This window comes from Amblyomma mixtum, chromosome 8, assembly GCF_055824585.1.
Source record: "Amblyomma mixtum isolate Tamu chromosome 8, ASM5582458v1, whole genome shotgun sequence".
Taxonomy (NCBI): Eukaryota; Metazoa; Arthropoda; class Arachnida; order Ixodida; family Ixodidae; genus Amblyomma; species Amblyomma mixtum.
Genome location: NC_143019.1, coordinates 112,338,442 through 112,389,993, shown reverse-complemented (window position 1 = coordinate 112,389,993; position 51,552 = coordinate 112,338,442). Strand labels below are relative to the sequence as shown.

The 51,552-nt window shown below is 49.6% G+C and overlaps 3 protein-coding genes, 1 long non-coding RNA gene, 3 other non-coding genes and 2 pseudogenes across 9 annotated transcripts; 1 reads left to right on the top strand and 8 right to left on the bottom strand.

Moving 5' to 3' along the window:
• Window positions 1–12,870: 12,870 nt before the first annotated feature.
• Window positions 12,871–15,145, bottom strand: LOC149333950 (uncharacterized; annotated as a pseudogene).
• A 3,710-nt stretch (window positions 15,146–18,855) lies between these two features.
• On the bottom strand, window positions 18,856–18,927 carry TRNAD-GUC (transfer RNA aspartic acid (anticodon GUC)). The gene has a single exon. It is a non-coding gene; the product is annotated as a tRNA-Asp (tRNA).
• Window positions 18,928–19,265: 338 nt separating this feature from the next.
• TRNAD-GUC (transfer RNA aspartic acid (anticodon GUC)) lies at window positions 19,266–19,337 on the bottom strand. Its single transcript has one exon. It is a non-coding gene; the product is annotated as a tRNA-Asp (tRNA).
• Window positions 19,338–20,450: 1,113 nt separating this feature from the next.
• Window positions 20,451–21,392, bottom strand: LOC149333947 (uncharacterized). Its single transcript, XM_089557823.1, has one exon. It carries the CDS (start codon window positions 21,390–21,392, stop codon window positions 20,451–20,453), a length of 942 nt encoding a protein of 313 aa, XP_089413949.1.
• A 2,976-nt stretch (window positions 21,393–24,368) lies between these two features.
• LOC149333946 (uncharacterized) lies at window positions 24,369–27,377 on the bottom strand (annotated as a pseudogene).
• Window positions 27,378–27,554: 177 nt separating this feature from the next.
• On the bottom strand, window positions 27,555–27,626 carry TRNAD-GUC (transfer RNA aspartic acid (anticodon GUC)). The gene has a single exon. It is a non-coding gene; the product is annotated as a tRNA-Asp (tRNA).
• A 524-nt stretch (window positions 27,627–28,150) lies between these two features.
• On the top strand, window positions 28,151–30,258 carry LOC149333944 (uncharacterized). Its single transcript, XM_089558840.1, has 3 exons — window positions 28,151–28,668; window positions 28,731–28,943; window positions 30,095–30,258. The coding sequence occupies exons 1-3, from the start codon at window positions 28,466–28,468 to the stop codon at window positions 30,249–30,251; spliced, it is 573 nt and encodes a 190-aa protein (XP_089414966.1). The 5' UTR covers window positions 28,151–28,465; the 3' UTR covers window positions 30,252–30,258.
• Window positions 30,259–36,769: 6,511 nt separating this feature from the next.
• On the bottom strand, window positions 36,770–37,497 carry LOC149333943 (uncharacterized). Of its 2 annotated transcripts, none has more exons than XR_016285343.1 (2): window positions 37,325–37,497; window positions 36,770–37,245 (listed from the first exon to the last, which is right to left on the bottom strand). It is a non-coding gene; the product is annotated as an uncharacterized LOC149333943 (long non-coding RNA). The 2 variants fall into 2 exon arrangements; XR_016285342.1 differs by having other exon boundaries at window positions 37,384–37,497.
• A 501-nt stretch (window positions 37,498–37,998) lies between these two features.
• Window positions 37,999–42,805, bottom strand: LOC149333942 (uncharacterized). 2 transcript variants are annotated; one of them, XM_089558839.1, is made up of 14 exons: window positions 41,763–42,805; window positions 41,148–41,262; window positions 40,922–41,090; window positions 40,489–40,861; window positions 40,085–40,258; window positions 39,890–39,965; window positions 39,710–39,820; window positions 39,375–39,623; window positions 39,145–39,316; window positions 38,863–39,011; window positions 38,585–38,782; window positions 38,391–38,509; window positions 38,190–38,309; window positions 38,003–38,104 (listed from the first exon to the last, which is right to left on the bottom strand). In XM_089558839.1, exons 1-11 carry the CDS (start codon window positions 42,066–42,068, stop codon window positions 38,601–38,603), a joined length of 2,076 nt encoding a protein of 691 aa, XP_089414965.1. In that variant the 5' UTR covers window positions 42,069–42,805; the 3' UTR covers window positions 38,003–38,104; window positions 38,190–38,309; window positions 38,391–38,509; window positions 38,585–38,600. The 2 variants fall into 2 exon arrangements, with proteins under 2 accessions (XP_089414964.1, XP_089414965.1); XM_089558838.1 differs by having other exon boundaries at window positions 37,999–38,104; window positions 39,710–39,965.
• Between the last annotated feature and the right edge of the window lie 8,747 nt (window positions 42,806–51,552).

Genomic DNA, 51,552 nt, shown 5'->3' with positions numbered 1-51,552 from the left:
GATACTCAACTCTAACAAATGCAAGTGCATGTCCTTTCACCGCCGTCGAAATCCTCTTGTTTTCAAATACACAGTCTGCAATTCCCCAGTTGACCTCGTCCAGTCATATAAATACTTAGGAGTCACCATTTCTAATGATTTATCTTGGCGTTTGCACGTGACTAATCTGATATCATCTGCTAATAAAACACTAGGTTTCTTAAAACGTCACCTACGGGAAGCCCCACAACACGTAAGACTACAAGCGTACATCTCATTCGTTAGAACTAAACTTGAATACGCATCACCCATCTGGAGCCTTCATCAAGAATATTTAACACACGCTATCGAAGCTGTTCAAAACAGGGCTATCAGATTCATTCACTCCTCATACTCGTACGACGTGAGCATATCATCCCTCAAATCGCAGTCAGGTCTAGTTAATCTTTCTACTCGCCGTCGCATAGCCAGTCTTGTCCTGTTTCACAAGTTATTTTATTCACCACTAAAACAAGAACCATACATTTGCGCACTTCCACAACGCAGGTCCCATCGCATCGGTCATTCTCTTCAAGTTTTGCGTCCACGTGGCTGTACCACTGTTTTTGCCAACTCATTTTTTTCTCGTGCAGCAGCTGACTGGAACGGCCTTCCCCATAATATTGCCGCCATAACATGTTCATCATCATTTTCAAGCACTGTTGATTCCAGCATTTTGTAGACCACCCCTTATGTAACACCCTGGAAAAGGGTCTTTAAGGAAAATAAAGTGATGTGATGTATATAATGGGCCTCTTCCATGGAGGAAAAAAAAACTTAGGCGGGAGCGTGACGTCACGCGACCAGCGTTCGCAAGACGAGTGTTTACGAAGCCGTTTTCTCCCTCAGTTTTTCGCTCTCCGAGTCTGTCCTTTATGTTTTGATTCTGGTATGTTTTAGTGAGCGCGTATGTGCGACCCGCGGCGCGGGCGTCTACAGCAAGGAGGTTGATCTACAGTCAGTCTGCCGCGCTAATCCGCGCATGCGCGCGCGCAGCGGGGCTAGATTTTACCGCACGCTATCACGTGGTGTGATGACGGGGGACAGTAAAGTTCACAGGTTCTTCTACTCTCCTTGCACCAGAGGTGCCCCGCCAGAGACGGTTGGTTTAACTCTCAAGACTGAAGCTTGATCTTTGCACCAGGGGTGCCCCGTCAGAGGCGGTCTCAAGATGTGTTGACACGCAGGGATAAAAAAATGGAATAACTGAAGAAGAAATATTTACAGAATATACAAGTTAGATACAACAGCAACAAGACAAACAACCAAAAGGTGGATCTGGCTAATACTAGGGGAGGCCCCTACTCGGCGTACTAATACTAGGGGAGGCCCCTACTCACCTTAGCCCAGAACCCCTGCTTCCGGCTCCGGGGCCCAGATTTAAAGCCCTAAAGGCCCGGCCCACATTCCGTAGCTTTCAATCATGTTGCGGCCTTAACATCATTGGTTCATCCAGGGCATGGCCAGCTCTCTAGCTTCCGTAAGGTAGAGCACTCTTTCCACCACAAAATAAAAACAAACACAAATAGACATTCGTGCCAGCACGTGCGCGAATCGGTACCGCGGGGCGGGGTGGACACCCGTACTTCTTGGCGCGTTCGCGAGCGGCCGCGTTCCAAATAGGAGACGCTTCGCTTTGAGCGCCCCCAGCCGCGTTCCGATGACCCCGCGTACACTACCGATCCCTTACATGCCCTTCCCAAGATTCTACAAAGGGCTCAAATGCCACTTTTAGAATTACAGCAACAAGGGATCGGTCCAACTCATGAAATCGCCGCGAGGGCGACGTACATAGAGCAGTCACATATCGTGTCATCACAAGCAAACAAAACCTGACGCAAAATGCACACGCGCACCAACAAAACAAGCAAATGCACACATTCAAGTACGCGTTTCACACAATCAAATACATACAGTGGCATGCCTGGCGTGCGCCGTAACACGGCGTCCATGTACCCAGTTCACTTGCATGCACGTCCTGCTCGCAAACGAGCACACACACACCGACACTCGCAACTGGAGCGTTCACCAACACTCGTACGATGTCCTTAAGTGGCCACGTGAGCCTCCTTAGTCGCACCGAGTGTCCCTCTGTGCGTTCGAGCCAACACGTGTCTCAAACGACACGATTAACGCCGAATGGTCGCTATGGTCGTTAGGCTGGCGCCACAGCGGGGCAAGAACTCAACAGCTAGTGCCCCCCAGGATCAAACACGTCCCGGTTCGCGATGGGTCTAAACCCCTGACCACACAACGCACCTAAGGGCACGCTCTCTCCGGCGCGCCGGTACGAACCGCGTGCTGCACAAGGAGCACAGCCCCTGGGCCGTCCAAATATACTAGTACGGTCAGTCTTGCTACATTTGATGTTGCGACCTGTAGCACGGAGCGTACTGTTACACGTACCGACTTTCAGCATGAGAGCCGCGCACCTGCCTCCTGGCACTTCGCCTCGCTTAAAGCCATTTTCCTCGTTCCTGCTCGGGCAAACACTGACGTTGCCGTTCTCTGCTTGATAGGCATTTGCCGGCTTCGTGGCATCGTCTAACTCCGAGGCTCCATGAGCTCCCTCGCAGTCACTTGACCCGAGCTTGCCTTGCGGCAAGTCGCCACTCATTTCCGGGTCCTCAAATGACCTGGCCGGACACACACCAGGTGCGTTCGACAACTGCGCGGCGCTCTGCCCGGTCGGCCCAGCGGGCCCACCTCCGCTCTCTGCCTCGGATGTAGGGCTGTTGTCACCAGGAACGCTACGGGGCACTTCATGCCCTATGGCCGACACAGTGTGTGTTTGCAGCAACGCCAGATTTTCACCAGTTACTAGCTCCGTGTCGGAGGTCACAATCTTAGTCATAGAGCCTGCAGGAATTAGATCACTCTCCTGCTTGGTTTCAGACAATTTGGTCTCGACTGGCCCTAGACCATCAGAATTGGGCTGCTCTTTTTCTTTGCTAGCCGCCCGCAGTGGCGAAGCTGTGATCCCTTCAGAAATCTCGTTTTCGCTCTCTGCGGCATTTCCCAACAAAGAGGCGTCCGCGAATATCGGCTGATTACCTACAGCGACCTGGCTGCTCTTTCCTCCACCTGTGCTTGAGCAGCATAAGTCTTTGTCTAGCAGCACAGGCGGCCTCACCTCTCGGTACTCGGAGCAGTTCTCCCTGGCTGAATCACTGGCTCTTCTGCTCTCCTTGATCTTAGAGATCTCGAGCTCTACCTGCTGGCGTCTTGCTTCTATAACCTTCAAGACATACTTTACATCCTGAGGTTCTTCCTCGCGAAGCAGCGCCTTTCCGCCATTTACTTTCGCAAGTTGAGCCTCAAGGTCCGCTAAGCGCGCCTTCGCTAACTCAACCTGGTAACTCACATCGAGTGAGGGCCGGCATGGATAACTCTCCATACCCCTCAAATGTCCTACCGGCTCGAACACATGCACAGGGACACTAACAATGCGACGAAGGAAACTCACAGTTTCGATGCGTCGATCCGCATTGCCAGCTCCTTGGCGTCGCAGTCCACCGCCACTTTCACCGGACGCTGCGATGAGCTGACGCACGCCGCTGGTCCTGTGCCCGCTGTCGTCACTTGCAGTGAACCGCCGGTGACCGTAGAGTTCTCGACGCGCTGCGTTCCTTGACCGGATGCAGTCCCGCGTCGCTGAACTACTGCCGTGGTCCTCGCGTCCTTGCCGCCGTCTCTCCGCAGGTCCTTTCTCGAACGCTGCTGTTGCCTGACCGTCGCCTTTCTCCTTGCGTTCAGTCTTCTTCCTGCGCCGTCTTCCGATGGCCGCAGGATCCTGTCGACTGCGCCAGTAAAGTTCACAGGTTCTTCTACTCTCCTTGCACCAGAGGTGCCCCGCCAGAGACGGTTGGTTTAACTCTCAAGACTGAAGCTTGATCTTTGCACCAGGGGTGCCCCGTCAGAGACGGTCTCAAGATGTGTTGACACGCAGGGATAAAAAAAAGGAATAACTGAAGATTTATATACAAATATTTACAGAATACACAAGTTAGATACAACGGCAACAAGACAAACAACCAAAAGGTGGATCTGGCTAATACTAGGGGAGGCCCCTACTCGGCGTTGCCGAAGATGCGTAGCATCTCACCTTAGCGCAGAACCCGTGCTTCCGGCTCCGGGGCCCAGTTTTAAAGCCCTAAAGACCCGGCCCACATTCCGTACCTTCCAATCATGTTGCGGCCTTAACATCATTGGTTCATCCAGGGCATGGCCAGCTCTCTAGCTTCCGTAAGGTAGAGCACTCTTTCCACCACAAAATAAAAACAAACACAAATAGACATTCGTGCCAGCACGTGCGCGAATCGGTACCGCAGGGCGGGGTGGACACCCGTACTTCTTGGCGCGTTCGCGAATGGCCGCGTTCCAAATAGGAGACGCTTCGCTTTGAGCGCCCCCAGCCGCGTTCTGATGACCCCGCGTACACTACCGATCCCTTACACGCCCTTCCCAAGATTCTACAAAGGGCTCAAATGCCACTTTTAGAATTACAGCAACAAGGGATCGGTCCAACTCATGAAATCGCCGCGAGGGCGACGTACATAGAGCAGTCACATATCGTGTCACCACAAGCAAACAAAACCTGACGCAAAATGCACACGCGCACCAACAAAACAAGCAAATGCACACATTCAAGTACGCGTTTCACACAATCAAATACATACAGTGGCATGCCTGGCGTGCGCCGTAACATGGCGTCCATGTACCCAGTTCACTTGCATGCACGTCCTGCTCGCAAACGAGCACACACACACCGACACTCGCAAATGGAGCGTTCACCAACACTCGTACGATGTCCTTAATTGGCCACGTGAGCCTCCTTAATCGCACCGAGTGTCCCTCTGTGCGTTCAAGCCAACACGTGTCTCAAAGGACATGATTAACGCCGAATGGTCGCTATGGTCGTTAGGCTGGCGCCACATCGGGGCAAGAACTCAACAGCTAGTGCCCCCCAGGATCAAACACGTCCCGGTTCTCGATGGGTCTAAACCCCTGACCACACAACGCACCTAAGGGCACGCTCTCTCCGGCGCGCCGGTACGAACCGCGTGCTGCACAAGGAGCATAGCCCCTGGGCCGTCCAAATATATCAGTACGGTCAGTCTTGCTGCATTTGATGTTGCGACCTGTAGCACGGAGCGTCGCACCTGTAGCACGGAGCGCCATTGCAAGCGACACAGTCGATATGCACCGTGGCCTAGTCAAAACAAGCGCCTGCATCGCGCAAAACATCGCATGAAGAACCGCGGTCCTTCTAGTCCTTATAAAAATGGCCGCGCGAGCTTCCCGCTACCATACACCTCTCTGTCGTCTGCTAGCTGCCCGAGCGCTGCCAGCACAAAATCGTCCCGGCGAGTCTGGCCGCCGGCTGGCAGCCCGAAACCGCCCCGCCAGAGAAAAACGAACGCGTTCTGGGCAGCCACCGGAAGTGGGCGGAGCAGCCCGAGAAAATCGAGCGCGCTCGGGCAGCCCGCAAGCAACCCGCGGGCTGCCTGAGGCGGATAATCGAAGCCCAATGACGCAACTAATCTTGGCTTGCGTCGTGCTTGCGTCGTGCTTGCTTGGCTGTCTGCTGCTCTGCGTGTGCCAGCCGGCGATACAACAAAATTTTTGCCATTCATATCGCCATTTCGCAATCATGTTGTGGCCAGAACACCGTGTTTAGTCTAGACCTGAATGGACTGAAGCTTGATGAAAAATCTTCATTTGCTGCAAACATCCGCCTGAAAATAGAACCAATATACTTACCATCAGCTCGACGTCTAAGCACTCACTGCCTTCATGCAGCTCTAAACAGAATTGCAGGGCGACGCGGTGTCCTGGCGTCAACAAAGTACGTCGCAGAGGAACGTGGTCATGCGGGTGAAACGCCTTGCATATCTGCCGAACGCACTTATTCACTGCTTTTTGCACTCTTTACGTTTTGGCAGAAACTACATGTCTGCTTTGTCGAATGTTCGCACATCGTAGAATAGCTGAATATACTCATTTTTGACGCGTATCTTCACGCTCCAAATAACTGCGATCGCATGCGCCGCGCTGAGCGATCACCGGCTTTCTGCTTCAGGAAGAGGCCGCGTGGCGCCGCCACCATCGCTGGAACGACCGAATTGGGGACGGATAACTGACGTGAAGTGAGCACGTGTTTGAAATTTTTGTCATCTTTTTGATTGCCCTAGCTGGTGTATATGTAGCTGCCTTCTTGGAAATGAAACCAGATCGAATTGGGTGTTTCTTCATTTTTGTACTGTTTTTTTTTTTAGCGCAAGTGCATATTTACCACAGTAGGTATTGACGATGGTATTTCTGACAATAAAATTGTACTTGCTGCCATTAATATTATCATGAAAATCGCCTCAAAACAGAAGACGGTGAATATATACAATTTCCTTGCAGCCGATGACACTTCAGTTGCTGACTACTTGGAATCTGCCTTTGATATGGTGCCTCAAAGTGGTAGCGTTGAAAACATGTGGCATTGCTTTATCTCAACTGTGAGGGATTGTATGAAGAGGATTGCACCGCTGAAAAAAAAGTGGTCAGGAAAACAGAATGCTTGGATTACTCGAAATACAATCCATTTAGAACGTCGCTGACAACGTGCTCGGAAAAAAAAAAACTCCTAAGCAGTGCATTGGAATTGATACTCTCCGTGCGCAGGTACGAAAAGAATTCAAGGATGCCAAAACGCATGCCCTTTCTACAAGACTGGCAGTGTATACGCACAGCGCTCCCTAAAAATTTTGAAGGTATCTTTATGGCTCCAACTCAACGATAAACGGAGTAGTGATAAATGACACTTTATGCTGCGAACCAAAATTAGTCGCTAGCTTTGAGTATTTATAACAGTTACCTACATCGCCCATTGGGCACTATCGTAGGCGGGTTAACTGCAAAGCAAAGCAAAAATGGCAAATGGCACATGACGCTGACGGGAGCCTTTCATGACCCCCGAAAAAAAGTTTTTTTGTTATTCAGGGGAGAGCGTGGGGGAGCTTAATTTTCAACTCGTGTACTGTGCGATATCAGTGCACGTTACAGAACCCCAGGTGGCCGAAATTTCCGGAGCCCTTCACTACGGCGCCCCTTATAGCCTGAGTCGCTTTGGGACGTTAAACCCCATAAACCAAACCATCTTTCCTGTTCTGCGAGCACAGTCTAGTGTCGAACATGCCAGCACCCTTCGACTTGTTTATGAAAAGCTCCTGGCCTTCCTTCCGCCTGCTGCCCTCAGTTTTCTGTTCTGTTCTGGGCACATTTTTGGCTTTGGCGTCCATCGTATGTTTTTTTTTCTTCGCTGCTATCTCGGTATTGGAAGTTCAACAGCAGCACTCGCTTGAACGATAATTTTACGCGAAATGAAAACTGTCGCCCTAGCTTGATTCTTATTAGCTTTCATTCTCTTGTGATGCTTTTCTTTTTTGTAGTTTTTTGCTCGAGCGAAAGGGTGACAATACTCATAGACATTCTATTTTATATCCCTTTCCTGAGCACATAAAAATTAAGTTCGAATTGTACGTCCAACCAATCAAAAAGGGTGCGGCCAATTTGGTTGCCACCTCATATCCACCACCAAAAATCGGCCTAACGTTTCATCACAGTTCAGTTTCCCTCTCAATATCGTGGAGGGAAATTGCGATGATGATTATTGAAGGATGCTTGACGTCTTGCACATTCGATATTGCTCAATCACGTTGCTATAGGGCACTTCTAGAGAGTTTAACTTTTTATTAACGATTAATGAAACAAAAAAAGATACAAGCAAGGAGAAAACTTATTTACATTTTACTTACTCGTAGTCTTATGTGACAAAACCAGCCCTCGGTTTCGCCGAAAGAGCTGGTTTTAAACCCTATGTCCCTGCCCTAGGAGGGGACAGTAACCCATCAGGTAACTCCAGAAACATCCACCCAATAAATCATTGGGGAAAGGAAAGCATCACCAGTCAACAATTGGGAAAGGACAACACAGCCAATCAATAATTTTGAAAAAAAGTGAACTCTTCTCGACAAACACTGTGCAAATATCTACACTTTCGACCATCAATGTTGCGGAGGATTCTCCCTTCCTCCCGCGAGCATCACGACCATTCTTCCTTTCCCACGGTTCAGGTTGTTTCAACCACTGGTAAATCCCGGTTCGAGGAAAGTCACCTCAAGGCCCATCTGTTCAGTACCTTCACTTACAAACTGTCTCCATGCCTGGAGCCAGCGTGGCAATGTCCTGTTGACCGCGCCGCAAGCTGTCAATGCGCGCCGCCTTTTGCCCGTTTCACATGATGCGATTCTTGCCACAGTGCACTGCGATTTCAGCCGCACTGCGACAGAAGGGCACGCCGCTCCCGTTGCAGAGCGGCTGCGGCAGGCTTCCAACCAGTTGGTCGCACGCCGCACAGTCGCAGCGATCGTTGCGAACGAAGCGGCCGTCAGCCAATAGAATTCAGAGGTGTGACATCACAGGAAACGACGTAGCGGAAGCCGTCGAAACTGCACCACAGGTAGTTGGAAGCGCTGCCGCGTCTGTTCATTTTCTCAGCATGTCGCGTGCATTATTTAACGAGCTGCTCATCGATGAAATCGAGAAGCGGCCGCTTCTGTGGGACGTGTCCCTGAACGATTACCGCAAGACAAACAGCAGTCAGCTGTGGCAAGATGTTCAAGCCGTCTTGATCAAGGTTGATCCATCCGGTATGTAGTAGTGTTCCGAAATGGCATTGCACGTGTAGCTTGGTAGGGTGCTGTCACATTGAAATCCACAAAGCATGCCGCAAGATTCTGTTTGTTCACGAGTTTCCGGACTTATAAACGTGAATGGTGTTATTTTTTGTAGCTCAAATACGAGCTGTGACAGCGAGGCAGCGCGCGCGCGTACGGCTCTAGTGTAACGTCGACGATAACAGCCATGCACTAGCTATTCATCGGTACTTTTTGCATATGCAGGCATAAGTAAATTCACTGATACATATCGAACTCTAACTTTATCTAGCTGCGAAGGGGCTAGAGGCACGCGGGCTGTGCGCGTGTCTAGAGCCCTTCAGCAGCCGTCAGTATAGTGGTACATCGTAGCGCTGGGCGAAACGCGCAATCCTGCCAGTGATAATGAACGAAAAATAAAATTGCGCGAAGAATACGAGACGAAGAGAAGAACACAACGGCGTAAACTTCCAACAGAATTTATTTCGTAATAGGGAAGCGCACCTGAAGTTTGCTCCCACTGCACCAGCGCCACTTCTCCCCTGCCGGTCATTTTGGCGTTCCTGTCCGGGCACGTCACGGGCGCAGCGCATTGAGCCAGCAGCCTGTCGACTGGTACGCGCGTGCTGCTCGCGCAGCTGGCACTCTCTCTTTCATGGTGAGCACGTGCCGTCCTGCTCGCGGGCGCACAAAAGTGTTGTTGCCACTCGCTGTGAATTCCGCGACGTTCTAAGAGTGGAGAAACTTGTTGTGTCTGGGGCTGTCACAATAGTTCTCTGAACATCGACGGCCAATGACTGCCCGTGGAATTCTGCAGATTTCCTGGAGATGTCCTACATTCTTGGGGGAAAAAATTTAATATTGGAAAATTGTAACGTACAGTAACGGAAATATTGAAGGTAATGGTCCACCCTTTCTATATGCAGCAAAATCTTAAATATTTTTCATCGCTCGTATCGAGCAGTTGACGATAGGAAAAACGTTAATACGAAAAAAAATGCAAGCCTATCGATGGCAGATTGCTATAGTGAAATATTCCAGTATATGAAAAAAAAATGCGTTCATACACTTTTTCGTATTAAAAAATGTTTTTGTCCGGAATTATAGGGTATGAAATGGATATGAACGAGAAATGGCAGGCCTCGATAACTGCTATGGGCAGGGTGAAGTAAGCTTTTTCCTGTTGCTAAACACGTTTGGCGTGTTGCACGCGTAATATTATTTCTGAGCAGTTTTTGCTGTAATTCACTGAGCATGCAGTGTTTAGTAAAGCTCGCGCTAACGAAACTCATTTCTTTTGCCATTTTTTATTTTGGAGACTGACAGCAGCTAGCGTCATTATGCAGACGCGTGTGAGGCAAGGTCAGTGATCGCCTCAATGTTCCGACTTGTGACGCCTGGCTCAATTTTCGAGGTTGCTTTACATGTAAAAAATTTCTAAAAACAAAAATAATCAAAATGTTTGCTTGCACATGAATGAGCGTTTGCATATGAGCGATGGCTCTGCAAATAAATTGTTTTGGGGATGCGCGTGCGCTGTAATCGGCATTAAAACAAATATACCAACCGCTTATCTCCGTTGTAGCGATTGACTAAACTAGAGCATTTTTTCTCTTTGCCGTATATAGCAAGAAGCTGGTAGGCGCATTTCGTGGGTGTTTTCGTTTTTCTCCTCAGCCTCGCGTGTCGCCTTAAGGCCACTGTATTTTAAGTTAAACTAAAAATTATTTCCATTATTATTCAGCGAAACACGTAACAAAATCCTTATTATTTGGCCAACAAACCTGCATGCACCTAACTGCTCAGCCACCCAACGAAATTAAGCATCTTGCGGAAGATGGCCGCGCCAAAAAAAAAAATGGTATTTACCTCGAATTCCACGTCTTAAATGACCTCGTCATTTACTTGCGATACACATTTTCGCCGTTACGGTACCGGCTTTTTCGTCAACAATCTGCTTCACGTAGTGGGCCTGATCCACTAGCACTTCATTTTTCAAGTTTGCGGAGCGAAAAAAAATTTCACTGTCCACTATTTCTTTTAACCTACATCTCAGAGCGTACTGCCGCGACAGAAAGAAATGCAAACAGCGCAGTGCCTAGGCACTCCTCTGTTGGAATTTCTTTTCGTCGCGCTTATACTTGGCTCGCAACACAAATACGCTAGAGACATCCGTGATACAATAATGTACCACTCTAGTGTCTTTTTGTTACTACCGAGATAAAAACGCATTGAAAATAAATTCCGACTGCGCAGCGCGTGGGCGCCGTGCTGTCCGCATTTTTTTCCAGCGCCCCCGTACATTTTGCTAATCCTCTGAAGCTCGTCGGCGTTCAAGCACGAGGGAGGAAGCTCGCGACTGCACAAATAGATTTGCAGGCCGGCCAACACGTGCAAAGTACGTGCAGAACTGGCTTTTTTTTCAGGAGAAAGCGCGCTGCTCGCGCAGCTATTCAATGGGAGGGAGACCGGTTTGCCCGGACAAAAGTGCGGAGCCGGCCGGAGAGGGCGCTTTTCAGTGGCGTCCGCAGCGCCCCCCTGCGAAGCTGCGGTCCCCTATAACGGAGGGAGGGATGACCGCCTAAAAATTTCAGTTCTTGCATTTACAGTGATAAACAGGTGAGATATACACTGTCGTCACCCCTACTGGAGATGCAATATTCTCCAATAACTTCTCTTCCAGTCTTATATGTGCATATAATAGAAAGTTACTTTAATTTAGATGTGGAAAACAGTCTTCATAGTTTTTGCAGCGAAGATGCAGATTACTGCTAGTACCGGGGCGAAGTGAACATTTGTGTAGTCTTCCTCGCGCAGTTTTGTTTTTATTTCATGAACACCACGAGCCGTAAGTAACCGCAAGAACGCCAGAATATCATGCCAGTGTACATGTCATCACAGGAGGAAGCTGTGTGCACCATTAAGTAAAGATTTCATGTCTGAGTTATATAATTGGATGCTTGTGACTTTGTTTTTGCAATAACTGTTTTATTTTGGCTCTTTTAATTGAGAATCTGCGGGGGCTCTAAACATACTTCTCAGCAAACTTTTGTGTCATGTTCTGTTTTCTTCCAGTTACAGTGGATGAACTCCAGTCAAGGCGGCGAAACCTCAAAGATACCTTTCGCCTAAAGCTCAGAACTAAAAAATTGCACACGAAGTGGCTCCAGCGGGACCACAAGAGCAGGATGGCCCTACATGGAGCACATGCAGTTTATGCGAGACATCTTGAAACCACGTCAGTAAGTATTCTTAAAAATGGTCCAATAGTCTGGCGGATAGGAAAAAATGCAAGGCAGTACCTAAACACAGGTCGGTGAACTTGAGCCCAGTTTCACCTCGAATCACATGCTCAGCTAGTGTGCTAAATTTACTTACTGTATCTTTGTTAACAAGACTATCATGTGCAAGCTGAGGCATTGCTTTCCAGTTTCCCAGAACTAAGATAATGCACACAACTGTGACAGTTTACATGAAAATCTGATTTCCTTGCAGGAGCCATTGCAACATAGAAGCTGGGCACCAGAATATTTCTGAGGATGTGCAGGCACCATGAGAGAACTCGCAGCTTTCCCTATCACCACAAGACAATGTGTTGCCTTTTAACGCAGTATTTAGTGTTCCCGGTGAGCCATCAGTGCAGGCAAGCACTTCAGAGCGTCCACGGGCTGCTCCAAGAAAAAGAAAGCGCGCCTCTGAAATAGGTGCGCTCGACGAACAGATTGCATCGATCAGAAGTGCTATTGCGGCTGAGCAGCCCACGGACGATGTAAAGCACTTCCTACTCTCCTTACATGGGACAATGTCGGAAGTACCGAAGCAATGAACCATCTAAAAATAGAGCTCATCAATATTGTCTCGAGCTATGCTCAAGGCACATACCCAAATAACTTGTTATTTACAAGCACACAAGTCACAGACAACACAACAAATGAATGAAGTTTTGTCATTGATTGTTTTATTGTATTGCGAGAAGAAATTAAATAAGTTGCCATACTCAACTCCTGTATTTATTTATTACCTATTGCTAGCCTCACTGCAAAGGCTGCTGCAATATTGCAATATAAAATACAAAAAATTGTTTGGAAAGAAAAAAACATGATTTAGAGCATGAAATTATATTGGGCCTAGGAGACTGCAAACATTATGGCCGCAGACCTGCAGAAGCTCGCTGCCATAGTACTGAACCTGGAACACTTGAAAAGTATTCAGAGAACAGGTCCCTAGTTTCAGCTGCTGATCGGCTATAGTTGTGTCCAACTGGTGGCTGCAGGTGCATCATGCCTTGTCCATTACTTGCACTGCTTAGTTCATCGTCGCAGGTGGATGACATGTATATGACATCGTTCCGCAGAAAGTTGTGCAGCACACAGCAAGCCATGACAACATAGTCTGCGTTGTGCGGCAGCAGGTTTATGGTTCTGTGGAAAATTCGGAACCTGGACACCGGAATTCCAAAAGTATTTTCCACACACCTCCTGAAAAGTAGTTGCAAACGAATTAGATTTACAGGATAACAATAAAATTCTTCAACTTAAAGGTGCTGACCATGCTTTTTACCTTGCTCTGCTTAGCCTGTAATTGAAAATCCTTTTTTCATCACTCTGGCCTTTGCCAGAATAAGGGCGGAGGAAATCTTGCCGAAGCTGGAAGGCCTCGTCTCCCACAAATACGTCTGGTGCCGGGATATATCGGTGCCTGGCAGGTATGCAGGGTTAGGGAGCACAAGGAGGCCTTTATCCAAGCACTGGCCAAATCGTGATGCACCATCAGTGAGTGCCACCATCACTCTGTCGGCCGTATGCGCCGACAATCAATTACAACAAAATTCAAGTTGCTGTCAGCCACAGCCATCAAAACAATGGAGTATGTGCCCTGTAACGAGAATGTAACGACACATTAAAATCACCATTTACTGCAGTGAAATAGAGAACTACTTATCTTGTAATTGTAGTAGAGGCTGCCAGAGTGCGGTGGAGCCTGAATTTTCACATGTTTACCATCCACTGCACCAACGCAGTTTGAAAAGTTCCACCTTTCCTCAAATCCTTGGGCCACTTCTTTTCATTTTTCTGTTGTTGCAACCTATACACATAGAGTGGAAATTTTCCAGTTTACTACACATTTATATGGCAATAAAAATGTATGTTTCCATGTAAGCTACAAAGGTACTGTTGGACATCCCAAAGCAACTCAAGCTATGAGAGACGCCGTAATCGAGGACTCTGGAAATTCCGACCACCTGATAGCCTAGTGTCCTCGTGCGTTGGCTAGGGAAACATATAACATACTTGTCCGGCCGGTTACGCCATCCCCATTCCCACCTCAAGCATCACCCATTTGTCTCTTAACACTTGTGGTCTGGTGAAACATTTCGTTCAGCACTCTATCGAGCAATATGTACTTTGTTTGTTCCGGTGAAGTTCATTTGTTGATAGAACATTTCACACAAAGAAAACAAAAAAAAAGATAGCTTATTACTACATAAACAAATGGGTGCAAATAATTTAAGAATGCATACCTTGAGGTACAGAGGCTGCAAAGTGCTCCAGATCAGTCTGCATGCTACGTGCACTATGTTGGCCACAGTTGAAATGCCCACTCGAAAATCAATGGCAACATCTTGCATGAACATGCCAGATGCCAAATACCTATAAAAATTATTTGACATTTTGATATTTCCTCTGCACTTTACCACTATAGTGCGTCCATTGCATTTGATTTGCTGAGTAAAATGAAAGATCGAGGCTAGAACAAAACCGAAAGGCATGCTTCTGGTACTCGTATAAGAGACCTAAACGGTTAATTTGATCAAAAACAGCGTAAAAGAAAATAAATCATGACATGGAGCAAGCATTTCGTTATATGCCCGCAAGTTTAACGATACCTGAGCGTGATTGCAAGCCTTGCTCGAGAAGGGATTGGCTCTCGTACGACGTACAGTTTCGTCAGAGGCTCTTCGAGAAGCGAGTGAAGTTCCTCGAACTTTTCAGGGGACATCCTGTAGTACTTCTTGAAGTATGCTGGGTCCCCTGACATAAGCAACGGCATCCGCACACAGCAAATTAACTGCAGTATGAGAACACAAACAGACGACGAACACCTGAAAAATGATTTTTACGGCATGAACTCATCACCGTGTAAAACTCCGACTCCTGTTTTCGGTTGAGCCAAACCGGCCTCGTCCATCACTGCCTCGGAGTGGGCGCATTCATTACGGCTTTTCACTTTAGGGGGAGGTAACAGTGCTCCAATACCAGAAGGCGTCGCCGATTACAACCAACCGCCGTTTGAAGCCAAGCGTCCGCTTGGCCGCTCTCCTCATCGGATCCGCGAGTTCTTCCTTCTAGCAACAGCTTCTTTTTTTCTAGAAGACAGAAAAGCTCGAGGAGCAAGCGTGTATTGCGCGTATACTCCATTGCAGGCGAGCAAAAGCAATACGGGAAAAGCGCGCCAAACAGACGCTAAGGCCGAAACAACCGTTGTACGTAGTTGCGTACAAAAGCAAAAACTTGAGAATACGTTCTTTGCATAAAGTATTTTATATTTTAATAAAAATACAATAATTCAATAAAAAATTAAACTTAAGCGTGTTCTACGTTTATTATTGATAAATTATGCCGGTGCCGCTCGTGCCGCACCAACAGAAATCGCAGGCGCCGCAAGCATGTGAAAGGGCTATCGCGACTGGCGCCGCTGCGACACTGCGACTGGACCGGTTTTTCGTGCGCGTCGCATCATGTGAAACGGCCAATAGACATGGGGCAAAAGCCACGCGGCGTGGATCCGCCTTGTCGCAAGAATGGGGACAATGGGATGCGACCTGTCGTATACGTTCCCGGGGGGAGTTTGACCTTTCCCGTATTCTCGGAATCATCCGCTATCCGGCTCCCCTTATCACGCGGGGTAGAGTGTGTGACTCACCCCCCCCTTTCTCTGCAGAGGGCAGAAGAAAAAAAGCTCAATAGACATTCTTTTATCACTAACCCGGACGCGGCAAACAATGCACAGCACTGTGAGCTTCACTATCATCATCGACAGGAAACAATCATTTCCGGCGCAAATTAAAACCTAAAATATTACAACTTTGGATATCTCTTTTTGAGCTGTAGAAGAAATGCGCTGAGTATAAAAAGAACAACACGAGACAAAACTGGACGATGCGCTTCCTCCAGTCTTGTCTCTTGTTGTTATTTTTATACTCGGCGCATTTCTATTGAGCTCAAAAAATGAAATACCAACTAACCCCAGTCGCACTGTTAGCTTGGATATCCCCTTGGGCGTTAAAGGCATCACCATGGCTGATGCTGTACATACAAAAAATAAGAACCGCATGCTTGATTTGCGACGCTGGGTTCCTTCAAGTACATGATGGAAACAAAAGTCCTCTGGCGTCAACGAAAAGCGCTTTTTTTCACGTCGTTTCTGGGCTTGAGTCGGGCTTCTGCAGTTCAGGGGCTGGGACAAGTAGGTCAGATTTTCGCATGGGTCCGACCCAATCAACAAATTACGGCCAGAGCAGAGCTCAGAGACGCGCACACCTGGGCACAGAAAAAACCAGCACTCGAGATCCCATCTTACGGCAGTTATTGCCGAGAAGCGGACGGTCATTCTTTCAGCAGTAGGCATTGTAACTCTTGTGTATATGAGATCGAGCCGCGCGGGTAGTGTGGCAAGATACATCTATCTATATTGTAGCGAAAGCTACACTACCCACAGTCTCGCCATTTCGCCGTGCGTCTGGAAGGCCAGTTGTGCGCATGCGCGAGGAGCCGAGTGACTTCAGCGCAAGCAGCCGGTGTGCCGCGCCTCGCAGCTGCGTGAAATCGAAGCAGACGCCGCTCGCCTCGGCATTTGTGCACATGTGCGAGCAGCCGAGTGACGTCAGAGGTGGTGCGCCTTATTGCGCATCCGCAAGGGGCGGGGACGCGCTGCGGTGTGAGTATAGGACGGGTGTGATGCCGTAGCGAAGAGTCATTGCCATGGAGAAGGCAGCGGTTGAGCGGCTTCGAAAACATGATAGGCTCAGCTGGTCCGGCCGTGAGGTTGTAGCCTGGGAGCTGGCTGTCGGGAAAAGGAAGAACGATCGGGGCAAGGCCAAGAGAGCAGCAGAAACGCCTGAGGAGCGAGAAGAGCGCCTAGCCAAGAGGCGACGTCAGGACGCGGAGCGTTTGTAGCGTCGCGCTTTGGCCCAACTGGGTGAGCCGTCTTCCGAGGTCGTGAAGGCTCGCCGCATGACTGACCACGTGATCAGACTGACTGAATGTTCCAGTGCGAAGCGCGTATCAGCGGAATTTACAGTCGCTTTACGGATCACCAGGCCGCCTTTCTAGCAGTCAATCAAGTTGAACGAAACGTACCGCCTTCGTCACAAGTCTCGTCTTTAATGTCTGACACGTAACCATAACGATAAGCAAACCAGAGAACACCGTACCTCTCGCTACGTATATCATGGCATATATAGCTGAGCTAAGCCAGTGACATTTTTTTTCAGGACTCGCATTGCGAAATTCGATAAACGATCTAATAAAACTCGTAGCGGCTAATTGCATCCGCGAGGGGCCTGTTCCCGTTTCAGCGGTGAACTACAAAAACAGCATAAAACTGCCATTCATGTGCCAGCGGAATCCTCTGCTTCAGTTGTCGAAAGACACCGGCATGATACCTTATGAGGCTTTAAGCACCTTGTGGGGTTACTGTAACGGTTCGGACCCTGAACTCAGGGCCAACGCCACTCCGCTAACTCGACCACACCTGTGGCCGCGAAGAACACACTCCGAGGAATAAGCCCGTAGGCAAAACCTTTAATTGGGATCTCCCAACGTCTTTCCTCGGTCGCGCGCAGGCAGCAGGCAACAGGCACAGGTCACAGGCACGGGATACAGGCACATAACAGTTCGGGTCACATGGGCCGCCGCTGATGTCGCGTCCGCTCTCTCTCACGGCTCGCTGTCAACTTTCCATCAGACTGGGCCCGTGCGCGCGGCCCGTGCGTCCGCCGAAACCGAGAGGGGCGGGAAAGGAGGGCTGCCCACGTGACGACGAGTAGTCGCGGGCGCCTCCCCTCCGTTCCCTCCGCTGCTACGCCTAGTGGGGGCCGCCGGAGGAAGAGCCGCGGTAGGCCACGAGAGAGAGAAGGGTGCATCGGGCGGGCGAGGGGCACCATGGTACCCCACAACCTTCAGTAGTGAATATTGCCTCAGCTGTCAACATGAAAACAGATGAGCGGGTATCGTCTTCGTAAAACATAAGCGACCGACTTCGCTGTCGCGTCCACCCACTACTCAAATCCACTCATTGCCACTCAAGTCCCCTCAAATCCACTGATAAATAATGTCCACTCACCACTCACCTCTACTCACGCTCACATCCACTCACTCGCTTTCACACTCATCTCCACTTACACTCACATCCACTCACACTCATGGCCACTCAAGCTGACATCCACTGACTCGAACTCACATCACACTCACACTTGCAACCACTCATTCACACTCATGACCACTCGCTACCACAACCACTCACTCGAGCTCACACACACGTCCGCTCACACTCAAAACCACTCACTCCCACTCGTACTCATGACCACCCTTACTCGCATCCACTCAATCGCACTCACACTCACGACCACTCACTCACATTCCAACACACAGACGTGAGCGTGAGTGAGGCGATATGAGTGCCCTCATGAGTGAGTGTGCCGACCTATGGGCGACTACCTCGGACAGCAGCGATAAGCCAGCCACGCATCTCGGAAGTGTTCCACACGATATGGTCGATGCCGCACATCTGCATGCAAAAAAAAAACGGTACTTAAAGCAACAAGACTTATGGGCAGCTGAGGAAGAAGCACTTGATATTCCTGACCATCGTTTGCAACACCCCTAGTACAGCGGCCCGGCTGGGCCGCTGAAACCGCTCCTGAGGAGCCTGACATTCCGTGACCGTCCTGCTCGAAAGCAGGAAGTGGTATGATGACCTCTATACTGAAGAGGAGGGCTGAGGATGTGGCCTCACAGGGCTCCCTTATCACAGAGAAACACGCTGTGCAAATGCCGTCAATGGGCGTGCAGTGTGCACAGCGTACAAGGGAGAGGGAGGCGGAGAAAGAAGGAAAAAACAAAATAAGCTCCCCGTCGGGGAATCGAACCCCGGTCTCCCGCGTGACAGGCGGGGATACTGGCCACTATACTAACGAGGAGGACTGAGGAGGTGGCTTCACAGGGCTTCCTTATCACAGAGAAACACGCTGTGCAAAATGCCGTCAATGGGCGTGCAGTGTGCACAGAGTACAAGGGAGAGGAAGGCGGAGAAAGAAGGAAAAAGAAAATAAGCTCCCCGTCCGAGAATCGAACCCCGGTCTCCCGCGTGACAGGCGGGGATACTGGCCACTATACTAACGAGGAGGACTGAGGAGGTGGCTTCACAGGGCTTCCTTATCACAGAGAAACACGCTGTGCAAAATGCCGTCAATGGGCGTGCAGTGTGCACAGAGTACAAGGGAGAGGAAGGCGGAGAAAGAAGGAAAAAGAAAATAAGCTCCCCGTCGGGGAATCGAACCCCGGTCTCCCGCGTGACAGGCGGGGATACTAGCCACTATACTAACGGGGAGGACTGAGGAGGTGGCTTCACAGGGCTTCCTTATCACAGAGAAACACGCTGTGCAAAATGCCGTCAATGGGCGTGCAGTGTGCACAGAGTACAAGAGAGAGGGAGGCGGAGAAAGAAGAAAAAATGGCTGAGGCTTAACTTGGTTAACCCTGGTCACATGCGAAGCATATTGATGGCTAGGCTTGGTAATACATGGCTTTCCTTGGTTGCATACTTGGTCATTTTAATACAACCACTAGAAGCCTTCGTCGTGGGGGAAGACAACGGCATGGCTACAGCGGAACGCCGACTAACCCCGAGACGCGCGTTTGGTGGGCGCCTGGATTGCCACGGAAGCCGCGTCCGCCTGCCCGATGGAGCGAGCGTTTCACCTACACCGAGTGTGAACGCGCGTTCGAAATGCGCGGGAATGCCGCTCGAGGACATTCCGGTGTCTGTGCGATGGCATCGTTCTCCCTCTCCCAGCGCGTGACGGCGATCTGTCGTGACGTCATGTGTCACGTGGTATGTCACGTGGTGTGACGTCACTGTACCACGGGGTATGCACGGCGTGCAACCACAGCGACGGCGCGAGGTGGACCCCCATCTTCCTCTGTCGTGACGTCATGTGTCCCGTGGTGTGACGTCACTGCACCACGTGGTGTGCACGGCGTGTAACCACGGCGAAGGGCTGTAGTGTACCTCCGTCTTCCTCTGTCGTGACGTCATGTGTCACGTGGTATGTCACGTGGTGTGACGTCACAGTACCACGTGGTGTGCACGGCGTGTAACCACGGCGAAGGGCTGTAGTGTACCTCCGTCTTCCTCTGTCGCGACGTCATGTGTCACATGGTATGTCACGTGGTGTGACGTCACTGTACCACGTGGTGTGAACGGCGCGTAACCACGGCGAAGGGCTGTAGTGTACCTCTAGTAATATGCTTCGCATAAAAAGAAAATAAGCTCCCCGTCGGAGAATCGAACCCCGGTCTCCCGCGTGACAGGCGGGGATACTGGCCACTATACTAACGAGGATTTTTTTGTTCTTTATTGCCTGTTCTGCGGCCAGCAACAATACATACACAAATGGAACAATTTAAAAGGCGCTTGCCGTTCTTTGGCATGCGCCGGTGGTTAACAGCGCTTCAAATTGACAAGAGCGTCGAAAAGCGGCAGCCAGTCTGGATGGTCACTGCCTGCTTTACACACTTCACGTATGAAAGCAACACTTTCAATAAAGTACTCTCTGGCGGGTCTTGGGTTCAGATCGGCATGATGCACAGCCATCCTAGTGCGCCATATGCTATGGAGGCACACGGTCATAATCATGTCATAGGGCACCCCTCCTTCATTAGCGGTAGGGAGAAAGCGGATGCCGTACGGCGTGACTGGCAAGTCCTTTTTTATGGTGCGTTGCAGAATATCCCATAGAAAAACCGCGTCCGAACACTCAAGAAAAATGTGGTCGATGGTCTCCGGTCTTCTACAGTGCAAACAGTTTACAGTCCACGGGACGAAGATGCCTTTTTGCTCGAGCCACGGCTTAACCGGGAGCGTCGCAGTGTGTATTTGAAAAAAGAAGCTTTTTACAGATGGCCTAACCGCCATCCGCTTTACCCTCTTCAAGACATCTTTACCCCCTCCATGTGGATATACTGAACGATACAATGGCACTGGCATACACACATCAACCATATCTCTGTACAGTTTCTTCCGGGTGACGTTGCTCAGGTACTCTACTGAAAAACGTGCCTGAAGAAAGCGGAAAGACAAAACAACCTCCCGTAAAAAACCGCGCACACTTGGCCCGTTGGCCAGAGGAGATGACACAACAAAAACAGGCAAATGATCACGCAGTCTCGTTTGAATGACTGTCCGCAGAAATCCATCGCTTTGGTCTCGCACAAACAGAAACCTGGAAACGACTTGCTTCAAAAACAGGTGGGCTAAACCCAGCCCTCCATTCTTCACTGCGCGAAACAGATTGGTGCGACTCGTGCGCTCCCATGTTGAACGCCATATGTACACAGCAAGCACTCTGTGCAGTTTTTGTATGCTCGCTCTTGACGCACACATGACCTGCAGAACATACCAAATCTTTGCTACAAGAAACATTGCACACGGTTGACCTCGCAAATATAGAGAGGTCACGCCCTCCGAACTTTGTTGTTTTTTCCTTAATGCGTTCCGCTTCGTGCTTCCAGTATTCCTCGGTGTCTTTATAGTGCTGCATAGGCACTCCGAGATACTTTGTTGGTGAGTGCGCCCATTGCATATTTTCAAACACAGCCGGCGTGACGCCCCATTCACCGTGCCAAATACCAACTGATTTGCTCCAGTTGACACTGCTTCCCGTCATCCTGCAGAACTTGGTTGTCATTCTTACTGCGTTGCTGACACTGGGTTTGTCGGCGCAGAAATCCAAAATGTCGTCCGCGTATGACAAAAGCTTAACTTCGCTTGAACAAAAACTATAACCGGTGACATCCTTGTTCATTATAATGCTTAAACAAAAGGGCTCAAGAAACAACGAAAATAATAGAGGTGACAAGGGGCACCCTTGCCTAACAGAAGATTTCACTTGGATTGGAGTGGTTAATGTCTTATTTATTATAACTCTGGTAAAATTATTTGCGCAACATAGCTCTATCCCCTCTAGAAGTATCTTGCCGACGTTCACGTGTTTCAAGACACTGAAAAGGATTTTGTGGGCGACTTTATCGAAAGCTTTTTCTAAATCCAACTGAACCATTGCCACCTTCCCGAAATGCGCATCACAGCACTCTAGAACAGTTCTGGTCACGTGTATATTTGTTTGGATAGAACGCCCTCTAATGCCGCATGTTTGGTGTGGTCCCACTAGCTGTTGTATTACCCGTTGAAGTCTTTTACCTAATACTTTCGCGAAAATCTTATAATCTGTGTTGGCCAGCATTATCGATCGGTACGCGCGCACAGACAACAGCGCAGTAGGGTCATCAGATTTGGGAATCAGTACCTCGTGGCTATGTCTAAACGACGGGGGCAATTCTTTTCTGTTGTATGCTTCTTCTATCACACAGTGTAGTGCCATTGCAACCTTGTCTTTAAAAGCTTTATAAAATTCCGAACCGAACCCGTCCGGCCCTGGTGCTTTTCCAGTGCTTAATTCATCAATAGCATTTTCTATTTCTGTAATGGTAATTGGTGCCTCTAAGCTTTCTTTCACTTCTTCTCCTAGCTTTGGCATGAGCTTTAAGAATTCTGTTTCAAATCCTTCTACGAGTTCTGGTTCCTTGCGAATCAGTTCACAGTAATAATCTACGAAAGCGCACTTTATCGATTCACTGTCTCGCACAACTGTGTCTCTGAACGTTATCGCTCTTATTTCGTTGCGTGCAGCGGAGCTCCTTTCGTCTGACATGGACCGTCGAGTCGGGGCTTCCCCCAAGTACAATCTTTCAGAACGCGCACGTATTACCGCTCCTCGGTATCTGTATACGTCGATTATCTCAAGTTCGCTCTTCACTTCTTTTATTTCTTTAACAAACCGACCCGGCGACGAAGCTTCTTCGCTCAGATAGCAGTCCAACTTTTTTTTCAGTTCATTTTCTTTTTTACTCTTATTCTTGCGCAGTACGCTGGCTCTTTCAATGGCAGTTATTTTCGCTTCTTGTTTGAATAGTTCCCACGCCTCAGTGCAGCTTTGCGTCCTGCATGCAAGCACGTCGGTCATTTTTTCTTGCATTTTCTGTACAAAATAATCATCATCAAGAATCTGTATATTGAACTTCCACAGATCCCAGTTGAATTTCGGTGGCTTTTTCGGACCCAACGTCACAGTGACCAGACTGTGATCACTAAAAGAAACGTTTTTGACATCATAATTGGTACACACAGGCACCAGTGTTGCGGAAACATAAATTCGGTCTAATCTGGCAAGGCTGCCTCGTTGCTGATGGGTAAAGTACTGTAACGTAGGATTCGACATAAAGTAACCAACATCTGCCATTGCTCGGTCATCTACACACTCGCTCAGAAACACTGAACTCGCATCTCGAACGGGTGCCTGTCTCGCTCGATCTTCTGAACTGCACACACAGTTAAAATCTCCCAACATGACAATGATCCTTTCATCACTGTTTAGGTGCCGATCAACACTTTCAAAAAACATTTTCCGTTCACTTGCACTATTTGGAGCATATAAACATATAACTCGGAACTTATTGGCATGCAGAATAAAGTCACACACAATGAGGCGGCCACTGTCACAAGCATAAACACTTTCTATAATCGCTTCAATGGAATTTTTAACAAATAACGCACACCCACCCGCTGTGCCAATAGCGTGAGAAATGCATACATTATATCTCGCTCTGAAAGGTTCCACCATGCGGTTCGTTGCCTCTTCGCTTTCAACTTTCGTCTCTTGAACAGCAATAATGTCTAAGTCGCACTCCATAAAAAGTCGGCTAAGTTGGTACTGTTTCCTACGATTAGACAAGCCGCGCACGTTGAGCGTGCCGACGTGTAAACTTGTTTCTAGGTTGACTGCCATCTTTATTTAAAGAAGCATTCGAACCACACAGTATCCCCTTCACTATCGGCACTATTCGCATTTCCAACAACTTGCACAGTCGCTTGCGCCCTTCGGCTCATTGAGGCGTCGCTTATAAAGTCGCCGCAAGAAAGCGTCCCTACACTAGCCATTGTCGCTCGCCAGCAGGCCCGACAGACTCACTTGGCCGCGGGTCACGTCGGCGGCAGCGCCGACGGCATCCGCTCGGGCCGAGGCTCGGGCGGAATTTTGGGTGCCGGTTTCAATGTTGATCTTCGGGTGGGCGTCGTTTTCACAGGCGGCTCCCCGCCGACTTCTTTGCTGGTATCGTGCGCCTCGTTGTCGCTGTCGTCGTGAAGTCGCTTCGCTGCCGTGGCACCGACGCTCGACATCACAACGTCTTCAGTCCCCTGTTGCGTGACGGTTGCAGTAGGCGAGGCGCTAGTCATCTTTTCGGGGCAGTCGTTGGTGGACGTTGCAGCGCTCCCCGGCTTAGCCTCCTTTGCTGGTGCACTCTACCTCTGTGCCACTTCTTTCGCTGGAGGAAGCGGTCTAGTGGCGTCTTGAGCAGGCGGTACAGTCAGGCCACCAGCCGCCTCTTCTGCGTCGGCCTAGTCCATGAGATGCTCAGCTTGGACTTCGTTGCTTGAGCCCAGTCCTGTTACGTTGGCGTACGTTCGAGCACACGTGCTCTCATCATGGCCGTAGCGCTTGCACAAGGTGCAGCGCGGCACTCGGCACTCTCGCCTGATGTGGCCTCGACTGTTACACCTTAGGCATAACGGTGGCCTACCAGGTACAATCGCCCAATTTTTTAACCTGAACGCGCGAGCGTCGACCGGCCAGTCGATAAGCGCCGTACAACGGAGCATAGCGGCGAAGTGTGCGAGAATACGCGCGTGCGCACAATGCCCAGTCCAGTGCAGCTGCCCTCTGCCAGGCTGTTCCGGGAACCGGACCCCACCCCCTTTCGAGCACCGTTATCGTCTTCGTCTTTTCTTCTCTGAACGCTGCCATCACGCTATAAATAAAGGGTCAAGTGGCACCGCTTGGGCTCGATGGAATGCGACATACACCGGCTGAATCAGCACTTTTTTTTATTTTTATTTTCCCTACGGCTCACGCGGCAATTTCCTGCGGCAAAAAGATATCTGCCGCTGGAAGTCCTGCTGATTAGAAACTTCGATGTTGCAAAGAATAGCGTGCCTTGCCTATGTCTGACCAGAAATAAATTTATTGCTTTTCTCGAGAGCAAAACCAGAAGAAAAACAACGCCTCAATAAGGATACCTTTGCTCGCACTGGTTACCAAGGGGTATTAGAGATTTTGGTAATTCCAGCTGCTTGAGAAATTGTGGGGTCCCGGTTGTCGCAACTCGCTTGTTGCCCTTCAGTATTTGCAGAAGGCTCCACCAGACTGAACAACCGTTGCGATGCGTCGCGGAAGAGAGTCGTACAGCGCTGGTACGAGGTTGTGGTCGATTTTCAACAGCTCCCATTCGGCTTCAACTTTGCGCCATAGTTCATCGCAGCTCACGTTGTGAAGCCCCATTTTTGATAAGTTCTTTTTCATTAGGCCCCACACGTTTTCAATTACATTCATGTCCGTTCCTTGTGGCGGCCAGTCAATGGTCATGATTCCGAGTTCTTCCAGGCGGCCTTTGGCAGCGCGAGACGTGTGCACGGGGGACAAGTCCTGCTGTAGGATGAAGCAGCCGTCATTGAAAGGACCGTCGAGCACATGAGGCAGGAGCACCTGTTCGACGATATTAATGTAGGAGGCGGTACAAAATCGGCCCTGTATTCTGTGTAGTGGTCCAAGGCCCTCTTTGGTTACAATCCCCCAAACGTTGATGCTTTTGCGTCCACTGGCTCTTACTTGGTGGACGTATCGGGGGTCATACCTACAAGAGAGGAGAACAATAAGTCAATTTAAAATTGCGGCAATTTACACCACAAACGTATCTTAAATTAACAATAACAAGAAAAGGCTCACAGGAATAAATTTGTGAAAATAGAAACAGGCACAAACTAACTAAATATTCATAATAGGAAGAAACGAACCTCGTTAGGTCTGGTCTGTATACTTTGCGTTTTTGGTCCCACTGCGTGCAGAATGTGGACTCGTCGGTAAAGACGACATTGTGCCAGTCATCTGCTGTCCAGTGCAGATGGGCCTGTGCAAAATCCAGTCTTTTTGTTTTCGCTGTGTCGGAAAGAAGCGGCTTTTGGGCAGCACTTCGATTCTTCAGGCCTTCTTCCAAAAGCCGTTTTCCCACCAATTCTTCGCTGACATCGAGGCCAACCGCATGTCTAACCTGGCCAGCCGTCATGAAGGGATTAGTCTCGGCGACGAGAACCAAGGCGGCATCCTCTTCTGCTGTCGCCTTCCGAACGCAGTTCCTTGCTGCATCACCTATGTGCCCTTCGTCTCTAAACGCGCAAATTATCCTGTTCACTGTCGCTACATGTAAATCCAAAGCCATCGCGATCTGTCTTTGGGACTCAAAGACATGCGTACTGCAGCTACTCTCCTTTCCTCTGGCACCCGAGGAGGCATTGTTGATGCTGCGTGAAGCAAACACTCCAGAAAGCGGATGCAAGGCCTTATATACTGTGAAGCGCGATAGCAATGACATCTGATCGGATTATTTCACTTATCAATTCACACTTCCCTCTCCTACAGAAAAGAAGGCGGTACCACGTTGCCTTTTCTAATCCTTTGTCAGTGGCGTGGAGAAAACAGAAGGAAAGGCGATAACGGACAAAAAAGCAGGTGGGGTGGGGTCCGGTTGCCGGAACAGCCTGGCAGAGGGCAGCTGCACTGGACTGGGCATTGTGCGCACGCGCTTATTCTCGCACACTTCGCCGCTATGCTCCGTTGTACGGCGCTTATCGACTGGCCGGTCGACGCTCGCGCGTTCAGGTTAAAAAATTGGGCGATTGTACAACTAGTAGTGCATTGCTTCCAGCAATACGTACTTGATGAGGCAAGTCCTCGAGAGTCAGTCCGTACTTCAGTTTAAGGCCGACTGTGCGGGCAGAAGAGCCCTTGTCAGCAATGCCCTCAAGGCGCCAGCACTCCCGAGACAGGTCGGTTACTTTCCCGTATGGGGCCAGCGCTTCGTCCGGGGCGTTATGCAGCACCCAATGCAGCTTCAGCCGCACATCCTGGTTGGCCGGGTCAATGACAAGGCATCGTTTTTCCTTCACTTTCACTTCGCCAGCTTCCAGAATTTTCTTCGTCGCTTCTTGGCTACTGAAGGTGACCGCCCACACGTGGTTCATCTGAAACGCCCCCAGAGCTAGCACTTTGGGGAGCATTCCGAGGCGAACCAACGTGTCGCGAAAGTCTTCAACACGAAAAGGCCTGGCCTTCAAATCACCGTGAAGAAAGACGGTATTCAAAACGGACGCACCTGTTGGCAATTGCGGCAGTACAACTTGATAATCCTGGGAATCTTGGGCAAGAAACCTGTTTAAGCGGCCCTGCTGGGCCGCTGACACCGCTCCAACGGAGCTCATGATAGCACGTCCGTCACGCTCGGTGGCCGGAAATGGAATCATACTAACGAGGAGGGTTGAGGAGGTGGCTTCACAGGGCTTCCTTATCACGCTGTGCAAAATGCCGTCAATGGGCGTGCAGTGTGCACAGAGTACAAGGGAGAGGGAGGCGGAGAAAGAAGGAAAAAAGAAAATAAGCTCCCCGTCGGGGAATCGAACCCCGGTCTCCCGCGTGACAGGCGGGGATACTGGCCACTATACTAACGAGGATTTTTTTTTCTTTATTGCCGATTTTGACGTACAAATCAAGAGGTTACAAGAAATAAAACATGGCGGCCACACTTTGGCCGACACGACTTTAAAATTTTTTGAGCGACATTAATCCATCTAGTACAGTTATCCATTGCGGTGGATCAGGCAGTGCGTTGTACACATTTCTTAAGCGCACAACGCTCTCAATGAAATGTTCGGGAACCGGGCGAACAACCAAGTCCGCGTGTTCGAACTGCATTCGTGTTTTCCACACCGCGTGGAGGCCCAGGACCATAATGAGGTCATAAGGTATTTCTTCTGAGGTATTCACAGGCAAGAAACATATGCCGTACTGATCCAGGGGTAACTGTTTTTTTAAAGTTCTTTGGAGTACATCCCAATGAAAGATCGGGTCCCAGCAGTCTAGAAATACATGCTCTATTGTTTCGGGTTTCTTGCATAAAAAGCAGTCAGAGTTCCAGATAATGAAGAGTCCTTTATCCTGAAGCCAGGTCTTAAAGGTGCACTGAAGAGGATTCTGAACATGTCTTTTTGCCGCGGGAACTTGATGTACACGTTCCCAGCATTCTTAGGAGCTGCGACTTATTGCCCTGTGTGGCCGATTTCCTCAATTAAATCTAATTAACGTCCGGCTCCCGCCTTTTTTTTTTGAATTCGGCCTCATACGATGGGCGGAGTCTACCAACGCGTCGAGTGCCTTTCAGCCAGTTCCTTGGAGGCTTGCCGCTCCGTCATCGGCGGAGTAATACGTAGTAATACGCGGAGTGACTTTTTGAAAATGCGCACGTTGTTGGCCGAACTACGTTCAGCCATTTGTGTTTTTGTAAGCCGATGAGATGGACATCGACGATCTCACAGAGCTTGAAAGAGAGATTCTTCGGCGGACGGCAGATTTAGGCGCCATCTCTTACGATAGTACGCCTTTGCGCGATACGGCCGAAGATAGCAGCAGTGGCCATCCGTCCGGCCGTACCACGGACGAAGACTCGGACGCCGATGGCTCCGAGGACGGCTGGCAACGAGTGGGAAACGTGGACTGGTGAGTGATATGAACTCTATTATGCTCGTGGCACGCATCGCTGACATCCGTTTTCTGCGAAGGTGCCAGTGCGACGGCTGCGCTGCCATGCCGACAGCCATCGAGAACGTCTGCTGCCGGGAATGCCCGGCCGCCGTTAAAAAGCAGCCGGGACACAACTGCATCACAGCGCACCCCGAGTTCGGGTATCTTTGCCTGGACGAGGGTGTGCTGCAGCTTGCATATTTAAACATGCGGCATTACCGGCAGCCAGGCATGGGCGACACCGCGAACGAGTAAGTACAACTGCAAGCTTCACGGATTGCGTAATAACGCTACCGGTGCTAGCTCTTGCAACTACGTTTATTGACCACAGTGCGATCTAAAGCGCATACGCATGCGGTGCTGTTCTATTTAAAAAAAAAGACAGAGAATGCCTAAAACTTCGTATACAGTGCGGAATCACGGTGTGCTATGGCCATAACCACTGCAAAAGACTGCAGCTGTCCACTGCGCAAACAAATGGGATCAGGATAGTTTGCACTGACAAAGCCCATTACTGTGCAGGAGACAGACTCATTCTCCTTTCAGGAATTAGATTACGAGCTATATAGCATAAGAAGCATGGAACCTTTTTTTACCTTACATGCTGTCATTTTCAGAAAAAGGAACCTTATTTACAGTTTCAGGAACGGCTGAAAATAAGGCAGACCTTATTGACTGCTAGTCTAATACATGTCCGGGTTCAGGTACGTCGGGATTTTGGCTGGTTTAAATTTATCTTTATTGCAGTTGGCAGCAACTGCTGAGCCAATTCGAAATTTCAAAGGAGATTGTCCTATCAGAAGTGGGCTTCTGGCACCTATATATATAAATTTCCTTAGTTGCAGTGATAACATAAATACTAGTAAGTGTGATGAAAAGTGTGCTTTTGGAGCATTTAGCAGAGTTGTAGAACTTGGTTGCCATATATGGAATTGTACATAGTGTATATTGCCGCCCAACACCTATCCTTTCTTACTATCGCTCCCCCCTTTCTTTCCCTCTCCCTGTCCTTTTATTCTCGCTAGCCGCAGCTCAGGTTTGGATGGCAGATGCCGCGGCTAGCAACATCGTTAGCTTCCATTGTTATTTTTTTTATTATCAATAAAGAGCCACTAGCAACAACAAGGGAGGTCAGCTTGAGACATCTAGAAAAGAGTGAACATTGGGCCTCAACCTTGGTGTGCATGCTTACTCAAGTCACCATTGTTTAGTGTAGTTACAGGAATGATTGTTTTTGGTTCAAATGAGTAAATATGCAGAACAGGCACTCTTCTGGCTGAATTAAAAAAATTAGGAGGCGGCTAGGGGTCAGAACATTCTGTCCCCTCCCGACTTGGATGCGCATCTGATCAACTTCATCCTGTGTACTGCTTGCTACATCTAATCATTGGCATTGTTTCAGGCACTACCGGTTTGCTGCCTACAGGCAGTGTGTGCTCTGGCTGTGGGGGCGGCTTGGGCGCCACAACAGAAGGCCCCTGCCCGCCTGCATGGTGAAGGCAATAAGGGCAAAATATCCTGGTGAAAACCATGTAGGTTTTCAGCTTGCAACTCCTTAAAGCGGGTAGACGACGACGACCAAGAGCGTGGGAAGAGTAGAAGACGACAACGAAGTTCGGACTGTGTTCTCGGTGCCGCTAGCAGCTGTTCTTTCCTATTTGTAAATATATTCTTTCCCGCAACATATTTGGTGGAGGTGCAGCTTTCCCCTACGTCTACCAACGACGGAGCTCCGCAGCGGCCGCCAGTTGCCTTCCCTCATCATGACCCAAGACGCCTCCCAGCAAACCTCAGCCCCGGCCATGACATCACTCGTTCTTTCTCCCCCTTGTGACCCTGGGACATTTTCTGGTACCGACAACACTGACGTCGACGACTGGATCAACATGTACGAGCGAGTGAGTACCTACAACCGCTGGGATCCGACCCTTATGCTCGCAAATGTAATATTCTACCTAAAAGACACTGCCCGGGTCTGGTATGAGACCCACGAAGACCATCTAACCAGCTGGGACGTGTGCAAAGAGAAACTCCGCGAATTGTTTGGACCGCCCCTCGGCCGAACACTTGCTGCTAAGAAGGACCTCGCCTCCCGAGCTCAAACATCTACAGAGTCCTATGTGTCGTACATTCAAGATGTGCTGGCCCTCTGTCACAAAGTTGACGCCAACATGCCCGAGTCTGACAAAGTCGGCCACGTGTTGAAGGGAATCGCCGACGATGCCTTCAACTTGCTCGTATACAAGAACTGCACTACAGTCGACGGAATTATTAAGGAATGTCGACGCTTCGAGGAAGCCAAAAGCAGGCGTATTAGCCAGCCGTACACACGCCTCCCCAACACGGCTGCGACTTCTTCATGTGAAGACCTGCGACACAGGGAAACTTCAGCGCCCCCAGAAAATGTGACCCGCATCATCCGACGCGAGCTCGAAGCTATGTCCCCTGCCCCCCTGCATCTACATGATGGCGACAACCGCTTGCCTACCATCTCTCTGGTACAAGCTGTCGTCCGCCAAGAGTTTGCAAACCTTGGTTTCCAGCCCGTCAGCCCTGTACGGTCTTCACCACCACCCGAAATCACTGCGATTGCTCCTGGACGACCTTCGTACTTCACTCCACGTCGCCGAAACCCTAACGACTGGCGGACAACCGACGACAGGCCCATTTGTTTCCATTGCCACCGCATTGGCCACATCTCCCGCCACTGTCGAAATTATTGGTCCCGTCGCAGCACATACCGTCCTCTCAGCTCCCATCGCGACGACGAACAGCCCAGCCACTACACGCCCCCTCAAGCCCAGCACGGTGCTACAGTCGACGGCCAGATTCCCCGCTCCAGCCGCTCCCCGTCCCCCCTGCGTCGACAGTCTCATTCGCCCCAATGCCGTCGCTCCTCTCCTGGCCCCTACAGACGCTCGCAAGCGGAAAACTAGACGCTGCAGTGTCTGGAGGTTATGCTGCAGTACAGCCCCAGTCCCAAAATCCTCGATTAGCCCTTCGTGCACACCATAATTTGCTCGCCATTCATGTCGATGGAGTGCCTGTGAGAGCCCTGATCGATACAGGCGCGCACGTATCCGTCATGAGTTCAGCCCTACGACGCCGCCTCCGAAAAGTACTGACCCCTGCACCCAAAGCCGTTCTCCGCGTTGCCGACGGCGGAACGCCTCATGTTGTTGGACTATGCACAGCCCGTGTGACCATATCCGGCCGCCATACATCCATTCTGTTCTCTGTTCTAGACCAGTGCCCTCATGAAGTCATTCTTGGCCTCGACTTCCTGTCTGAGCATTCAGCCCTCATTGACTGCGCCACTAATGTTGTTCAGCTTGACCTTCCTCTTTCTGCTGAGTCGCCGTCCCCAGTTATACAGTCTTTGTGCTGTCGACTTTGTTCGTCTACCGCCTCAAGCCGCAACTTACATTTCTTTCTCATCTGTTCCCCTGTACCTGATGGTCACTACGTAGTCACTGCGGAACTTGACGTCGCCCTGACGCGCAGCATTGCGCTTCCACACATTGTATTTACATTGTCGGCCAACCGCGCGTACCTTCCTGTCCTGAACTTTGGTTCATCCATCCAACCGCTCCCGCAAGGCATCTCACTCGCCACGCTGTGCCCTGCTGCCGAATGTGTGATATCAGTGGTGGACAGCTGCTTACCTTCCACTCAGCAATGCCGGTTGCCTGCGGCCCCATCAACAGTGAACCCAACGGACGACTACCCTGACATGATCGCTTCTGACCTACCGCCGATGCAAGCTCGCGATATTAGGTGCCTCTTATCATCTTTCCGCGACATCTTCGACTTTGATAGCTGTGTTTTGGCTCGGACCTCTGTGGTGACGCATCACATAAACACCGGTGATTCCGCTCCTCTCCGCAGACGTACGTACCGAGTGTCCAGCGCCGAACGCACCGTCATAAATCAAGAGGTGGACAAGATGCTCGCAAAAGACGTCATCGAGCCCTCGTCAAGTCCTTGGGCTTCACCAGTCGTCCTGGTGAAAAAGGACGGCAGCTGGCGCTTCTGCGTTGATTATCGGCACCTCAACCGCATCACAAAAAAAGACGTATATCCACTCCCAAGGATCGATGATGCCTTGGATTGCCTCCACGGCGCCAAATATTTCTCTTCAATTGATCTTCGATCGGGGTACTGGCAAATTGCCGTTGATGAAAAGGACCGCGAGAAGACCGCCTTCGTGATGTGATGGCTTATACCAGTTTAAAGTCATGCCGCTCGGCCTCTGTAACGCCCCGGCTACCTTCGAACGAATGATGGACTCCCTTCTTCATGGCTTTAAATGGTCCACCTGCCTCTGTTACCTAGACGATGTTGTGGTTTTCTCGCCTACTTTTTCCACGCACCTCGAGCGCCTCTCCAATATTCTGACAGTGTTTCGTAACGCCAGACTTCAGCTGAACTCATCGAAATGCAAGTTCGGTTGTCGCCAACTCACTATTCTCGGACACCTCGTTGACGCTTCTGGTGTACGCCCAGATCCCATCAAAATTCAAGCTGTGAAGGACTTTCCTCTTCCAAGGTCGTCGAAAGATGTGCGCAGCTTTGTCGGCTTGTGCTCGTATTTTCACCATTTTATCAAAGATTTCGCCGGCATCGCTCGTCCCCTCACCGATCTTCTGAAGAACGACACCCCCTTTACCTGGGGCCCTGCTCAAGAGAACTCATTTTCATCCCTCGTCCATTTGCTGACCACTCCGCCCATCTTAGCACATTTTGACCCGTCGTCTCCCACAGAGGTTCGCACCGACGCCTCCGGATATGGCATCGGCGCCGTCCTAGCCCAACGTCAACAGGGTCAAGATCGAGTCATCGCTTATGCCAGCCGCCTACTTTCAGCCGCAGAGCAAAATTACACCATTACTGAGCATGAGTGTCTTGCCCTTGTCTGGGCAGTAGCTAAATTCAGACCCTACCTGTTCGGCCCTTCATTCGCTGTTGTCACTGATCGCCATGCTCTCTGTTGGCTGTCTTCACTAAAAGATCCCACCGGTCGCCTTGGTCGCTGGGCATTGCGCCTCCAAGAATACTCATACTCCGTCGTGTACAAGTCAGGGCGCCATCACCAGGACGCTGAATGTTTATCCCGATACCCTGTGGAACCACCTGACCTAGAGGACGCAGAGACCCTGCCCTGCCTCTTAGCTATCTCTGATCTTGCCGATATTGCCAACGAACAGCGCCACGACTCATCTTTACGACCTATCTTTGATGGCATCCGTTCTGCAAACCGATCTCCGTCTCTGAACCTTTATGTGCTCCAGAACGGCATTTTGTATCGCCGAAACCTACGCTCCGATGGCCCTCCGCTCCTGCTCGTGATACCCCAACGTCTACGCTCTTCTGTCCTGGAAGAACTGCACGATCTGCCGACAGCCGGTCACCTTGGCGTGTCCCACACGTACGCTCGGGTGCGGCATCGCTTCTTTTGGCCTGCTCTCTATCGTTCCGTCAAGCGTTACGTGGCCACTTGCGACCTGTGTCAACGTCGGAAAAGGCCCTCCACTTTGCCTGCCGGTCTTCTGCAACCCATCGACATACCTCCGGAACCTTTTCACCGTGTTGGCCTCGACCTTCTTGGCCCTTTTCCAACACGTCCCTCTCCGGCAACAAGTGGATCGCTGTCGCAACTGATTATACGACTCGGTACGCCATCACGCGTGCTTTGCCGTCCAGCTGCGCTACCGATGTCACCGATTTTCTTCTGCAAGACGTCACCCTTCACCACGGCGCCCCTCGTCAACTGCTCACCGACCGCGGTCATTTTCTATCCAGAGTAGTTCACGACATTCTTCGTTCGTGTGACACGCAGCACCAGCTCGCGACAGCTTACCAATGGGCTTACGGAAAGGTTCAACCGCACGCTCACCGACATGTTAGCCATGTACATATCGCCAGACCACCGAGATTGGGACGCAGCCTTGCCTTATGTGACATTTGCATATAACTCTTCCCTTCATGACAGAACAGGCTATTCTCCTTTCTACCTTTTGTTTGGTAGGCATCCCACCTTGCCTTTGGACACACTCATGCCTTCTTCTTCAGCCCCCACCACTGCTTACGCTCGGGACGCCATCTCCCAGGCCACGCTGGCGCGCCAAATAGCACGTAGTAGGCTCCAAGCCTCTCAAGTTTCCCAGAAGTCAGCCTACGACCGCCGTCACCAGGCCGTCGAATTTACCCCAGGATCACTCGTCCTTCTCTGGACGCCCTCTCGCAGCGTCGGTCTCTCCGAGAAGCTCCTTTCGCACTACCGTGGCCCTTACCGTGTCGTGTGCCGTGTTACCGACGTGAACTATGAAATTGCTCCCCTTGAAACCTCGCCATCGTCCTCTGGCGCCACCACCGACATCGTCCACGTCTGTCGCCTTAAACCTTATCACGACGCTCACACGTCGCCGCCCTAACGCCGAGACGGCGTTTCAGCAGCCGGGGGTCCTGAAGTGGGTAGACGACGACCAAGAGCGTGGGAAGAGTAGAAGACAACGAAGTTCGGACTGTGTTCTCGGTGCCGCTCGCAGCTGTTCTTCCCTATTTGTAAATATATTGAACCATTGAAATATATTGAAAAATAGTGAACCATTTCGCACCTCATTTTTGCTTCCAATGCGTCACAGCATTTACAGATTGCATGCAGACCATTTTTGGGAATGTGCTTAGTTTATTCAGTGTCTGTGTAGTAGTATAGACAAAGTCTCTGCCTGACAGGCAAGGACAAGCTCGTCCTTGTCATACCTCAGCACCATGAGAGGTTGCTCAACTACACTCACACTCACGGCCACTTGCACTCACTTACACTCATGTCCACTCGCATTCACAAGCACTCATTCACGTCCTCTCACACACTCGCACTAATGTTCACTCACATTCACAACCCGTCACCCAAACTCATGACCACTCACTCAACCGCACAAGCTTCGCTTGTGTGGTTGAAGAGCTAGGCCAAGTAGATCAGGCTCATTGCATGGGTCTGGCCCAATAAAAAAAATTATGGCCCGAGCAGAGCTCTACAGTGCACACGGCCGGCCATAGAAAAAAAAAAACGAAGCGTCCACTGCAGTACTCGAGATCCCACCTTACGCTAGTTATTGCTGAGAAGTTGACAGTCGTGGTTTCAGCAGCAAGCATTGGAACTCTGTGTACAGAGCTCGAGCCGTGTAGGAGGCATGTCAACAGACATCTGCCTTTCTAGCTGTGGTAATGCGAAATTCGATAAAAGGATCGGACACAACTCGTATCGGTTCACTGCACCCGCGAACCTGCGCCCATGCCAACGGTGAACTAGTAAGGTGAACAACAACGAAATATTTCCATTCTCGCGCCAGCGTAATCCTCTGCGTCATTTGTAAATAGACACCGGTATGGTGCCTTATGCTACCTCGAGCGCCTTCGGCAGTGAATATCTAATTCCCTCAGCTATCAACAGAAAAAAAATAAGCACATGCAACAAACTTCACTGTCACGCGGCATTTGCCTCCAATCATGACCACTCATGCTCACAGACGCGAGTGAGGTGATAAGAGTGCACTCACGAGTGAGTGTGCCGACCCACAGTCCTTGTAAATCGTCCAAAGGTAGGCATCCTACGCACCCGAACATGGGATTTCAGCTTTCCACTGGCAGGATAAAGAACTGGATCACCTCATACCACATTTTTGCTTGCAGTGCATCAGAGCTTTTGCACATTGTAATTCATCCAGACCACTTTTTTTTGGAATGTACTAAGCTTATTCAGTCTCCGTGTAGCAAAGACTTATTTGTAATTCAACTGCTCTATAAGAGTTGGTTTAAAAGGCTTACAGAACTGTGGTGGTGGACCAAAACTTTCAGACTTCAACTAACCTGCTGATACATGAACCAACAAGGTGTGAACCTTCCACATCTTCACAAAATTTTGTTCTGCAGCTCATCAAACTGCCATACACAACTGAATCGCAGGGTTTCAAAATCAGTAAGTTAGGTGGCTCCATTGCTCTTTTGCAGCATAATGTATAGCTCTGTATTTCAGCCATGCGGTAAAGTACGAAAAGATGCACAAAGCCACTCAGAATAGCAGTTGTAAAATAGTTTATTGACTTGCTTAGATGTATCTGCAGAATCCTTCCGGCACTTGGTAGGTGGCCGGGATCCTGCTCAAATCTGAATGCCTTTTGGTCCGCGGGTGCAAGCACCACTCTTATCACACTTGCCTCAATTGCTCCTCTGCCAGTCAAGGGGAATGTAACTGCAGGTGCACTGAATCAAAGTTTATTCCTGCTAAAAGTGTCTTGCAAGTGACTGCACAAATTGCAGAGGAGAACGGCCAGACTGTGATAAGAGCATCCCTATCCGCCAACTGGGATACGCGCTCTCTAGCAGGCAGGTTCTGCCGAGAGAAAAATCTGTGTGATCTGGCTGAACCAGTCATTTTTCTGCAAAAGATGTTGGTTGCCAAGGTGACCATTCAACAAAGGATACGTGTCTTGGCATGTCCATACAATCTGGGGCCGGGTAGACAGGAACCTGGGAATCTGTAGCTGGTTGGACCTGCATGCAAGAAACTTGTAAAAGTATGTGCTGACAAGACGTTCATGTCGACCTCCGTTACAGTAAAGGGGAAACGCACATCTTGCTGCTCGTCAGACAGTTCAGACTTTCAAACACGCTGGATGTTGTCCCCCTCACCTTGGCGAAAGCCGATCGTTGGTGCTGGGAAAGCACTTATGCTGGCTTCTGATGCATCAGAGAAGGATCGCTGACTCTTGGCGCTGCTCATAACTTCCTTGTCAAACTTTCAGGTGCGCTCTGGAAAGGAAATTGGCGCATGATATTGTTCGAAAATACGCCCCGAATGTCATTCATGCAGAAGTTACACGTTACTCACTGAAAGTTGGAAGTGTTTGCATGGGACACAGTGTGAGTGATGTCATTGGCAGCCATTGGTCCTCATTACACTTGCAAAGTAGGATTCCGAGCCCTGCCACGAAGATGCTATGTCGGCCTCTGGTGCAGCAGAAGGGGGAACACACATCTTGGAGCTCGTCTGACAGTTCAGAGTTTCAAACACGCTGGATGTTGTCCCCCTCACCTTGGCGAAAGCCGATCGTTGGTGCTGGGAAAGCACTTATGCTGGCTTCTGATGCATCAGAGAAGGATCGCTGACTCTTGGCGCTGCTCATAACTTCCTTGTCAAACTTTCAGGTGCGCTCTGGAAAGGAAATTGGCGCATGATATTGTTCGAAAATACGCCCCGAATGTCATTCATGCAGAAGTTACACGTTACTCACTGAAAGTTGGAAGTGTTTGCATGGGACACAGTGTGAGTGATGTCATTGGCAGCCATTGGTCCTCATTACACTTGCAAAGTAGGATTCCGAGCCCTGCCACGAAGATGCTATGTCGGCCTCTGGTGCAGCAGAAGGGGGAACACACATCTTGGAGCTCGTCTGACAGTTCAGAGTTTCAAACACGCTGGATGTTGTCCCCCTCACCTTGGCGAAAGCCGATCGTTGGTGCTGGGAAAGCACTTATGCTGGCTTCTGATGCATCAGAGAAGGATCGCTGACTCTTGGCGCTGCTCATAACTTCCTTCTCAAACTTTCAGGTGCGCTCTGGAAGGGAAATTGGAGCATGATATTGTTCGAAAATACGCCCCGAATGTCATTCATGCAGAAGTTACACATGTTACTCACTGAAAGTTGGAAGTGTTTGCATGGGACACAGTGTGAGTGATGTCATTGGCAGCCATTGGTCCTCATTACACTTGCAAAGTAGGATTCCGAGCCCTGCCACGAAGATGCTATGTCGGCCTCTGGTGCAGCAGAAGGGGGAACACACATCTTGGTCAGTTCAGACTTTCAAACACGCTGGATGTTGTCGCCCTCACCTTGTTTGGTCTAGCCTCACTGGGGACCCAGGCTGAAGCGGGACCTCCTTGCTTCCACAAGGTCCTGAAGAGAAGGCCTTGTGAAGGCCGAGGTCATTGGTGCTGGGAAAGTACTTGTGTTGGCCTCTGATGCATCAGAGAGAGATTGCCAAAGCTCGCTGCTGCTGATAACTTCTTTTACAAGCTTTCCGACATACTCTGGAAATGAAATCTTCACATTACTTCATTCCAAAAGGCTCCCCTCAAGTCACTCATTTGGGATGAAGCATAATACTTACTGTAAGTGGTAGCTGTTTTGATGGGGCACACTGTGTGATGGCCTTTTCGCGCCTTGGTAGTCTTCATCATCCAGCGTGAATTGCCTTCCTTTGTCTTCGCCTGGGACCGGTCTGCATTTTCATTGAAGTGGAGGATGGCAAGCTGCGTCCTGTAAGTTGAGGATATCGCATCGGATGGCAATGCTGCCTAATGATCTGGAGTACGTGGATGTGGTTACGTGCTGACTCTTGGAATAAACCAACTGCCTCTAGACAGAGGACAGAACTACAATATAATATTACCTTGCGAGCATCCCTGCTGGAGAAAATGCCATAGACTTTGGCGCGAAGTCAATCAAGATGCTGTGGAATGCCTCCAGAGCAAACGTTTGGCCATGGGGGGACATCTGTGTGATATCCTTGAGGAGACGCTTGTCCTCAGTGATGTGCTTGAATTGCTCGTATGCCTGGGACTCTTGAGGAAAAGGTATGCTTTAAAACAAGTTCTTTAGACAAGGGCAAAAACAACTCACTAGGGTCCATCCAAACTCTTGTCTCCTCTGGCATGTCGCTGTGGAGACACCTTGGGTACAGTCCACCATGTCCAGAGTGCTGGTTGATGACGTGATTTTTCATACTCCGCCAGACGTCGACGACCAGCTCTGCATTGCCCCCTCCAGCGCGGGCTGCCCAGTACATGTGGTTGGTAGTTGACTGAATCCAGAGGTCCAGCTCCTTGCATCCAGCCCGCTTGCTTGCCGCAGCTAGCTTTTTCTTGACACCTTAATTTTAAAAAGGCATATCAGGGAAGCCTGCAGCACATTCTGTGCAAGCAAGCATCTTTCAATCATGCTCTCAACTTTCTTACCTTTTGAGATGTGCCAAATGTCAAAGTAGTGCTTGATCTTGGGTTCACGGGTCTGCATGTGCTTTCGTATGGCAGGGTGACGGTCAGTTGTGAGAGACCGGATCTTGATACCTGTGTTATGCATTGTCGGTGGGATAACGATAAATTGTCTACCATATAAACCTTTGTGGCATGCCATACATTTCTCCTTGAAGAATTCCAGCTGCTTGATTAGGCCTTCCTTCTCCATGTTCACGCTGGCCATTGCCTGCTCCGACTGCATGAAGACGGGTTTCAAACATTACATTCCTGTATTTCCACTCTACATACCAACGGCTTACATAAATATTTATCACTGAATTACTGCAACAACTTTCCACAGACGTGTCTACTGACCTCCCCCAGCTGGACCTGGACCGAGTGAAGAATTCTGTTGATCTGCTCAACATGCGTGGTGTATGTCAGGAACTTGGCAGAAAACCCAGGGGAGTCAAATCGTCCATCACCGGTGACATCAACCTCTTGGTTGTTCAACTGGTCCATGAGTTCAGCTTGTTCTTGTAGCCAGATCTGTTCAAATGTTATTCCATTTCTTGACTAGCCCAGTGTAAAATTACAACTTAGTTTGATTGTGCACTACTGCAGCGGTAGTTACTACAAAACAACAAAAAAGTGATGTCAGGAGAAGTGTGTTCGTTTAATCTGAACTTCATTTCTGCCTTCTGGCTAACGAGAATTGAACTTTTTTGAAAACATCTGGTCAAGCTGGGGTAAATATATCAGTATGGTTTGTTGGTCACCTTTTCTATCGCAGGAAAAAGGAGGGCATCCTGATAGTTGTAGAAGGTCCGGTCACTTGGGACCTGCACATTCATGTGGCGCAGCATCCTCAGTGTGGAAGCTACATTTGCTCCTGAAAAGAGGAGGTGGCTGGACAGCAGAAGGTTTCCTGCTGCCCTTCCATTGATGACAGGCTGGCTGTTCCACGTCCGGACATGCTCCAGAGGACAGATGCTGATGACATTGATGAGGCTGCCTTTGGTGGTAATGGTGGTTTCACAAGGCCTCGAGCACTCTGGGCATGTCTGGAACAGCTCCCTCAGACAGCTCTCAAAGACCAAGAACTGCCGTTCTTCTTCTGGGGGGGTCGGTGTACTCTCTGCGGATGACTCACTGGAATCAGAATAGTGCCAACTGTTAGGCCCAAAACCCATGCAGCTGTGAAGAGCCCACCTTTCGGTATCGTCATGGTAGGTTGGAGAGTAGCTGGAGTCAGAGTCTAGCCTGTCACCCTGTGGAGATGTGCAGTCAAGTGGATCACTGCTGCATGTGGCCGGGACGAAGGGTGGAAGCAGCAAGGGCTCCTCTGTGACACGGCCAGGAGAAGTCGCAGCTGGCGTCACTGTAGGGAAACAAATATTCATCCACACAGAATGGACGAAATGCAATAAGGACTTACAGACAGCTTCAGATCTAGTGCTGTGTTCGACAGAACCATTGTCCTGGTACGGACCACTGCTGGCTGCAGCTGTTGAAAGCCTTGCCTCAGAGGGATCTGGTTGAAGATCCTTGCTCTGAAAGATGGTTGTACAAAGGCCGATCAGTCACTTCGGTTTACAAAGCTGGAGGTGGTGCAACATAGCATTTCAGGATTGCTCTACATTCCATGCCTTCACTATAAATACACCGATTTGGGAACTTGATTAGTTTCTATCGGGTGCACGGCATCGTGAATCACAGCATTTACAACCAAACGCCATGTCTGCGCGAAATTTGAGCGCGAACAATGCACCGTTTTAGCCGGCGGAAGCATTGTACGGCGCGCGTAAAATTGCCGAACAAGCTGTATATCAAAGTTTCTAAGCTTATTTAGCCGACCCCACACTTACGAACGCGAAGCACGGAACACTGTTACTTCTTTCGCTTCTGCGAATGATGACCATTCGCGTCATGATACAGCCACGTAACTTTTAGAACAAACTATATCTTCAGCCTGACGCATGTTCGAGTCGGCGATCCTACAGAACGACACTGTCGAGCCATGCTAAGAAAATTAATTCATAGAAATACTTACCAGTACTCTTTGGCGCTTCGGGGCTTGTTGCTCGGTTCCATCGACGACGGGAAGTCGAAGCGTGGGCATAGCGTTCCAACGCAGGCGAGAGTGACTCACGTCGGGCCGATGGAAAGCGCTTATCTCGAAGTGTTCAGAGCAGAAGCGGACACACTTTGGTAGCGTCTCGGTGTTATCGAGCCCCGCGCAACGTAGCCATGCACTACGTCGCGGTTCGTCCTTCGGCAAGGCGAACAAACGTAGGCCCTTGTGCCAATTTTTCTTAGTCCGATGAGGGCACAACCTCACCGCACAAACGTCCGGCATCGCGAAAATATCACTCGCGAACCGAACAACACTCGCAACAAAACGCGATGGCGTCCCACAGATCACACGAAAAAGTGTAGATCCAAGGATGTCGCAGGATAGCAAAAGTAGGAAGTGGGGCACACAGGACCTTCTGGGAGTAAGGACCGCGTGCACCAACAACCGACAAGTAAAAGAAGCGAGGCGAGCGCTTCCTCGGAGCAGGCCGAAGCCACCGCGGTAGGGCGCATCACTCCTATGGCAGCAGACGAGGAGAAAACATAGTCCGGCTGCTTCGGGCTTGTTTTTTTTTAGTGATACGCTCTATGAACCACAACTATGTCGCGGATTTATCAAATTATTGTATCCTGCGTGTCCAGAAAGAGTAATAGAAATTAGTTCGATTATTTTCGCGGTTTTCATTTCACTTCAGTCAAGTCATTGGCGAAAGCAAATAGTCCGCGCGTAATTTTATTTCTGTTGGCTTATTTTGCGGCTATATTATCTACGAATGCAACTACTTATTCACGGAAACTTAAAAAACAAAATAAAGCCAAAGCAAAGCCTCCACAGAGCTGACTGAAAGGCACTCGACGCGTTTGTAGACTCCGCCCATCGTATGAGGCCGAATTCAAAAAAAAAAGGCGGGAGCCGGACGTTAATTAGATTTAATTGAGGAAATCGGCCACACAGGGCAATAAGTCGCAGCTCCTAAGAATGCTGGGAACGTGTACATCAAGTTCCCGCGGCAAAAAGACATGTTCAGAATCCTCTTCAGTGCACCTTTAACTGGGAGGGTGTTTGTATGTAACTTGAAAAACAACGATTTGGCTGAGGGTAGTATAGGCATTTTCTTCACTCTTTTTAGGACGTCCTGTCCTGGGCCACCGCGATGTGGAGAACGGTACAAAGGTACAGGGAGCATGACATCTACAAGGTCTCTGTAGAGTTTTTTCTTTGTAACGGTTTACAGGTACTGCTGGGAAAAACGTATATTCAACAGCCTATACGACAAGACAACTTCATGCAGGTATCCAGTCGCACTTCCGCACATATTTTGAACAGACGAAACGACGAATCCAGGGAGAAGTCTACACAGCCTCACTTGTATAACTGTGCGCAGAAAGATATCATTCTGGTCCCGTAAAAAAAACAAAGCGTGCCACGATTTGTCGCAGAAACAAGTGAGCCAGGCCAAGACCCCCTTTCTTGACAGGCAAAAACAAATTCGTTCGACTGGACCGCTCCCAAGTGGAGGCCCAAATAAAAATAGCAAAAACTCCGTGCATTTTTTGAATGCTCATCCTCGCCGCACACAACACATTCATGACGTACAAGATTTTAGATATTAGAAAAAGGTTGCAGACAGTGGCTCTAGAAAACATCGAAAGTTGCTTGCCTTGCCACCCGTTCGCCTTTTCTTTAGCCCTCAAGGCTTGAGCTCTCCAGTATGGTTCAGGGTCGCGATAATTTCCGAGAGGCACACCAAGGTACTGCGTTGGCACCATTGACCAGGTAAGCCAACAAAAGTCTTCTGGTGTGTCCACCCAATCTCCATGCCAGAAGCCATGACTTTTATCCCTGTTAATCTGGGCTCCAGTCGCATCACAAAACTTTTCGACGACATTAGTTGCCTCCCTAATGCTATCGTTGCTGGCGCAGAACACCGCGATGTCATCCGCGTACGCCAGAATTTTGACTTCGGCAGCCTGTAGTCTGTAACCTGTTATGCGCGCATTATGTTCAATCGCCAAACAGAGTGGCTCAAGATAAGCGGCAAACAGCAGTGGTGACAGGGGGCATCCCTGTCTCACCGACGAGAGCACGCACAAGCTATCAGTGAGCGAACCGTTAACAATAATACGCGTTGTACATTTTTTGTACGCCATCGTGACGCTTTCCGTAGTCACACTGCCCACATTCGTGTGTTCAAGTATGCAGAGCAATGCCTTGTGCGAGACGCGGTCGAAGGCTTTTTCCAGGTCAAGCTGCATCATCGCGACGTGATCGCCCAGCATCGCAATACTCGAGCACGCTTCGAGCCACGTGCACATTCGTCGCGATAGTGCGGCCTTTAATGCCACAAGTCTGGTGTGGTCCAACCAACTTTTTAATAACGCCTTGCAGTCGCTTTGCTAGAACTTTAGTGAATATTTTATAGTCGACGTTAGCAAGAGTTATTGGGCGATATGAGCCTGGCAACAAACGTTTCTGAGCATCATTATTCTTCGGGATTAGCACGATATGTGAGGTTGTGAAGGACAAGGGCAGTCTTTTCTGGTCATACGCTTCGCTAACAACGTGATAAAGAACTTGGGCAACCTCAGACCGGAAGGTTTTATAGAAAATGGCCCCTAAGCCATCCGGCCCAGGTGCTTTCCCGACGGCCAACTCATTTATTGCACATTCTATCTCACTTGGTGTGATTGGTTGTTCTAGCTGTGTCCTTACTTCTTCGTCAAGCTTTGGCATGAACAGAAGGAATTCTTTTTGGAAACAGTCTTTAAGGTCCCGTGGCTGACTTAGAATTTCTTTAAAGTGCTCGGCAATCGCTTGCTTAATTTCAGTTAGTTAGACGTGATGTTGTCACCTATAGCTAGCTGGCGGATTTCTTTTTGACATGCGTATCTCTTTTCATCTGAGAGAGCCCGCTTGGTTGGCATTTCTCCCGCCCACAGCTTCTCGGACCTTGATCTCACTACTGCCGCCTTGTACTTCTCCGAATCTATCCGTTCAAGTTCAGTTTTAACTTCCTTTATTCCGCTAACACACAGACCAGGTTCGACATTCTCCATACTAACAAAAAACTGCAGTTGCTGGCGAAGCTTTGTCCCTGCTTCTTTCTGATCGCGTCGAATGACACTACTTCTTTCAATTGCCATTGTTTTTACTTTCTGCTTAAAATCTTCCCAACGAATGGCCTAACTTTCTGGCTCGCTTGCAGTCAAATTTTTCAGTTCTTTCGTTACAGCGTCGACAAAAGCTTCGTCATCCAACAGCTGCGCATTCATTTTCCACAAGTCCCAGCTAAAGATTCGTTTTTTCTGCATCTTTCCAAAGGTGGCCGTTACCAAGCAGTGATCGCTGTATGCGATGGGTTTGACTTCGTACTCGCTACACAAGGGTATCAATTCGGCAGAGACATATAATCTGTCTAACCTTGCATCGCTGTCTTGCTGGAAGTGTGTAAACTGCGGATGAGTACCGCTGGCGAAAACGCTGCCAATGTTTGGTTTGGTTTATGGGTTTAACGTCCCAAAGCGACTAAGGCTATGAGACACGCCGTAGTGGAGGGCTCCGGAAATTTCGACCACCTGGGGTTCTTTAACGTGCACTGACATCGCACAGTACACAGGCCTCGAATTTCTCCTCCAAAGAAATTCAGCCGCCGCAACCGGGATCGAACCCGCGTCTTTCGGGCCAGCAGCCGAACACCATAGCCACTGAGCCACCGCGGCGGCTACCAATGTCTTCAAGGTCATATTCGTGCACAACTGTATTAAGAAATTCTGCACTCTTGTCACGGACACGCGAATGTATTGCGCGGTCATCAACATTGCAAACACAGTTCAAATCGCCTAGCAGTATTATCACTTTCTGACAGTTTAGGTACGCCTCAAGCCTTTCAGAGAATGCCCGCCGCTCCATGTCAATATTCGGCGCGCATACACAGATGACGCGACACTCCCATTCGCCAAAGACGATATCAGCAATTAAGAGGCGTCCACTGTCACATAAAAATACTGACTGCACGCAGATTCCAAAGTTGTTGCGTATGAATATGGCGCAACCACCTGATCCACCAGTCATGTGAGAAATACACACGTCGCAATGAGCACGAAAATTGGACACCATTCGGTCGGTGAGCTCATGGCTCTCAATTTTTGTCTCTTGGACTCCCACTATATGTAAGTCAATATCCAACAGAAGGCGACTAAGCTGACGTTGTCGTCGTCTTGCTCCGAGGCCCCGTACGTTTAACGTCGCTACCCGTAGCGCTCTTTCGATATTAACCGCCATGGCTACACGGTAGAATGGTGCCCATTACAATAGCCCAGGGGTCTGTGCTCATGATACTGTGGCGATAAGCGCGTCGAAGGCCAGGGAAAACAAAAAAATAAAACTCGACCCAACAAAAATGGCACTCAGAGTAAACTTGGCGCCTCTTTCCTAGCCCGTACACAAAAAAAACGAACCTCTCAGGATGAGGGCCATGGCGTTTACCGAAACCCCTCCCAACCCACCTTAGCTAGACCAACCAAATTTGCAGAGGCGGTTTACCCGCCTGCCGCGAATCGACCGGAATGTTCGGTCTCGGCTTCAAGGTAGACCTCCGCATACCTGGGGCTTTGGTCGGTGGCTCGTCTCCGCCCCCGCCGTCCTCCTTGGTCCCAACGCTAAGGGTCTTGTCGTGTGATCGTTTCCCCGCTAGCAAGCTGGCTGAATAGCTAAGGCCGTCCATAACCTCGGGTTCTAAAGTGCTAGGAGACGCCTCAGAATCAACTGAGGTCTTCAGCTCGGCACTCGGAGCTGTCGAAGACTCCTGCGAAGGCGGTTGTTGCAGCTCTGCAGTAACCTCTTAAGTTCCGGGTTGCCCCTGATGCAGCAGTGGAATCGCCGCCTTTTCGGCTACCTCCTTTGTCACAATTGCCGTCGTTGCTGCCTCCTCCATGTCAGCCTCGTCCATGAGCAGGTTTGAGGCGTCGTCCATGGTTGTCGGTCCTGTTACGCTGGCATACGTCCTCTCGCATTGGCTTCTCTCATGACCGAAGCGTCGGCATGCACTGCACTTAGGGATGCGACACTCACGACGAATGTGGCCCGTGCCACGGCACCGAAGGCAGAGCGGAGCCCTGCCTGGCACGACCACGAGGGCCAACTCGCCGGCGACGCTCACCTGGTGCGGCAGGTCGTCGAGCTTTACTCCCGGCTTCAACTTCAAGGTGACCAGTCTGGTAGTTGAGCCCTTATCTGCTAGGCCATGCACCCGCCAACGCTCTCGGCCGACGTCTGTGACCTTCCCGTACGACGCGAAGGCAAGCCATACGTCTTCGTCGGGCAAGCTGTGCAGCAGCCAATGCACTTTCATGCGAACGTCCTGGTTGGCAGGATCAATTACGATACAGCGGCACTTTTTCACCAGCAGCTCACCCATGCTGACAATCTTTTTCACCGCATCTTCGTCCTTGAAAGTCACCGCCCATACATGGCTCATGCGGTAGGCTCCGAGAGCAATCACTTCCGGCAGGAGCGATAACTCGGCGAGCGCGTCGCGAAAATCTTCTGCCCGATACGGGCGGGCGCTAACATCGCAATGTAGAAAAACGGTGTTCAAAACAAAACGCCCTGTTGGCAAACTAGGCAAAACAACTTGGTAATCATTGTCTGAATTAATATTGCTGTTACCGCAGCCCTGCTGGGCCGCCGAAGCCGCTCCTACGGAGCCCATGACACACACGTCCGTCACGCTCGGTAGCCGGAAGTGGAATCCACTATACTAACGAGGAGGGTTGAGGAGGTGGCCTCACAGGGCGTCCTTATCACAGGGAAACACGCTGTGCAAATGCCTTCAGTGGGCGTGCAGTGTGCACCGAGTACAAGAGAGAGGGAAGCGGAGAAAGAAGGAAAAAAGAAAAAAGCTCCCCTCGGGGAATCGAACCCCGGTCTCCCGCGTGACAGGCGGGGATACTGGCCACTATACTAACGAGGAGGGTTGAGGAGGTGGCCTCACAGGGCGTCCTTAGCACAGGGAAACACGCTGTGCAAATGCCTTCAGTGGGCGTGCAGTGTGCACCGAGTACAAGAGAGAGGGAGGCGGAGAAAGAAGGAAAAAAGAAAAAAAGCTCCCCGTCGGGGAATCGAACACCGGTCTCCCGCGTGACAGGCGGGGATACTGGCCACTATACTTTTTTTTTTCTTTATTGCCGTCTGTGACATGATAACAAAAATGTACAAATGATAAAAACATCAGCCTAATTCGGCTGACGTATCAGGGCTTAAAATCTTCTCAATGCGACCAGTTCATCAAATACAGTAATCCATTCAGGTGGGTCAGCTTGTGCTCGGTACATTTCTCTCAAGCTCGCAACACTTTCAATAAAGTTTTCGCGCACCGAGCGAACGTTAACATCCGCGTGTCGCACTTGCATCCGTGTCCTCCAGAGGCTGTGGAGGCCCAGAAGCATGATTAAATCATACGGTACTCCTGCTTCATCCTGAATTGGCAGGAATCTGATGCCGTAGGGGTCCAGGGGAAAATCTTTTTTGACTGTTCGTTGCAGCACATCCCAATAGAAAACGGGGTCCCAACAGTCCAGAAATACATGTTCTACTGTCTCAGGTTTTTTGCATAAGAGACAGTTTGTGGTCCATGGGACAAAAATCCCCTTTTCGTGCAGCCACGTTTTAACAGGAAGTGTATTCGAGTGCAATTTAAAGAAAAAAGATTTCGTAGATGGGTTCACAGGCATATTTTTAACTCTCTTTAATACATCGTGCCCTGGGCCTCCACGATAAGGTAACCGGTAGATTGGGGTCGGTAACATGGTGTCCACCAGATCCTTATACAGCTTTTGCTTTGACACTTTAGATAAGTACTCAAGGGAAAATCGCACATGGAGCAGCCTAAAAGAGAGTACAACTTCTCGCATGTACCCATTGACAGTGCCACACATATTCGCACAAGATGAGACGACAAATTCAGGAAGAAGTCTCTGCAACCGCACTTGGATAACAGTCATAAGAAAATTATCCCTTTGATTTCGGAGAAAGAAAAAACGCGAAACAACTTGACGCAGAAATAAATGCACAAGGCCGAGGCCTCCTTTTTTCACTGAAAGAAACATATTGGTACGGCTGGTTCTCTCCCAGTTTGACGACCAAATAAAAACAGCAAACACTCGATGCATCTTTTGAATACTGGCCCGAGATGCGCACAGCACATTCATCAAATACCATATTTTGGATACAAGGAAAAGATTGCAGACGGAGGCTCGCGCAAACATTGATAACTGCCTCCCTTTCCAGGCATCTGCTTTCTCCCTCGCCCTTGACGTATCTTCATTCCAGTGTTCACTTGCATCGCGATAATGCACTAAGGGGACGCCGAGATATTGCGTCGGCAAAGACGACCATCGCATCCTGGAAAAGTGTTCAGGCATCGCTTCCCAGTCGCCATGCCAAAAGCCAGAGCTTTTGTCCCAGTTTATGAGACACCCCGTTTGTTTGCAGAATTTATCCACCGTGCTGATCACCTCAGTAATGCTGCCTCTGTCTGAACAGAATACCGCAATATCGTCCGCATAAGCAAGGATTTTGACGTGAGTCGACTGCAATCGAAAGCCCGTGATGCTCTCACTTTTGATGATAGCTAAGCACAGTGGCTCCAAGTAGGCCGCAAACAGCAGAGGCGATAGCGGGCATCCCTGCCTTACTGACGAATGAACTGCTATCCTGTCTGTGAGGTCACCATTAACAATAATGCGCGTGGTGCAGTTTGCATATGCCATCTTAACACCTTCTGCAATAATACGGCCTACATTAGCGTGCTCCAAAATGCTGAAAATGACATCATGGGAAACGCGATCGAAGGCTTTTGCCAGATCTAGCTGCATCATAGCGATGCGGTCCCCGAGCACATCGCAACATTCCAGCACGGTCCGTGCGACGTGCACATTTGTGGCGATACTCCTACCTTTGATTCCGCAAGTCTGGTGCGGCCCAACCAATTTCGTAATTATGCTCTGCAATCTCTTTGCTAAAACCTTCATGTACAATTTATAGTCCACGTTGGTGAGGCTTATCGGGCGATAATTTCCCACCAACAACCTCTTTTCTGGGACATCTGATTTCGGAATCAGCACTATGTACGACGTGGTGAATGAGAGTGGCACTTGTTTTCTTTCGTAAGCTTCATCTAGAACTCGTAGCAGTAACTGAGCGACTGTGGGCTTAAATGCTTTGTAAAATTCGGCCCCTGTTCCATCAGGTCCTGGAGCTTTTCCGGCTTGCAGGTCTTCGATTGCAGTCTCTATTTCTTTTGCAGTTATGGGCTGCTCAAGACGCTCCTTCACTTCGTCCTGAAGTCTCGGCAGGAGAGGCAAAAAGTCAACCAGGAAGGCCTCATTCATGTCACGCGTATGTCCAAGAAGCTCAATGTACTGCTCTTCAAATAGCTGCTTGATTGTAAAAGCGTCATTCGTGACTTCATCTCCGTTCCTTATCTGCCTGATTTCGTTTTGGCAAGCATAACGCTTTTCGTCACACAAAGCTCGCTTCGTCGGCGTTTCACCAGCCCACAGTTTCTGTGTCCTTGCGCTTATAACGGCAGCTTTATACCTTTCAGTGTCTAAGCGTTCGAGCAGGCTTTTCACCTCCCTTAGGTCCTTAGAAAACTTCCCAGGCTCGGAGCTTTCCATGCCTATTAAAAATTGCAGTTGCTCGCGAGCTGCTTTTTCTTCCTGTTTTTCTTCGTATCGCTTCAAGCAACTTTTTTCAATGGCCCTCCTTTTTATCCACTCCTTGAAATCTTCCCACTGAACCGCAACAACGCTGGGTCGCTCCTCAAGCAGCTTCTGCATTTCATCCGCAATATCAATTACGAATTCCTCGTCCTCTAAAAGCTTTACATTAAATTTCCAGAGATTCCAGTTAAATTTTGTTTTTCTTTGCTTTATGCCGAAACTTGCGATCACTAGGCAATGATCACTAAAAGCTACAGGTATAACTTTGCAACTCGTGCAAAGAGACACGAGATCTATGGAAGCATAAATTCTATCCAACCTGGCATGACTATTACGCTGAAAATGAGCGAACTGAGGTCGATTCCCTTCGGTAAATATACTGCCAATATCCTCTAAGCTATTATCATAAGCCAGAGATTGAAGCAATTGAGCACTCTTGTCACGCACAGGCGTACCCTTCACTCGATCATTAGCGGCACACACACAATTAAAATCTCCCAACAGCAACAACACTCGGTCGCAAACAAGGTAGGGCTCCAAACGGGTAAAGAGATCAAAACGCTCAGATTCAACATTTGGAGCATACACACATATAATGCGCCAACATAAATTGGAAAAAGAAAAATCTACAACAATAAGCCGTCCACTAGGGCAAGAAAAAACCGACTCGACAGTGATGCCTAAATTATTTCGGACAAATAATACGCACCCACCCGAGGTGCCAACGGAATGGCAAACACAAACGTTAAAGGCTGCACGAAAGGTGGACACCATGCGATCAGTGGATTCCTCACTTTCGATCTTAGTCTCTTGGACTGCAACTATGTCAAGCGCGTTTTCAGCAAGAAGGCGGTTAAGCTGGCACTGACGCCGTCGTGCACCAAGGCCTCTCACATTCAAGGTTGCTACATGTAAAGCTGTGTCTAGTTTCATCGCCATGACCTATGAAAAGGAGACTTGAGTCCCACAGTACCCCTCATAGTCAGCCGAGCAGTCTTCTTAAACTCACTGTGCATGTACGGTGTCGCCTTTCCAGATATCCG

What these genes read in the sequence shown, in the direction of transcription:
- LOC149333947 (XM_089557823.1), bottom strand. Translation starts at nt 21,392, where the DNA reads ATGTGTGCGTCAAGAGCGAGCATACAAAAACTGCACAGAGTGCTTGCT.
- LOC149333942 (XM_089558838.1), bottom strand. Translation starts at nt 42,068, where the DNA reads ATGCCGGACGTTTGTGCGGTGAGGTTGTGCCCTCATCGGACTAAGAAA. An exon ending in AAGAGTTTGGATGGACCCTA is followed by an intron (nt 39,317 to 39,374) that starts GTGAGTTGTTTT and finishes CTTTTCCTCAAG; the next exon opens with AGTCCCAGGCATACGAGCAA. An exon ending in CAAAACAGCTACCACTTACA is followed by an intron (nt 38,783 to 38,862) that starts GTAAGTATTATG and finishes TTTCATTTCCAG; the next exon opens with AGTATGTCGGAAAGCTTGTA.
- LOC149333944 (XM_089558840.1), top strand. Translation starts at nt 28,466, where the DNA reads ATGGACATCGACGATCTCACAGAGCTTGAAAGAGAGATTCTTCGGCGG. An exon ending in CGAGTGGGAAACGTGGACTG is followed by an intron (nt 28,669 to 28,730) that starts GTGAGTGATATG and finishes TTTTCTGCGAAG; the next exon opens with GTGCCAGTGCGACGGCTGCG. An exon ending in ATGGGCGACACCGCGAACGA is followed by an intron (nt 28,944 to 30,094) that starts GTAAGTACAACT and finishes GCATTGTTTCAG; the next exon opens with GCACTACCGGTTTGCTGCCT.